This window comes from Eubalaena glacialis, chromosome 3 (genome assembly GCF_028564815.1).
Source record: "Eubalaena glacialis isolate mEubGla1 chromosome 3, mEubGla1.1.hap2.+ XY, whole genome shotgun sequence".
NCBI lineage: Eukaryota > Metazoa > Chordata > Mammalia > Artiodactyla > Balaenidae > Eubalaena > Eubalaena glacialis.
The window spans coordinates 74,454,562-74,526,650 of record NC_083718.1 but is presented as its reverse complement, the minus strand read 5'-3'; the positions used below and the strand labels follow the sequence as shown (position 1 = coordinate 74,526,650).

The window sequence follows — 72,089 nt, the reverse complement described above, 5'->3', positions numbered from 1 at the left end:
AGATTAGTAGATCAGATAGTATTATCCTGCTATTTTTTGAAAAGAGGAACCTGGTTCAGAAAGGTTACTTTATTTGTCTAAATTATATAGAATGATTCTATTCTAGAACACTGCAGTTATGCATTTGTAGAGCATTACTATGCACCTAAAATTTTCATTGACTTTTAAAAATTTTCCATTGACTTTTAACTGTTAGTTTTATAGTAACACATCCCTCATTTTAAACATACTATTTTTAGCAACACATTTTATTGATCTCTAGATATTAGGTACAGTTTAAGCTAGCAAGAGGGGAACTCTGGTGACAGTCTTTAAGAAAAAAGACTGCATAAGAGTGAAGGAAAAGGTAGGTACAGTCAGGCAGCCCAACTTTTTGAAAATGGAAATGACTCAAAAGAGATGGGAAGTTCTAAAAATGAGTGCTAACGATGTGGAAGTTTAACAATATCAGACACATGACAGAGTTTTCTAAGAAAGAATGACTAAATTCTAAAAAGTTTCATATGACTAAAATCTAAAAGGTTCCATATGGTGGCATTTGTCATGGCAAATTCAACATAATTTAAGTAGCTTAAACCCTGTGTAATATCCAGAAATCAATAATAGCCGAGTGTGAATGTTGGTCAACCATTTTCTATAGCCTCATCCTTTACAAATTGCTAAATGGAAGTATACAATATTTCTGTTTAGGATACTTATGACTCCCACTAATGTAATTAATGGCCTATGAGATTTTTGTGGAGAACTAACCTGTTATTTGAACCAAGAGTCGTAAAGGCAGAGGAGAAATTGGCAGAGAGGTGTCATTCAGTGAGCAACAGGGATAGTAATTTTTCAATTTGCTTTGGTAGCAATCCCACTGCAGAGAAAAATGCTATCCAGAAGCTAAGAAAGAGTTGGTGGTGATAATTCCCTAAGTGATAAGATGAGCTGGAATGACTTTAAGCAGTTATTATGTACCTACAGAAGTGCTAAGCACTTTGGCAAGTATGATATGGTTTAACTATTGCTGTCCTAATGAGGTTATTATTATTTTCTCCACTTTATAGAAATTCAAACTGAGGTTCAGAAAGACTAATAACTTGACTGAGCTCACAGGAAAGGGGGCAACCCTGGGCATAGCCAGATATGTAGTGTATACTTGAGGGGAGATCATTAAATATACTCTAAAGGAAAAGTTGGTATGATTTGATAACCCCAAATTTTTTCATGGAAAATGACTCAAAAGAAAAAGGAAGCAAATGAAATATAGCAGTGTAGAAGTTTAATACCATAAGGCATATGAGAGGGTTCTCCAGGAAAGAATGACTGAACAGTAAGAGGTTCCATGGTGAATTCAATAAGATTCAGGAGATGAACCTCAGTTTTATATACAATAAATTCTGAGAAGACTGGTCAATGACCTCAGAGAGTTCAAGTCAAAAAAAGGTAACTCACATTAATAGAATTAACATGAGGTTTACGTTTATAAATTGAATGCCTACTAACGTTTACAATGCTTATTAGAATAAGGCATTTATGCTTGCCTGATTGGAGCATTCTCCTCTCAAAGACAAGAAAAATAAAAATATCATGAAACCCAAATAGCTGCTCAAATCTTCTGTTACCCTCACCTCCACTTTTCTGTGTATTCTAAGGGGCTTATAGTTTATAGTCAGTTCTGTCTCATAGTTTATTCTTTCAATAGTTAATTACATACTACTTTTGCAGCATTCTCCGGTACACCCCAACCAGAAGGGAACACAATCTCTTGTTCCTGAATTCTACAAAATCAAAGTGAAACAAAAACATAAATAAGCCTAAAGGACATAAATGTGTATTTGAGATTTTCTGAAGAGGAGGCAGATGGGGTTTTCAATTCGAGAATACATAAAACTTAAAATTCTATGTTAGGTATCCCTGTACTGAAAAGTCCTTTGGCCACTCTGCTAAACTATCCAATAATCTCTCTCCTCTACTGTCCTCTCTTCCCTGACTTCCCCAGTAATCAAATTTTAGTTCTTTGTTTTTGTTAATGCTAATCTTTATTAATTTTTAATTACACAGATTATACACTAATATGTTCATCCTTAAAAACCACAACACAGAACATTAGCAATAAAAATACCCACACCCCAAATCATTTTCTTTTCTTTTTAAAAAATGTGCATACTTTTTTCTTCTGTGCCAGTGAGTTTTATCCTTTCATAGGTCTTCATATTACTAATTAACATCCTTTCATTTCAGCTTGAAGAACTCCCTTTAACTTTTCTTATAGGGCCACACTAGTGGTGATGAAGACAAAAGTCTTCAACATTTGTTTGTCTGGAGAACTCTATTGCTCCTTCAATTCTTTTTTTCTTTTAACATCTTTATTGGAGTATAATTGCTTTACAATGGTGTGTTAGGTGTGTTAGTTTGTGCTTTATAACAAAGTGAATCAGCTATACATATACATATAGCCCCATATCTCCTCCCTCTTGCATCTCCCTCCCACCCTCCTTATCCCACCCCTCTAGGTGGTCACAAAGCACCAAGCTGATCTTCCTGTGCTATGTGGCTACTTCCCACTAGCTATTTTACAGTTGGTAGTGTATATATGTACATGCCACTCTCTCACTTCGTCTCAGCTTACCCTTCCCCCTCCCTGTGTCCTCAAGTACATTCTCTATGTCTACGTCTTTATTCCTGTCCTGCCACTAGGTTCTTCAGAACCTTTTTTTTTTTTTTTTAGATGCCATATATATGTGTTAGCATACGGTATTTGTTTTTCTCTTTCTGACTTACTTCACTCTGTATGACAGACTCTAGGTCCATCCACCTCACTACAAACAACTTAATTTCATTTCTTTTTATGGCTGAGTAATATTCCATTGTATATATGTGCCACATATTCTTTATCCATTCATCTGTTGATGGATGGACAACTTTACCAGGTAGAGTATTCTTGGTTGGCAGTTTTGTTTTTTTTTTTTCTTTCAATACTTTGAATATATCTTTCCACACCCTTCTGACTTGCAAGGTTTCTGCTGAAAAATCTGCCAGTTGTCTTATGGGGGTTCCCTTGTAAGTAACAAGTTGCTTTTTTCTTGCTGCTTTTAAGATTCTCTCTTTGTCTTGAGCTTTTGACAGTTTAATTATAATGTGTCTCTGTGTGGGTCTCTTTAAATTCATCTTGTTTGATACCTTTTGGATTCCTGGACCTGGATGTCTGTTTCTTTCCCCAGGTGAGGGAAGTTTTCAGCCATTATGTTACTTAATAAGCTTTCTGCCCCTTTATCTCTCTTTTCTCCTTCTGGGATCTCTATAATGTGAATATTGATCCATTTGATGATGTCCCATAATTCCTTGAAGCGATCTTCACTCTTTTTTTTCATTCCTTTCTCTTTTTGTTTCTCTTACTGAATGAATCCCCCTGCCCTGTCGTGGAATTCATTGATCCATTCTTCTGATTTTTCTAGTCTGCTGTTGAAGCCCTTCTATTGAATTTTTCAGTTCAGTTATTGTATTCTTCAGCTTTGTGATTTCTGTTTGCTACTTTAAAAATATTTTCTATCTCTTTGTTTATGCGTTGTTCTCCTGACCTCAGTGAGCATCTTTATGACTATTATTTTGAACTCTCTATTGGGTAAATCAATTATCTCCATGTTATTAAGATCAGTTTCTTAAGATTTATCTTGTTGCTTTGTTTGGAACACATCCCTCTGTTTCTTCATTTTCCTTGACTCTCGGTGTTGGTTTCTGAGCATTAAGTAAAAAGCCACCTCTCCCAGACTTGACAGACTGGTCTTGTTTGGGAGATGAAACTTGGCAATCAGCCTGGCCCAAGCTCCTGGTTGCCTCTCAAAACTTAGAGATTGTCCAAGCCATTGTCCTTCTTCTTAGTGGCTCCCAGTGGTTGAAGGTGGCTGTGACCTGTCAGTATCACAAAAGGGAGGATCATAGTCAGCACCTAGATGTAGGCCAATTAGAAGCTAGGTTTTCAGGCAGCAGCTGGAAAAGTATGCAGTTAAGCCCCTTCCATGAAAACACTGGGAGATGAATGTTTTTGCCTTCTCCCTCTGTTATCAGGAGTATAGCCACAGGGAGTGCTCTTGTAGAGAAAAGAGATGTAAAAGATGAGTCTAAGGTTTTGGTGTAAGTAAAGGGGTAAGTAGTGATATCACTCATTAAAATGGGAACACTTAAGGAGGGTGGGTTTGAGAACAAAATGCCTGACTATGATTTTGGTTTTATTTATTTTAAGACATCAGTTTTGTATATGTAAAAACAGCATCTCCAATCTGTAGAAGAAAGTTGATTATTGAATAATTACTTGGGGGACAATCAAGCCATATGGCAAAAAATAGTCTATCTTGGAGCTTATGCCAGGATAAAATCCAAATGAATCAGAGTTTTAAGCAAAAAGAATGAAATCATAAAAGCATGAGAAGAAATGATTGGGCAATTAGATCATAATTTTAAGTTAGAAAAAATTCTTTCTAAATATGACAGATTTTATTTTTAAATTCCCAACACTGCCAAAATCTCTGCTTTAGCAGATGCTTTCAACTTGTCTTCTTAGCCTCCATTCCATGCATGTGCAGCATAGGAATCGATCACTGACACGGGAAAAATTACATTAAAATTTTTAGGCTCATTTTGCTAGTCTTTTTCCCTCTTCAGTGATATTGGTCCCCTCAGGTCCTTGCTACCTCGAATTTTTATCCCTCAGCTCAGTGATAATGGCTGAAAGCTCTAGCCTACAGCTCTGTTTTCAGGATTTAGGCTTCATGCCAGAAATCAGCAAATTCTATGCTGGGCGGTGGGGGTGGGGAATTGGGGGGTGGGGGAGGCGGAAGCACTTCTAAAATTCTATGGGGGGTAGAAAGCAAATTCTATGCAAGGATTGGGGGGAGGTAGGACTTACCTCAGTACATTTTCCTTCACTCCAAATTTTACCCTTCAATTTCTGACTGTTTTGGGTGCTCTTTGATGATTTCATACAACTATTTTTATTCCTCCCACATTTTATAATTATTTTCAGAACGAAGGTTGGTATAATACAAGTTACTCTGTCATGCATGACCCGTCTCTAAGGAATTAATTAATCAAACAAACAACAAATAAGTAAAGATTTAGGTAATTTAAATAGCACACTTTAAACATTTGAACACTTATAAACTTAAAATATTAAAACCAAAACTTAGAGAATACATATTCTTTTTAAGCCATCTTGGAAAATTGCAAAAATGTACTGTGTGCTAAGATATAAAATGAATCCTAACAGATTTCAATGAATTATTTTTATGAAGACTACAACCGTGGAGTATAACTTCTGGACCCCCTTGACCAGGGAGCCCAAACAGTGACCCCAGGCAGCCTGGGAGCTCAGTTCATGGAACTTCTGGGCCATGTAACTTAGTCTACAGCCCTGCTCAGTAACTGGATAGTCACAAGCAAAAGAATGAACCTGGACTTCTATTTTACAACACTCACAAAAAATTAACTCAAAATGAATTAAAATCTTAAATGTAAGACCTGTAACCATAAAACTCCTAGAAGAAAACAGGGGAAAATCTCCTTGGCAATGGTCTTAGCAATAATTTTTTTGGATATGATACCAAATGCACAAGCATCAAAAGCAAAATAAAGAAAAACATCAAACTAAAATCTTTCTACACAGTAAAGGAAATCATCAACAAAATGAAAAGGTAACTTTTTCTTCTAATAAAGTGTTAATATACATATTAAAATATCCTCAAACTCAATAATACGCAAGGAAACCACAAGTAGTGGTTAAATTAAAACCACAAGTAGTATTTCCTACCCTAAAGATTAACCAAGCATTAGCAATGATTGTCAAGGAGAAAAGGAACACATACATTGCTTATGGGAGTATAACCTGGGACAACCACTTCGGAAAATAATTTTGCATAATTTATTAAATTTTAACATTCACATAACCAAGCCACTGGTTATACACTTCCAGGTCCAAACTTAGGCAAGTTGCCGTGCATGTGCACAAAGATGTGTAAACAAATATTACTCTAGCATTATTCATAGCAGCAAAATAAGTAAATGCACAGATAGATAAGAGAAAAAACTCAAATGTTTAAATTCAAATGGGTAAACAAATTACAGTACTTTCCATGTAATGTAATATATAGCAATGAAAATCAATAAACTAATGCTACATGCATCAGCATAATCTCTAAAGTAACATTTGAGCAATGGCAAAGCAAAACACATATTATTCCATTTATATAAATTTCAGTTAACAGATAAAACTAAACAATATTTCATTTATGGATGCATAAGTGATAAACTTGTAAAGAAAAGCAAAAGAGTAAGTCACAAAATTTAGAGTTATGATTGTTTTCTTTGGGACTTATTTCTGTTCCAATTATTATGTTCTTTCAGATCAATTTCCAGTTTTGAAAAAATTTTCTGTAAGTTTAACTTAGTATGTAATGGGGTTATGTTATAAACTAAATAAGGTTTATCTGTGACCCCCTCCTTCATGAGAAACAACCTATTAGCATTCTTGATTCTTTCTACTTTACTTTGTTTCCTATTATTTCCTGTTCTAAAGTTCATTTTACTTACTTCCATCTACTTTCATTAGTTTTGCTATGCTTTTCTACTTCTTTCCTTTTAAGATATCTGCTTAGACCACCGTTTTTTTGTTTTTGTTTTTCAGAAACTCTTTCATTCTTCCATTCTAATATAAGCATCTTAAGCGGTCAATTATTCTGTAAGCACAGACTTGGCTACATTCCACAAATTTTATATGTCATAGTTTTGTAATTATTCATTTAAAAATTCTTTCTAATTTTCACTTGACTCCTTTTTTGACATGTGGGTTATTTAGAAGTGAATTCTTTAACTTCCCAACAACTGGGAATTTCCTAGTTATCATTACTGACTGCTAAATTAATTCCTTATAACTCTATGATTTTAATATTTTGAAGTTTTGAGGCTTGATTTATGTCCCAGCATATATTCAATTTTACTAAATGTAAAATTAGTAAATCCATGGACACTTTAAATATATATATATATATATATATATATATATATATATATATATGCAGCAGTTTGGAGGCATAGCTCCTATACGTGATGATTAATCCAAGTTTGTTAAATAAGTATTCACAGCAAATAAGCTTATGAAAAGATGTGGTAAGTCCAAATTAAAACAAGGAAATTTTGTAAACTGCAGTTAAGAAAAGTAGAATCAAAACAGAATGCAGTGATTTTGCTAGGTGGAAGAAAGAGAAACTAGAGTTTGAGATGTCTACAGAGGCTAGAATCTGCAGGTCAGGGTGCTCAAGAGGTGAGACTTCCACAAAGAAGGAGCTCAAGAAATCTGCAAAGGAGTCTTCTTGATTTCTAGTCAAATTTGAAGCCTGTCTTATACAAGGAGACACTGTACAAGACTGATAGAGGAAAGCCACTGGGGAGCTATGGTTTGAACAGCTATTGTGGAGATCACACAGTGCTGGGGTTGCTAGAGTTCTGACCACTTTAAAAAAATCCTAGCAGGACCTGTGAGGTACATAGACAAGACTACAGAAGGGTCACATTTTAGGAATGTGCCTAATCCAGCTCAAAAGGGACACTATTTCTTAGGCCCTAACAAAGTGTTAAACAAGCCTCAACAAAAGAAAGTCAATCTGCCAGCAAATTAGCTGCCTGCCAGTAAAATCTCAACACTTTTGAAAAGAAGACAACATAATTCAGAGTATCAAAAATGTAGTATTCACAATGATAAGCAAACACCTAGGCTACAAGTTAATGATAAAAAGGAAAAAAAAAAAGATAAAGCAATACCACTTGTCCATTTACAGTTTTGCTTGATTAGATAGATTTTTGTATGTTGTGTTCTTTTTTTCTATACCTTAGCAAATGATGTGCATAGTCTATTTTGTTCCAAGGGTTATCGTGCACTGTTGTTACTTAATTTCTAAGTAGGTAAGACTATGTTGGTAAGGTTTTCATAATTTATTTCCAATTTCATTTGTTTCATGATAAAAGCATAATGTATCAATATATTTCTTTCTCTTGAATATGTATCATATGTGTGTGTATTCAAAAGAAGATACTTTATGTACAGGAGAACAAAGATAAGGTTGACTGCTGTTTTCTTATAAGAAGTTAAGTAACCAAAAGTCAATGCAAAAAATAATTGCAACCTAGAGTTCTCTTTCAAGAGAAAATACCTATCAAAAATAAAGGTTTAATAGCCATTCTGACCAGCTGCTAATAGAAACCACCCTTCCACCCCTGCTTGAAGAATTTGGTCTCTCTCACTTAAAGAAACTGTAATTAATGATTACCTTTTAAAAGCCCATAAAAGTGGTAAAAAAAAAATGTTTTTAAACCTTCCTTTAGTGGTGACCTAGTGTCAAGACCTAAAAAGCCCAAAAGGAATATTTTTAACTGAAGTAGAATTGACGTATAATATTATATTACAGGTGTACAATACAGTGATTCACAATTTTTAAAGGGAATACTCCTTTTATAGTTATTATAAAATATTTGCTATATTCCCCATGGTGTACAATATATCCTTGTAGCTTATTTTATGCCTATAGCTTGTATCTCTTAATTCTCTATCCCTATATTGCCCCTCCTCCTTCCCCTCTTCCCACTGGTAACAACTAGTTTCTTCTCTATATCTGTGAGTCTGCTTCTTTTTTGTTATATTCACTAGTTGGTTGTATTTTTTAGTATCCATCAACAGATGAATGGATAAAGAAGATGTGATATATATATACGTATATATGAATGCTAACAACAATCTCATGTTTATTTCTTGAGGTTATTATGAAAATGGACAGAAAGCTGTCTAGTAAATAATTATTTTATTATTATTAATATTAATATTTTTGAAAGGAAGTGCTAAGCAAAAGGAGTTCATCTTACTTTGTAAGGGGTGTGGTCATAATACCTCCATTAATAATTGGCCCTCAAGCTGAGTCTTTTAAAAATGGCTCAGTTGGGTAAAGATGGGGAAAGGTCATGCAGGTAAAGAGAAGACATTAGCACTAGGAGTGAAGAGGATGGATGTGATTGTCTGCAGTGTAGCACCTGTTTGATTACCTCATTCAGGTAGGAGATAAAAGATACCGACAGTGTTGTGTGAATATACGATCAAATTCACCCACTGTGCTCTACCATACAAAGGTGTAGGCTCCTTCCTCTAGGATTCTACATTCATGAGCTATATCATGTCACTTGTCACCTCCTTTGGGAACTCTGTGTATGCATATATCCCCCCAACTAGATCCCAGGCCCTTTGGAGTGCAGGGGCTGGGTTTAATTCACATTTTTTTTTTTTTTCCTGAGTGTACAACTCAGACCCATCTCCTGAGTTTTGAGTGGGGTCCAGGGAGGGGTGGGCTCTGCAGTGGGCTCAGGCTGCAGTACAAATGGCTCCATCACTTGGGCCTTTTATGATCCAACCATAGAAGCCCTGATAAAGAGTCACAGCACACACACGTAAGCTCTTGGAGCAATTCTATGCTGTGTTCTGCTGAGAACTACTTTTCCTTTTGATTTAGCTGCAAGCTTGCTTCTAGGACCTGGTAGAGACCGAATGTTTGGCCATGGGCCTTCAAGTGGCCATGTGATCTGGCAGTTTGTATTCCTAACTAGCGTATTACCTGGCACATAGGATTCAATAAATAAGTGTATATTAAACAACTGTAGTGAGTGCTATAATCGAGGTCAGAACAGTGTTAATATGCAGAGAAGTAGGGAGCCACCGACTCTGCTGAGAGTGCTGCCAAAGGCTTCATAAGCAGGAATGTCCATAAGGATTTGACCAGGATTTTTCTGTTTATGCTACTACATCACCATTTTCAAAGAGAAAATTTCTTAGACAGTATGTGACTTGTTTCAGTGATCCCTCAGAATCTAGAAAATTTAACTGTTTGTCCTTCGAAGTTTAGGCATGAATGTTTCTACAGCTGCTGATTTATTAACATTACTAAGGTTATACAAACCTGGTCTGTCTGGGCTGAATTACAGCTTATCTGGACTAAATATATTTTCTAACCCCAAAACCAGAACGCATAGTCTGACAAGTATACTTTTGGGAAAAACAGAATAAGATATTTGAAATGGCAACTGTCTTGGAAAATCTCTGTAATCTCTGGTTGCTATTACTATAGCCTGTTACTTCCTCACACCTAAAGAATATGTGAGCTACTCAGGGACCCATAGGTGATGGTTTGTGGTTGATAAAGAGAACTGGAGGTGAGTAGAATTCAGTGGGATTCTACAGAAGTGTGGGACATCCACAAAAAGTGGACGTGGTAGGAAGAGGAAATGGAAGATGCACTCTGTGCTTAGAATTAGATGCCTCTGAAGAAGCCAAACAGAAAATCCAGGCTTTCTTCGGGATAAAACAACCTGGTTTGTAGTTAAAAGGAGGGAAAAGAAAACTAAAGAGGGAAGGAAAAGGAAAACACCAAGCTCAGTATTGACAGATACCATGTATTCCAATGTGTCACCTTTCTAGCTGTGTGGCCGCGAGCTCATCACTGACTCCCTTTGAGTGTTAGTTCCTCATAGAAAAAAATGGAGTAAAAGTTCTGATATCATAAAATCATGTGTGTATCCACCAAGAATATAAGCATATTAAATATGGAGTAAGAAGGAAGCTGTATTATATTGTACTTTTAAAATACTTTTATTGAAATATAGTTGATTTACAAGTTGTGTTAAGTTTCAGGTGTACAGCAAAGTGATTTAGTTGTATTATTTTCCATTACTGGTTATTGCAAAAAACTGAGTAGAGTTCCCTGTGCTATACAGTAGGTCCTGTTGGTTATCTATTTTATATATAGTAGCATGTATGTGTTAATCCCAACCTCCTAATGTATCCCTCCCCCACCCCTTTCCCCTTTGGTAACCATAAGTTTGTTTTCTATGTCTGTGGATCTATTTCTGTTTTGTAAATAAGTTCATTTGTACCTTTTTTTTTTTTTAGGTTCCACAAATAAGCGATATTATATGATATTTGTCTTTGTCTGGCTTACTTCACTTCGTTTGATAACCTCTAAGTCCATCCTTGTTGCTGCAAAAGGCATTATTTCACTTTTTTATGGCTGAGTAATATTCCACAGTGTATATATACATTGTGTATATATCATATATATTGTTATATATACCACATCTTCTTTATCCATTCATCTGTCGATGGACATTTAGGTTGGAAAGCTGCATTGTAGAAATTAAAAAGTAGTAGAAAGTAGTCAAAGATGAGAAAAAAAGAACAAGTTCAGAAAAAGATAGGAAGAAATTAATCCCAAGAATGGATGACATAATCTTAACCCAAAACAGAATTTTGCAACACCAGAGACTCTGAGGGAAGAGAAACTGGAAGTGGGAAGCTAATATAATCTCATATGTAATCTCATATGTAGAAATGGTTTGAAAAGTTAAAGAAAACATCCGGATGTGAGGAGTCACTAAACACTAAAGCAATGTAACCATGAGCCAATATCAGGCTTTCACAAGTGGTCATAAAAGTATAACATCAGATATCAGTCCAGAGTTCCAGATTTGGGGAAATGTGACAGATGGTCCAGCTGGCTGAAATCTGAGACCAAATATCTTTTTAAACAAAGGAACCAGGCAGAGGCTTTATAAATAAGCTTGATCACAGACTACAAGAAAATATTTATGTGTGCTCTCCTGTATCCTTCTCTTTTTCTTACTTAGATAAACTATGACTTTATTAGTGTTAACCTCCAAAGAGAAGGATTTAAAAAGAAAAATTATATTTTTTATATGCATATACTTTCATCCATGGATCTTCAATAAAGAACACACAGACATTATTCAAGATTTTCACTCTATTAACAACCCTGAAAATATGCTTTAATGTAGAGTTTGTTAACAGCACACTGTAGAGTCTGGCATAAAAGAAAATGAGCTCCAAGACTAGAACCAGAAGATCCCCACTCTAGGCTCAGCTATGATGGTGCTAACTGTGTGACCTTGCCAAGTCGTTATATGTAATGTGACCTACTTACCTACCTACTTTAACCACTTCACAGAGTTATGAAGACAGTCGAGTGAAATAAGGTTGAGAAAAGCTGTAAAAACAGCAGTTATTATTAGGTCATTGAGTAGACTACCATACTAAAGAGGCCAAAATATCTCAAGTAGATATCTGGTAGACCAACTAACTGTTCATGATTCTGTATCAACTGGTTCATTTACATTCCAGACTCTCGGGACACAGATACTAAGGGATAAGATATGGGTCCAGCCTTTATTCAGCTCACAGTTAAGAACTGGCTGGAGGAAGGGAGCAATGCAATGGAGATTAGCACATATTATTGCTCTTTCTTCCGGTGATACCTAAAGAAGTGCTTACTTTCTCTGCTCATGCCTCTGATGATTGACATTAGCAAGATATAACAGGGAGCAAACTGACCTGAATGAGGATGGGAGAAAAAAGCCTATTTTGCAGGTTACAAAATCTTTTCATACATATTATTTTATTTACTCCTCATCACCTCTTTGTGTTACAGAAAATCTAGGTAGCCCCATTTTTGCAGACAGGTTTGTAGTTCATTTTTACTTTTTTTTTTTTTAGGTTCCACAAATAAGCAATATTATATGATATTTGTCTTTGTCTGTCTGGCTTACTTCACTTAGTATGATAACCTCTAAGTCCATCCTTGTTGCTGCAAAAGGCATTATTTCACTTTTTTATGGCTGAGTAATATTCCACAGTGTATATATGTCTCTCCATTGCATTGCTCCCTTCTTCCAGCCAGTTCCTAACTGTGAGCTGAATATATAAGTTTCAGGGAGTTACTTCTGTTGCCCAAGATGGTATAAAGGAAGATCTAGCCTACTACTCAGATTTTGTGATTCTAAACCACGTATATTGGGCCAACAGGAGAGAAATGATGGTTGTAACTAGAAAAGCCATTTTTTCATCTCTAAAGCCTAATATTATCTACACATGATTTTCTAGAGTCTGCACATACAGTTCAAAAAGACATTGATTTAGTTTTTACCAAAATATGCCACCTGTATCTTTAAAACCTCTTGCAAATCTGTTGGCTGTCTTGAGGAGCTAAGATCTGAGTAAATACTTTCATTTGGATTTCAAATGCCTTTATCTTCATGATGCAGACACTCAAGAGGTGGACGATAAATAAAATGGAAGGTCCCTCACACAAGCTAAAAATATACACTCTTTTGCTTCTTCTACCTATTCTTATTCATTCTAGAAGGACTCGGCTGGGAAATTTTGTCAAGATAAGAAACATGCAATCCCCAAATACCACTAAACTTTTTTAGAGGAATAAAATGTACTTTTAAAGGGGTAAGATTAGCCCCCTATTCCTGCTTACCTCCTAAAGTGAAACAGACATGCTATTAGAATGAAAAGTCACAATAGCTACCCACCGTAAAAAATCAATAATTATATCTTTTCTCTATTTTTTTAATGGTTAGCAAGTTGTCTGGAACTGTGCAGGGATAAAGAACATGAGAGATGTCTGACCTACTTATACAGAAAATGAGCAAAGCCAAAGAGCCAAGGAAATTCAATGCACAGCTACTTTGAAGGAGATGAGTAAGTGGCTACCTGCCTGGAGGTGTCTGAGATGACTGAGGTCCCTCAAGCCTCCTGATTGGTGCCAGACTCCCCTCCTCTCAGGAATGGTATTTATCACATTGGACAACAAAAGTGGTGGGTTGTGGGAAGGATATTTTTTCCTGAGGGCATAGTTAAAAGCCACAATAATTTCCTTTCATGGCCTGTCCTAGGAACTTGGGAAGAAAGGGGTATCTGGAATTTTTCATGTCCAGACTTCGTCAGAAGTTAAAATACCAGACCTTTGCTTTTCTAACACTTGTCAAAGAAGTGAATTCCTTAACTGTTCCACATAATTATCCTATCCAATGGGCAGGGACATGTCTTTAGTGAAAACATATCAGAGGAGAGGAATGTCACCCACGTTAGTTAGGTGGAGTCTGATGGGTGTAAAGGAAGTCCCCCAGGGAAGATGATATCTCTGCTCTAATTTTTTAAAAATGTGTAGGTGTTAGCTAGGTGATAAAGAGGGAATGTAGTGAAAAGAACTGCCTCATGCGAGGCCCACAGCATGAGGAAGCATGGCATATTGGAGTACTGCAAGATGTCACCCAAGACTGGCTGGTTTAGAGAATTTTGCATATAAAGATTCAGGGTGCTATTCTCTAGGACAGTGGCAAATGAAATTTTAGAATTAAAACAAATTTTTAAGAGTAAGAGTAATTTTGAGGTGATTCCATATGAGAGTAGATGTAATATCACTGCATATTAATTTAAAATATTTGAAATGACAAGCTAATAAAAATTCAGGAATGTTTTTAAGTGAATTTGTATTTGCTTTTAAAACTTGAATATTTAAAATAGTACATGGATGTGGAGGTGTTATTCAATCAATAGGTAGTGAACAGTGCCATATGTGTCTTTACAACTCTACAAGACTCCCTTTGTACCCTGGGACTGGAACCTATCAAGACCATTGAAACTCTTCAAAAGGTTTTAAAGAGAGGAATAGCATGATCAGATAAGTCATGAGAGAAGTAACATGATCAGATAAACACTCTAAGCTGTTGAAGATTTTGTGTTACTCCTCCTAGGTGAATTTACATTTAAGAAAGAACAATGATAGACAATGCTTAACAAAAGTTAAAAGTTGAAAATGGTAGTTTGCAATTGGTAGTTAAGGAATTTAATATGAGAACTTTTCAAGTTCTTCAAATCCCAGTAAAGAGTAAAACAATACCTAATAGTTGCTAGAATAATATATAGGATAAAAGACTGTTCTATGTCCATAAATCTTATTATTCAGTGCTGTCAGGGAATGAGGCCATATATAACATATATAGATGATCAATTTTCAAAAAATAAGGTTACAATAGACAGACCTCTATTTCCCTCAATCAATGCTATCGTCCCCTCAGTCAAAACACCCTTTCCCTCTGGCTGTCTTCAGGAAAGTCTTAAGAATTAAGCAATGTGTATCATCCTCCTAGATTTAGTCACATTAAAGTATGAATAGCTAATAACTTTCTAACAGGATATTTTACTTTTAAAGGCATAGTTTGTTAAACATGAAGGATATCTAATTGGAAAAATTATTAGAGGGATAGTGGACAGGAGTACACTTTTGAGAAGCACAGTTTTTCTTGGCCATCCCTATCCTACCATTTCTCTAGTATCTTACAATTCTTTGATATCAACTTTCAGAACACCTATTATTATAGATATGTGAATAAGGCATAACGCGAATATTGTTCCAAAGAAAAAATACCACAGAATGGGAATCAGATCATTGGTAAGAAGCACGCTGTTATCCAGACATATAACTTTGGACAAATCATTTTGGCTCAATGGGTCCCAATTTCCATATCTTTAAAATGAAGACAGGGAAGAATAATTTCTAAGGATGGCAGAGTGGGTTTTTGTGTGTGACTGTGTTGCTGGACTGATCAGGGCAGTTCGGCTGATCTGACTGGCCAGGCAAGTGGGTGCCTCCTTTGCTCCCACGGCCTCAGGTGTTTTCAACCCCCATCCCCCCTAGATGCTGGTATCTCAGCTGAAGAGAACCTTTGCAGAGAGAGGAGGACTGGACTTTCATCCTAGGCATATGAGAGCATTTGTAATGTCTATTCCAGCTCTGACATTTTCTGAATCTGGATTTTTCTTATCACCTGGAAACCGTGCCCCATAGACATAACAGAAGCCGACGGATAACAGGAATTCTGTAGCTCGTCTTGCAGAACAACAGATAGGGGAACAGCTTGTTACCACCCCTCTGCTTGTAAACTACCTTTCCTGATTAAGCTCACTTTAGGTTAATTTTTCCTTCTTTCTCCACCCACCCCTTTAATTGTATACCTTCCCAGCTTCCCATAACTTCAGGAACTAGGAGTCAGCTCTTCGCCAGTGTGAGCCAGTTAAGGCTGGTTGGGGCCACCGATCCTAAAACTGGGCCTGCACAGTTGTCTAAGGAATGGCATTTTGACATCAGAGGGCTGGAAAACTCCAGCCTCAGATCATGCTAAGTGCCTCCATCTTGAACATGCAGACACATGTAAACAAGATGCACCTGTGCAGAACACCGATTACCTCACCTTTTCTCTACATCCAGCCAACTTTCCCCATGTCTAAGACCACCCTGCTTATCCCATAAATATCCCAACCCCCTCACTTTCAGGGAGATAGATCTGAGACTTGTTCTCCGATTTCATCGCTTGGCTGCTTTGAGAATAAACTGTTTCTCTGCCACAAACCTTGGCATGTCAGCATTTGGCTTGCTAAGTGCCAGGCGAACAGAACTGATTCTGTAACAACCCCTGTTCTCGTTGTCAGTAGAAATGTTAGTGAAACTCAAGTAGACATATTATGGCTTTCACTGATAAATTAAAAAGTAGTCAAAATAAATATTCAGTTAAAAGAAATACAAGAATATCCATCTCCATTCATCCTTATTCATTAATGACCCTGGGCTCCAATTCCTATTTAAATACCTGTGATGTTCTATAAGGATTCTACTTAGAAGCCAAGAGGCTTTGGGCTTTTAGTGGCACAATCTGATGCTTTGCGTCAGGCCACAGACAGGTCCTTCTAGTGGCAGACAAGGCACCACTTCTTCAAAACATAACTAAGACTTCCAAAGTCACCTGTGGGAGAGCATACCCACCCCTGCCTGTCTGTCACACACTCTGCATCCTCCCAAGGTGGGAGTACTTTGGAAATGTAACCTTATTAACTAAGAGACCCGGCGGCCTGGCCATGAGGCCTGGCTCCCAAGGATTGAGTGAAGACTGCCTCCTCATAAGCTTGGCTTTCTAATACAATTTCCATCCACATTTCAAATTGTTTTTAATGAGTTTAAACATTGAGAAGGTAGAAATTGACTAAAAAGTGGAAAAGCATGGAATTTGGACCAGGAATTTGCTAGATGAAACTAATTTAAATGTAGAATGCACTGAGGCATTGGGAAGCCATCTGAAGAGTTAAGGTATTTGGAAAGTGGTTTGTGAACAAAATAATTTTCGAGATACAGCTGATTTAGAAAATGTAAAATTAGCAAAAGACACTTTGTAGATTGGAGAGCTTGGAGAAGATGGCTTATATCACTAACAGATGATAGAATGGACTCCCACTAGGGCAGGGGTGGATTTAGCCTGTTTTACTCAAATTAGAACCAGTAATCTTAATGTTTGAGGGATCGCATGTGGTGCCTTTGGTTGAGTGGATCAACAGGAGTCTGAGAGGCAATCTGACCTGTAAGCTTTATTCTGCCACTGATTCACATAATGACCTCAAGACATCACTTCTTCTCTGTGGGGGAGATAAAAGTGTTAGTGATCTTTGATCTAATAATGCTTCTTGGTGGAAACTCTCAGAAAATCATCCAAGATAATTCAAATAAAGAGGAGAATAGAATAGATGGTACTGAAATGATTCATGGTGATTGCATCTACATTAAATATACCTAGGCTTCATGGGAACTGTGAATGAGAAGTTAGAAACTGTCACAGGCCAAGCAGACATTCTCTAATCTCTCAATTCCTCTCTCCCATTCTCCCTTCACATGGATTCTCATCATTGGTTCTCTCTGTAAACTGATTCTATTTATGCATCTTTCTGTATACAAACTTTCCCTTTCATCCAATCCCAACCCCACTAGTTGTATAATCTGAGTCCATTACCTAAACTATCTGAGCACCAAATCTAAGGTCATAGAATTGAGTTGCTTGCAGTGGCACATGGATTTCAGATCTTTCACCAGTGCAGGAAGAGAAAGGAATAACTATACTCACTGAATATTGCAGGATCCAAACGATATAATGTGCTCAGTCAATGCTAACAGTGAATACCTGCATCAATAAGTTGTTGCCATCTGAATCCAAGGGAAAGTAGTGAACAGATTGTATGAATATTGGGTACTTTGTATCTCCCTTTCTGAGTTTAGCATTTCAGGCTGTATTACAGTTGATGTTTATTAGGAGAGGGATCCTCCCAATTGATCAAGGGCTCACCTGGTATAAGGAGCGAAGTGAACAACAAGCCTACCTTAAGATAGAGTTTCATATCAAGAATATTCAGGAGTCAAGAAGGACTATATGAGGTTATTATATAGATATATATTTAATATAATATATGTGATTGTGGTTACAGATACATATTTGGTGCTTTATCAAGAAGTGTGAGTTACATAGTACACAACATATTGGTTACAAAATTAGAAGATAAACACATTGTTTCTAAATGAAAAACTTATGGGATAAATGCTGACAAATGGATTTCCAAACCTTTCATTTCTACACTTTTCTCTGGGCTGGTCTCCTGAAGATGAGTTGCAAGTTGCAGCATTCTTAAAAAATTTAGTCCCCCCAAATTCTAATAACATATGACATGAAAAGAACTTTTGGCAAAAATTATCCAGATTACTTCTCTCCATTGGAAAATTTTTCAGCATTTCCCATTGTTTTGTCTATGCCTTAGTTTATACATTTTCCTAGATGCTTTTCCTAGTTAAATGCTTTTAATTGTATTCATTATTAGATAACAGTGGTTAGACTCAACTATTTAAAATGTATCCTCACACAGGGGGAGAAAAGAAATGGAGATATAGGTGTGAGACGGAAAGGAAAATTGTCTCAGGTGAAAAAACAAGAGGCTTATCAAACTGGATATAAATGTTGGTTTTGTAGCTTCTCTACTAGAAATGATTATTATTAAACTGTGAGGTGAGGATAATATTCCAAAGTTCGGTTGTCTGTCTTTTTCCCTTTACTCTCTGCTATGAGTTTCCATTCAAAGCTACAAATGTCTCTGTTGGAAGTCCTGATCTTTTCAGTTCCAGTATGCTGGGGAAAGCCTTTCTTTGGATATCTATTGCTCTGGTCTGCCATATAACCTATTTGAATGAAAATATGTTTAGCACAAGGAGTAGTTGCTAAATTGCTAAAGAGCCTTATCCAAGGCAAGAATTGAACACACTCTTATAGAATGGAGAGCCTGGAAAACCCATACACTGAGATGTATCAAGACATTGTGTCCAGAACCTACAGAGAGTTACCTGGCCCTTGGGTTTGGACATTTGGATGTTAGAAACTGGGTTCTCCATGCTCTGCTCTCTGGCACATGCAAGCCCACTGGGGAAAGAAAATCCTCCATGTTTCTTCTTTTATCTAATCAAGAATCCCTAGGATATTAAAATGGATTTTCACATCAATCTGCATTGTTAGTCAAGAAAAGCCTTCCTGCAAATCTTGGTGGTGACAGCAAAAACTATTTGATTTTCAATCAAGTGGACCTGCTTTTAAATGTCTCCTAGTGAATGGACTCACTTTGTAGGTCTGGGCACTTACTTCTTTACCACTTCCCATCTCTCCTTTCCCCCCTTTCTTTTCTCATGACCCTATTTCTCTCAAACTTGCTAAATTACCAGGAAACAAGGAAAATGGCCTGCTAGAGGGAATGATTTCAGGGATAAAAATGATTCCTCTGAAATATGATAGCCTTTGAAATGATTCTCAAATTATCAAATTTGTGATGAGACAGATAGCTTGACAAAGCCCTGGCAGGGAATGTTTATTAGTTTACCAATTGATTTACTAATGGTCAAGTTTTTATTGAAACTTCTGGATATCTATTATTCTTTGGGAAATAATAACAAGTCCACCCTGTTGAAAAGGAGTGTATACAGAGAGCACATCAACCAAGCATAATCCATGGCTTTGTAGAGGACAAAAGTAAAAACAATTTCTTTAACAACTTCTTATCTTTATGCACTAAAAACTGAAATCTGCTTAAAGCATAATTTATACCATAGAGAATTTGAGTACATAGGTGGTATGCGGAGTGGGCCACAAAATGTTTTCATAAATTTGATTCTATAGATTTGAAAGCAAAGTTACTGAAACACCTCAGTTCTGCATTTCAGAAGGTGTCTATCTAAGAGAAAGAAAATGTGTGTGTGCATGTGTGTGTGTGTGTGTAGGGGGTTGTTCACATGAACAAGCATTGCTTTAGCAGATGAACATGGAACACGGCCTCCTAATTTACTCTGAGAGTTGATAGTCTGTCTCTTTCTTCTGGTCAAGTTTAGATCCTAATCAGACACCAACCACAAACTATCTCAAACCCAGGCAGAAAAACAGGTTATGGTGGTTACCTGACCTACCTACCTAATCCTAGGTTTCTCTCAAGGATGAGAAGCATATACTCCTATTCCCATTGACCACCTCTCTACATCCCAGATCCACTTATGACGGTTACATTTTCCCAAGGGAGGAAAATGCCTGCACTACAGGGCTCGCTTTTGCATTGAGTTTCATACTTTCCCAGGCAATTTACTCAAGGGAGAGTGGGGAGGAAGGGGAGGAGGCAAAGGGAGTGATAAACAGATGTTACACATTTTTTTTCCTGGAAAGACCATCCCAGTTTTCCTAATTTCCCAAAATTTAAAAGAATGTTTATTTTGTTTGTGTTACTATAGCAACTTCTAGTAGCTCAGGTTTTTTCCTAAGTTTAAAAACACCAAAGATTTCAAAGAATTTTCTAGGGCCATTTTTATATATTTGCTTTTTCATTTGGGGCTGTGATATTTGTATTCCTTTTAATTTTATTATTTAGAAGAGAGTATGTGTGTGTGTGTGTGTGTGTACTGCTTTAAATTTAAAATCATATTTACATATATATTACATGTCACCGGTTGACTGCAAGGCATTCATGCCTCTTGTAGCCTTTACAGCATTGCCCTCCTGGTTCTTTTCCTGCCCTCTGCCTCCTGGGTTCAGCTTATGAAAAGGTGAAGGTCCTTCTTATCCTCCACTGACAAGTCTACCCACTTACATAGGATGTGCAGTCAATTTGTGAATACAGTCAGTCCGAGTCTTTGTCACATCAACCATCTTGGTGAACTCTGTAATCTCTAGTTAATTCTCTGGGTATTTTCAAACATTTTGTTGTTTCAAATAATATGAATAAAATATTTGAAATATTAATGGCATCAAAATTTTTCTTAAAAATGTTTTGGCATTCAAGAAAAAAATAACTCACCTAGAGTCTTCAGTTCATAAATTTTCTAGCTGCATTAGCAAGTAAAGGATTGGTGATTTTGTACTGATTTGGGGCAGCATAGACAGATGTTGAGGATGGTTGTGCTGGGAATTCTTGTTGTGAGTTGCTTGTCACTCCTACACAAATAAACATGGTGAGAACTTCTTTTTCATGCCCACAGTGTTGATCTGGCCTAGCTGTCCACTGCTTGATGACGGAGTTTCTTTGAAGTGAGCAATACTGACAAATACGAATGAACTCATACCAGACTAGCAAGAGTTGGCAGTAGACACCCAGTCACTCCGACCCATTTTCAGAGTTTGAAATGGCAAGTATTCAGGAAAGGCACATTAGCCTTTGAAATACCAAAAAAAAAAAAAAAAAAAAAAAAGGAAAACCTAACAAATACAGTCAGTGTTTACTCAAAGAATACTGTCATATAGTTGCTTCACTTTCAATATTCTTAGGAATTAGCTGAATAAATGGGCTACAAACATGTGAAACTAGGAGTGTGTGAAAGAAAAAAAGAAACAAAAGGAGTAAATACAAGACTAAACAATGTAGTCTTCTACTTAAACATTTCAGATTTTTATTAATCCTTTAAAAATTACTTGTTTAGTTAACTCAGTGTCCTCACCTTGGTTATACCCATACATAGTTTGACTCTCTTTATTACTAGATTAAGTAAATCATTGCTTAATCAAATCTACTAAAGATAAGAAAAAAATTCTAGCGAGACTTATAATAATGAAATACAGAACTAAAAGTTTAAACCCACTAAAAAAATACCATGGCTTATCAATTGGCTGTGTGTAAGGCATGTTAGGGGTATAAATGTGCATTTTGACTATAAATACAATTCATTAATGCAGCGAGCAAAATAGGGAGGGAAGTGAGGGGTTGCTAAAAGATCAGATTATTTTGCAAAATGCAGGGTACTTTAAAATTCTATCTCACTTAGAACGTCTCTGCATTTAGTCAAATTAAGTTTTCCAAAGATAATTTGGTGTTTTAAAGATAATCGTCACTTACTAAACAAACTGATGGCATCATAGGACAACTAATCATTTTAGGCTTGACAAGATTTTCCCATCTTAGTGTACAGCCCTCTTGATATTGAGGTGGGAGACCACTGCAATGAGTAGCAACTGTTTTATATGATTGGAGTCAGAAATTTTGGAATTTTATACTCACACGAATTTTAACTAATTTGAAAATTGAAACTTTGTGCCTACATACTAGAGGCATAGATACATTTATAAAGTAGTCCCTTGTCAATCTCAGGTCATTGATTTAATACAGAATTTGGTAACTTTATGCATGGGAAGGGATGAGGGAAGTATAGGGAAAGAAGCTATATGGATGGTGTTCAGATTGATTTTATATAAACACAGCATATTTATGTATCTATATCTCTTGTTTATAATCTCTAGCTAACACAAAGATGCTCTCAGAAGAAGATCAATATTTTTTAACAATATATTTGCTTAAAAAATCCAATAGTGCCTACCTCATAAAATTCTTAGCAACTTTTACTAACCAAGTTCAGAAATAATGAGAGGGGTGACCCCCTCATGGATCAGAATTTTTTTAAAAATGAGATCAATTAGTCTCAGTTGAAACTGGTCTTTCCACATCCACATTCTTTTTCATACCAATTTAGGGGGAGATCCATTACCTAAACCAAATGGACCTACATTCAATGATATCATATTCTTCTCTTATATTTCCTTTGATAGATTTTTTTCTGTCGTTCTGATTGAGTTTCACAACAACATACAAGAGTAGAGCTTAATTAAGAATGGGGGCAGGAAGAGGAAATTGGAAAAGGAAGGCATTTGGGCAATAGATAAACATCCAAAACAATGTGGCCAAAGGAGGAAGCAACACTCCCTGGGGTTTTCTGTTTGAGAGTCTTTGAGCAAGCTGCTATAGGAAAATATGTGGGTTGCTGGAAAGTGCAGGGTTATTGTGGAGGAAATAACTCTCAGGATGATTCTCACAGACCAACTACATTGCTACTTGATGAACTCCTGATAAAACCCAGAGCGCACAAAGCGAGGCAGTGAATCCTTTTCCATCAGGGCATGGATTCTTTTCTGGGCCACATCAAAGCTGCTTGAGGAAGGTTCCTCCAGGTTCTTCACTGTGATGTCCTTCGTGAAATGATCAATATTCACCTGTGAGACAGGAAACAGGGTCACTGAGTCAGCCAGGTTGTGGGATTTGAGGAGGGGTTGGGAGAGAAGTGGAATTTCTCACCAGTATAACACATGAGGGGAAGAGAGTCATAGAAAGTGAGAAATATCATTTCTATTTTATACGCAGTGGGGTAAGGCAACTGGTGCTTCAACAAATGCATGACTCAGATTAAGATCAACCAGTTTTAGACACCCACTGTTAGAAACAAGCAGCCAACACATGCAGACCTCATATAATCCTCACAATAACCCTAAGAATGACTCTTTCCTTTTGTAGGGGAAAGATAGATAGATAGATAGATAGATAGATAGATAGATAGATAGAGACTTCTTCAAGATCACAGAACTAATAAATGTATTTGAATGCAGAGACTCTGAATTTGAATCCAAGTATCCTGATGCCTAATCCCACAATCCTCCTACCACAACATTTGGTTTCACACCTAGTGGGGAGAATGAAGAGAGAGAAAGAACTTCTGACCAGGGATCCAAGACCTTTTGCATGGTTCTCGAAGAATAAAGAAACTTGGTCTTTTCCTGAAACTAAGTGGGAAACAATGGTTCTAGCACAACAATAATAACAATAGCAGCTAATACTTACTGAGTGTGGAGAACTTAACTTTTACAGGCACTGTGCTATGAATCTTGAATCTTACAACTTCATCTTACAACTCTAGGAGGTAATACTGACACCTACATTTTACACCTGAGGAGCAGAAATGTTAAGTGACTTGCCCAAGATCATAAGTGCTAGAGAGAAGACTCAAAAGCCCCGCAATGTTGCTTTTACCCAGTAGACTGCAGTGTTGGAAGGCATTACGGCGTATTTGTCCTGAATGCAGGGCTACTACATCGAGCCACTCCCAGGGACACCATTCATGTTAGGGTCCGTGTAAATGGTCCCCTGGAGTTGTACAGTGTACAGCCTGCCTGGGCTTGTCTGAGTATGATTTGAGAGAAATCACTGTACATCACGTTGTATGTTTCAATGACTCTTAAGGTGTCTGCATGTAAAAGAGAAAGAAACAAATCAACCAATAATTCTGAATTGGAACATGAGAAAAATGTTTTAGGTCTCTCCTGGGCTGCTAAAAGTTCTTGATACTGAGAAAAGCTATTTGGGCTCAGAGAATTATGAAGCAGCTTTAGGTCAGAGTCAGGGACAAAGACATGAATGGGAGTACCAGGCCAGAACAGACAGGAGTGACTGTGACTGAAGGTCCAGGATGAAGTGAGTTGAGGCTATGACATGTTTTCCACAGGTGAGAGGGGCCTGTGTGCTTTATGCAGGAATGGCAGAAGACTACACAGGCAGCACTGGAAACAGCCTCAGAGGTGAGGTAGTCTGACTCCTGCCTTCACGGGTGAAGACTCTGAGACCCAGAGAGGTCTCTACATGCCCACAAACAGCTAGTGAGGGACAGAGGTGAGGCTATCACGTATATTTCTCTATTCTCAGTCTGTTATTCTTCCTGCCACACGAAAGCGATGTTTCTTCCTTCTTTTAAATATATACTGAGCTAGGTGGGCAACCTTACTCAAATAGTTGAATTTCTAAAAATTATAAAATTATCTCCTAATCCTATTTTTTAAAGAAGTGATGTATTTAAAACTCTCTAACACATTGTACACACCAGCAAAAACAGCTATTTATCTTATTATTTTTATGTGCATGGGCTCCTCTAATGAATCATTTTGATATATACTCATCTGTTTATTAGAGAGCCAAGAAAATATTTTTCATTAATTTAAAATATGGACAGTTGACAATTTGCAATATACGAGTTTTCTACTTATTGAACTATGCAGGGTCACTTCTCTTTTTTTAATCTTAGTTCCAATTTTTTTACAACTGTATCTCTCCTTCAGTTCCTTATCTTAAAGAACTGAGGTGAATATTCAGAGAAAGAAAATTTAGATTACTATTTGCCTGGGTAAATTTGTTTTATAGGTCAATCTGCTAGTCATCAAAATGAAATAGTAAATTTTGGGGTCAAAATACAAGATTTGGAGAATTTTAAAAATAACAGCTACAATTTATTAAACATCCTCTAGGTACACATACATATATGTGAGATGATTACAGTTAAGGGAACTGAGAATTAGAGAGCTTTAGTGAGAAACTTGCCCAAAGTTACACATTGAGAAAGGTCTGGGTTGGGACATCTGCACCCATTCATCTCACAAATATCACTGAATGCTTATTACGTGTCAGGAGCAGGATTCACATTCTCTCTGAGGCCCAGCTCAGAGACTGGAGGCCAAGGGCTATTTTAATTTGAGGTCACAGGTCCTCATAATGAGGGTTTTGTTTATTTTGAAACTTCATTTTTAATGTCTCATATTTTCATGATAACCACCAATGCTCTAATAAGGAACCTCGAGAACAATGTTTTCCTGGAGCTCAAAGCAATAGTCCAGATGGGTCTCCACGATGTGCAGATACTGCAACAAATCCTAGACTTCTGTAAAGAGGAATGATGTTGGTAGGAAGATAGGCTGGAAATGGGAGATCAGTTGAAGTCAGGAAATGGGTGTCAAATTTAATACTAATCTCCTTGGTAACATCACAAATAGAGATTCCATGTGGATAGAAGAATAATGTCCCAGCACAAAAGGCATCAGAAGTAGGGGAAGCTAACATATATGCATAGGGTGGGAGCCTGAGGAGTAGAAGAGGAGATCTGGATAGGATTCCACAGCAAGACTAAGCCCAGTTCCATCTTAGGACTCTCACTTTCTCCACCTTGACCCATGGTGCTCTATACTCTCATGCTCCTGACCTCCACCTCCTGTGTCATGGAGGGAGCTCATCTGTTAGTATTAGGTATATAATTTGTCCATCCATTCAAACATATTTATCTTTCAAAAAGGATCAGTGATGAGTAATGCATTACCAAAGGAATAAATATCAAATGGTGGGACCTCAAGAGTCTAGAGCACCTGTGAGAGAAAAAGGATATTGGGGATTTTCCCCTCTCAAATAATCTTAAGTTAATTACTGCCTACCTAGAGGGTTTGCTCAGGTCACCCCTGTGATTGACCCCAAATCTTGATGAAATGTTTGATGTCCAGATTGGATTATGGGGTGCAATGTGAAATTAGTGACCTGACCAAAACATTATGAACAGGTCTTGCTGAGGTCATCCTGAATTCCACTGAAAGCTTTTTCAATTCAGTTTCATAAATAGCAAAGGGCAGATAAACTACCACAAATCCTCTTTGAAATCAACACACATCTTGTCTTTAGCAGTCAATGGTATATTGTCTTCTGACATCTCTAGCACTATTATCTTGTAATCATTTGATTTTTGTGAGTAGAAACCCTGCTTCTCCTGACTAGAGTGTAAATGGAAAAGGCCTGGGGGAAACAATGGGATGGGGGAGAATAGAAGGGACAAGAGAGAGTTTTCATAAAAAAAGAAAGGGAAGGGAGGAGAAGGGGAAGAGGAAGAGAGAAGAAATTAAGTGGTAGAAACATTCAGTAAGCATTCATTAGTTCAAATGCTGAGATATATATTTTCACATCTGCTCTTTAATTTCATCCTCACAACAATCCTGCAAAAATAGTCTTCATTACCCTCATTTTCCCAAAGAAAGAAGCTAAGTTCAGACAGACTCAATAATTTATCTAAGATCATACAACTAGTATCATTCTGACTTGCGATTACATACTACTGAAAAGAGACCCATGATTGCTTAGAAAGTGGTCTAAACAGAGTTCAAGTTCATACCTGCTCGACTGTGTTGCTCTGCCTTTGCACTCAGTAGGCACTTACGAAAGGTGGCCCACTCTCAAATAGGAATAGCCTGTAGCTGCAAAGTGTACTGCAGTTGGAATTCCTTCCTGGGAAGTTGTTGAGCTGACCCCCACTGACCACACTCACCCACCTTCCCATCAGGACCAACCTCTTTAGGAGCCTCCGCTTGGATGAATTCTTCATAAATTTTCTTTGCCTTCTCAGCCATCTTGACAGGGGACTTGATCTTCTTGTAATCCTCACAGGCCATCCAGAACTCAAGGTTTTCCTCACTAAATTCAGACTTCAGGAAACTTTTGAAACTGGCAAGTCCGTCTAGCAAGGAAAAAGGTTATTCGAGGAAATGTATTCACCCTATCTATCTATCATCTATCTATCTATCTAACACTATATCCCACGTTGTAGCCTAGGTTTATTTACTATATATTCCTGTCATTTATGCCATAACCTTACAAAAGTTAACTCATTTGCTCCTCATTACAAATCTATTTTACAAATGAAGTCAGAGAGATCAAGTAACTTGCCCTTAGTTAACCAGCTGGTAAGTGGCAGAGCTGGGATTCAAATCCAGACAGTCTATATTTAGGTGATGAAAGTTTACCTGTATACAACATCCAGGGACACTGTGAACACTAATGCCATTCTGGGTACTTATCAATTACCAAAAAGAAAAAAATACATTTAAAACTTGATTTGGTAGTGTAAGTAACATTAATGTTGATTCTTGTGTATGAACTACTTACAGTCTTTTTTTTTTCTACAGATGATTTTTGAGCAAATATCATGTTCTGGGAATTATGGTAAGTAAAATAGACATGGTTCTGGCCCTAATGAAGTTTATAGATCCTGGGGGAGGTAGAAAAGAAAATGAAGAAACACACACAAATAAATGTACACAACAAAAGAAAACCATACGAAAGATAGTAAGAGTAACAAAAGTGGTCCTAACCTCATTTTAGGTTTAGGGAAAGCCTCCATGAGAAAGTGACATTCCATTTGAGACCTGAAGGAGGAGTGGGAAGGGGCCCGATGAAGTCACCACTTGCAGAGTAGTTACTATGCCCATCAATTATACATCAGTCTATAAACATATTAAATTCAGTACAATTATTATAACTACTGTGATTCTGTTTTCAGTGCACTGTTGCTCATGTAGAATATATTTCAACTTATAATTTAAATATATATACATCTATATACGAATATCTATCTATCTATCTATCTATCTATCTATCTATCTATCTATCTATATATTAGAGATTCTTGGGCCTGATCCTTTTGTTTTCTTTTTCTTTCCTACCCCTCCAGCTCTAACCTCCAAAGTGGTAGATAAGTAGAAGGCAAGGTCAGGATTTAGGAAGACACTGGAGAGGAACAAAGGAAAAATCACTCTATATCGTCAATATTTTCTTCCTTTTAAAGCCGACTCTTTCTCTCTTTCTCTCTCTCTCTCTCTCTCTCTCTCTCTCTCTCTCTCTCTCTCTCTCTCTCTATATATATATATATATATATATATATATATATATATGCTTTTTTTAAACCCAAATTCTAACAAATGCATATGTACTGAGAGAGAATCCATGTCCATTTACTATGTAGGGAAAGTAGATTTCTAAAGGAAGGAGAGAAAATTCTAGTTTTCCACAGACTGTATCACAATTACAGGCATGCCTGGCATGTCATCTGCCTCTCAGGGCAGAAGGTTGGACTGACTGTAACCAGTACATCAGGGTCCACTTTTCTAACTTGTTCCTCATCAGGAGACACTTCTGCAATTCATTAGTTTTTACTTGCAGACATATTCATGTACTGAATTCATTTCCTTTGACCTAATTTCTATCTATTTCCCTTCCCCTTGAGTATTTCTCCCTACTCCTTTTTATGGACTCTAAATTTTCATTCATTAGCCATTGCTTAATACATCGATTTCATACAATATGCACAAAATGTGATGATTAAGCCTGAAATATATGGTTGTCTTTTTTCAAATTTCCTTCTGTGCATTTTTATTGTCTTCATACCCCTCACAATTCCCTGAAACTGTATTCAGTTCTAAAGAAACAGAATGGCTAAGTTATAATTAATTGGATTAGGGTCACCAGTGATTCTGAATCCAAACAAGACACTTTGCATTTTAATCCCCTCTCTCTGTACTTAACCTAAAAACATTTTTTTATTGATCAACACCTAAAAATACATTGGGAAGTGATGGTAGGTATGATAAACGATTTTCTCTAGAAACCCAGCTAGAAGAATTACTTTGAAACCACTTGATAATGTTTACCTGGATAACATCAGATGTATTTTCCCTCTCTCTCTGCCCGTATTTCCCACCATATTTCCGGCACTATTTGTTATCATTTAGTGGCACGGGAGTCAATGGTACATGCTGAAAGAAGAAATAACCCCCGAATTCTCTCTCTATCATTCTTAAAGTTTTCATTCTCTCTTAAACAAAAGGTGTCAGGTAGTCTTTGTTGAAATGAGAAAATTCCCAGGCACTTTCTAGCTACCGGGAAATGACGATAGGAATGAAGTCTTATGAGCGCCCACACAATCAGGTCTAAGATTGTAGACAAAGCAGTAACTTCACAGAATAAGTCTGGGCCAATTTAATCTCATTAGCCCCATGTCCCCACAACATGGTGATTCAGGCACTCTGAATCACCCTCTCCACGTCTTTGAAACAGATAGAGATAAAATTCTAGCCCTCAGAAACATTGTTATTTATGACCTGAGGATATATTCCAGGATTCCACAGCAATGTTAACGTTTACCATACATTTACCAAATCGTCCTACCCAGAAAATGCGCTTGGAAAATAACTTTCCAGTGTATTGAGTCCATTTCCTGGGTACTGGTTTCATCATTCTCTTGAATCCCATGATGTTATCTCAAGGCTTTTTGTCAATGTACGCACTCTCAATCAAGACTCATGAAGTGGATTTATTATTTATTTATTGGTCTGGGAGATGTTTAAAGCTATTCTTTCTCTCATCTGGATTTTGAGGATTCTCCAGAGGGTCCCTTCCTAGGACCCTATAACGCCACTCCCCAGATGATTTCTCCTCCTTAACCTCTGGTTTTCTACTGGTCCATTCCTCAGAGACCCTGAGGAATTCTCATTACCCCTGAGGAAGTCCTCTTGGGTCAGAGTCAAATCTACTCTAGGCCAAAGTCTCTATTCTGTGAGGAACACACATATCTTCTTTGCCTCACACTATTCCCCTGCCCACTCCACACCCCTGTAGAGCCCTCAGTACACAGCCCTGAAAAATCCCTACATTATTCCTTGCTGAGCCCACACAGAGCCTCAAAATACCATTCCACACACATCTTCGGGCATCCTTTTCCTAAGAAGTAGATGAAACCCACCTGATCTTCTGGTCTAGTGGGAACACTCTGGGTTGTGACCCATATTATAATCCCAGAGCTGGCCCTAATGAGTGATGTTACTTTTGACATCACTGTAAAATAAAATAACAACCCTGCCAAAATGAAACCACCTATAAAACCACTTTAAAAATAAAAAGAATATAAGACAAATCCAAGTCCAACTGGTATAAAGGAAAAAAAATACTGAAAAGTAGATTAGCACAAATCTCTTCTCCTAGAGGAAAAATAGTGAAACGTTACTGATCATTGATAAATACCATTACATAGTTTATTTTCAAAGCATGGACTCTAGAGTTAAGATTGCCTGGAGGTTGATCCTTACACATCACACTACTACAGTAACTTGGGCAAGTAATCTAACCTCTCCAAGTCTCAGTTGCCACATCTGGTAAGTGGGGTACTAATGGAAACTACCTGACAGGGTTGTTATAAGGGTTAAATAATTCATGGAAAGCTCTTACATGACGTTGAACATAATGATAGCTCAATAAATGCTGACTTTCATCATTATTATTCATGCCCAATTTAAAAGTAATCTTTACCACCATTCAAAACCCAACTCAAATGTTGCCTCATATACAAGGTAGTCTTTACCCAGTACCTTCAACTTGCTGTTGAGGATTTTTATCATCATAAGAGGAGAGATCACTTTCTTGTTTTTTGTTGGGATTATTTGCTTCTATGGCTATCTTTCCCAGGAGGCTCTTGATGATTTGAGTTCAAGGTTTGAGTTTCATTTATCTTTGCCCTTCTTTTGAAAGCATCCCACCTCCTAGTCTAAATCTGTGGGCCTAACATTTAATAGAGGTTCAAACTGAATAAAATAAGACCCATTGAGACAAAAGTTTCCTCCCAAGTCTCAAAACTGAAGAACCCAAACATTAAGGAAAAATAAAATGACTGATTTTGCTATTGCTGTAGTATTTTATTTCATGGGCAAGTTACCTAAGCTCTCTATGTCTCAGTTCCCTTTTCTGAAAAAATACGGATTGTTTTTGTACGTAAGTCCTAAAATTATTGAAATCGTTAGATAAACTAATAAATGCAAAGTGCATAGGACAGTGCCTGGCACATGGTGAATAATAAATGTAAGCTATTGCTTTTATTATTATAATTGTTGCTTTAAAGGGAATTGTGGCTACCAGTGAGTAAGATGATGATAAATATTAGCCAGAAAAGAGAAGGGAGAAAATTGGAAACAAAAGAAGAGAAGCAGAAGGAGAATGCAAAGACGGAAACAAAAAGAGGAGCCAGGAGCCAGGCTATTCCATTCCCCACGCAAGAGTCCAAATCTCAAGAGGGTCTCAAGGAAATGTTCTGACATTTTGAACCTCCTGGGGCAAAAAGATTCACATAAAAACTTTGCTACTACTGGGTTGTGTTTCATTCTTCGTCTGTTCTTAAAGACAGTCATGTGGAAGAGTTTAATGTCACTGTCTTATTTAAACTCCCACGTGCAATCTGTTTTTGTGTTTAAAAAGCAATACACCAGTTACGTGCCCCATGGACCTTCAAAAAGAAAACAGATGGTGCCATACATAAAACTGAAGACAAAAACGTAAGAAATTGATGTTCTTTCAGAACAGAGTCAAATACACTGGGCTATTAAAAATTATTTTTAATAGGTTATTAGGTAATGCCTAATAGGTTTTAATAGGTTTAATAGGTTATTACCTTGTAATAACCTATAACAGAATATAATCTGTAAAAAATGAATCATTCTGTACACAATGCAGTATTGTAAATCAACTATATTTCAATAAAAAAAAGATTTTTAAAAACTGAGGAAAGAAAGAGGAATCTTGTGGAAGAGAAAAGATTGAGTAGCAGCTTAACCGTCCTTTTTTTAGAGGTTTGGTACCAATTGATTTCATTTCCACTCAAGAAAATTTAAGAAAAAATGTGGCTTTAAGAAATGCTTGGGGAACTGAATCAATAGCTTACATTAGCACAAGAGAATGCCAAAGGTTCCTCATAAATCAGCAAATATGCCATTCCTTGAGGTTAAATGATTTAATTTATCAAATCAAACATGCAAGAAGGGATTGTGAAGCTTTAAATACGCATTTTTCAAATGTATCTTTCTTCATTACCTATTCTTCATCAATCACAGCTAATGTCAGAACTATCATAGTTCTGGTTATAGACCGTTAGTTTTTGCAGATTCAAATAAGAATATCTCATAAGAACTGAGTTGCCAGAGTTTGGCTTAAAAGTTATTCACGCTGCACGAAAGCTGGTGTTTGGGGAAATAGGTCAAAAATTGTTTCTTTTTTCTTTTTTTTTTTTTTTAATAAATTTATTTATTTATTTATTTATTTACTTTTGGCTGTGTTGGGTCTTCGCTTCTGTGCGAGGGCTTTCTCCAGTTGCGGCGAGCGGGGGCTACTCTTCATCGCGGTGCGCGGGCCTCTCACTATCGCGGCCTCTCTTGCTGTGGAGCACAGGCTCCAGACGCGCAGGCTCAGTAGTTGTGGCTCACGGGCCCAGTTGCTCCGCGGCATGTGGGATCTTCCCAGACCAGGGCTCGAGCCCGTGTCCCCTGCGTTGGCAGGCAGACTCTCAACCACTGCACCACCAGGGAAGCCCCAAAAATTGTTTCTTTAGGTTGATGGTGTTGGGGTAGAATTACTTGGGCATGCCTGTCATTCCACTAATCCTCTTCTAGAAATAGCTGGACAGAGAACAGCAGAGACAAAGTGGCAAGAGACAGACGCAGCAAGAGGGAGAGTCATAGAAGCAGAGATAGAGGGAAAAACGGAAAGAGAGGAAGAGACAGAGACACAGAACAGAGAAACAGAGGCAGAGGGAGGGAGAAGCTGTCTTATTCGCTCATGGCATCACCTCCCATAGAGCATGGCACTCTTTTGTTTCTGTGAGATCTCTGTATCCATACCAGAAACCCTCTTTTTCATTCATGCTACTTTGAATGGATAGATATCTTCTCAAGGAAAGAATTTTGACTAGAACAGTTATCAAATGCTTTTCCATTTATTGCTTGGGGAAATCGCCCAAGTCTTAAAAGTGTTAATTACTTAAGAGGGTAATGATGTGGAACTTAAGAACACACATATATACACAGACATATACTATATATATAACATATATAATATATATAATTTTAAAATATAATTAAATAAAACATTGTGAATTTTATATATATTTACACACACATGCATATACATATTTCCCCTCTAAGAAGCAGAAAATATTACTGTGAGACTCTCAGGCTTCAAGCTCACATCATGAAAATCATCTATTTGCAAGCTGAAAAACTTCAGTCCCTCAACAAATGCTAAGGTGTTAACACTAACTGCCTCTGGCTTAACTTATTCCAATAGTTCTCTGTCTCCTGAAAGACTGAAATATCTGAACATGTGGCCCTAAGGATTAGTATGACTGAAAAGGATTTTATATGGCCACATAAATATATATCATTCTCTTTAATGGTTTTAAAAACATGGAAATGGTTCTGCTAATTCTCAGGTTTGTTGACAGTAGCAATAAATACCTGTACCCAGGGTACTTAGAATTCATAATATATAATATGTCATCTGTCAGGTTGCTACTGGCCCTAAAACCACTGTGTAACACAATAAATAAGTCAATTGATAAACATAAATATTTTTCCCCTAGTTGTCTTCATGGAATTTCTGTGTCCTAGAAGAATAATGAAGTCATTCATTAACCCAGTTATTCAATAAGCATTTGTGGAACACTTTATATGTGTCAGGACTGGGTACTCTGTTTAACACAAGAAATAAAAAGAAAATAAAAAATGGATAATATTGAGAAAGTTCCAAATCAGAGGCTTTGGTGTTCTGCCTCCAAATATAAGATATTGATTCTGTCACAGGTAAGCGGAAGATTACCTCACCAAAAACAAGAAATAAAAAAATGTTTGTATACAATTCAACATACATTCTTTGCTATCTACCCTGTGTCTATTAATCTTGATGGTCCTGTGGGAAATATTTTTTAAATCCTTATTTTTGCAAAGCATTTAACAAAGTTTCATATTCCATCTTGTGGTGAAAATGGAAAAATATGGGTTAGATATCTTACATTGAATCCTATTTTTAGAGTGAGCGATTCAACAAATATTTGTTTTCCTATTACTGTGCACTTCCGGTTGTGAAATTATCCAGAAGAAAAAGACTAAATCCTGGCTGTCAATGAGTTTATAATCTGTCATAGGAGGGAGACGGCTATGATCAGAGTACAATGTAGCAAGTAACAGCGGCATAAAAATGTGTAGACAAATTGCACTGGAACCTCAGAGGGAGGATAAATCATTCCGGACAGTCAAGGAAGACTAGGCATTTAGTATTTAGATTCACTTTTATAGGAGAGGAGAATTTCAACAGATAGAGATATGAATACAAAGTATTCCAGCCAAAGGGAATACATGTAGAAATCCTATATGGAGGGGAGAACAGTTCAATTTGACTGCAGACCAGCCATATCATCATTATTATGGAGAATCCTAAACATTGGAAATTTGAACTTGATACTTTAGGCCTGGGAATCAGTAAGGATTTTGTATTGGGGAAAGGCAAATGGTGCTCAGGTATATTGGTATTAGCTTGGAGAGGAGTTCTTGCTGGCACTTTTTTCATGTCTTGAATGGAGATATAAAAGGCCTGCTGCCAGAAGAGGAAACTGTGGTTAGGGGAGGTTAACAACCCATGGCAGGTTGCAAAAGCAATTAATAGCAATTTGAACTGGGACATACACCCAATCCATTCCCATAGTCCAGTGATATGTACCCTGCTACACCGAATCCACAGCAAGCCATTATGAGGCCAAGCTGGAAGAGGCAGTATCTCTATTTTACTGATGAAAATTTTAAGAACTACACAGATCAAGCCACTAGCTCCGCTCACACAAGTAAGCAGGACAGATGGGAATACAGCCTGCACTCAGGAGTCCTCAGGACACCTTATTTTCATACTCTCCCGCCATGAGCTAGATAACTACACTCCCTTGGCATTCTTCCAAAATTGAAGAAACGTCAAAATTGGGGAAGAAGGACACGGGCAGCCTAAAGCTTTTTTTTTTTTTGCCTCTGTCCTTCCCCTGACCTTTATAAAGATAATTCAGACTTACAGTTGTTCTGCAAGAGCTTGTCCAGGGAATCACGCCACTGCAGGGCCTTGTCCAATGAGGGTCTAAATCAAGTATTAAGAAAGAAAAAGGAGACAGCCATAAGAAAGGAGTTAATCACATACACCAACAATGACTTGGATTTGCTTTTCTTTGAAATGTTACAGTTGATGACCCATTTTTCAGGACAAGGGAGTTAGAGCTGTTTTATTCTGAACAAGTGGGTATGATGAGCTGGGTTTGCTTGCCTACATCTATCTTGCATATTTTCATCTCTCGTTGAACAATTGGGTCAGGCCTCTCCCTTTTCAGAAGCAGAGTCTATTTGTCATGAAGCCATGTCTTGATATTCTTGTGTATCCCATAACAGTGCCTCCAATGGTGGTCTTTTTTTCCAAAAGTAACTGAATAAAATCCAGTTGTCCCGTTATAGGGCTTGAACTCCTGTTCCCTGCTTCACTAGTACTGCACTTTAAACACCCACTTAATCCGCAAAGGGCGTCAGATTCCACATCCACAGCCCTTCGCCGCCTTATTGGGGTTGGTGGAAGATGCAAGGTGTGAAGCTGCCTCGTGTTGGGAATGTGATCACAGGAAGTCTACATTTTAAAAACTCTGGGTACATTTTCCTGCCTAATTAGAACAGGATTATTTTTTTTTTTTTTTAAGATTTACTCTTTCTGAGAAGAGAAGTGGTTAGACACCGTGAAAAGGAATGCTGTACACAAATGCTCAGAATGCTGAAGGTAATAGTCAACACATAATTCCCCCTTAGGCTGTTTTTATTTTAACGTTTATATATGCAGAAACCCTGCAGCTCTTTCGTTTTAACTACCAATTTTTCCTTTCACAGCGGAATTGTGTCAAGGCGGGCTGGTATTGTCTGGGAAAAATGGCTGACAGGGCTCTCCCGGGGCTCCCCCCTCAGCCCCCTCTCTCACTCTTGTGTTACAATGTGAGTTCTTCATTGTCAAATCAAAACAGACTAACAAGGCGTTTATTAGAACATTAAGGCCAACGAAGGTGTCTTTCCTACATTGGAATTTCCTTAGCTCTTAACTTGTTGATCAACTGTTCAGACAACCCAGGAAAATTCCTGCTTCTGGCTTTTCAAAAATAATATCTTAGGGCTTTAATTCTTTAGGTTATCAGTGAGATTGATAAGACAATCGCTGATTCTCCTTTTCGTTTTGCTCTCCAGGCTCAGAGTCAGCCTCACTTTATCTATGTAAGGAGTGCAGGATGGCAGTAGATTTTTTGGCTAAAATGCTGTGACTAATTCCTTCCATTCTCTAGTCCTCACTGTGGAGCACGTGCAGATTTTGAGTCTTAATTATACGACTTTACATAAAGTTTTACGCTTTTACTATTTGAAGGTTAAAACATGCCAAAACTGAGAGTAACAAACCTGGTGGAATAATCTTAAGTGGTTTCATTTTCCTGGCTAGAAACATAGGTATCATAGATCAAAAACTCAACACTAATTCCTTGGAAATTTATTTTTAATGAGTGAACTACCTTCTCTCCTCCCGTTTTCTTCTGGTTAGTGTAAAGGAACACAGGGAGGAGAAATGACATGAGGAAGGAATTACAAGCATGAGCATATATTTTTCTGCCTCATTTTATTTCTAACAAGAAAAGGAGCTATTTTCTAGAGGTCAATAACTCCTTTTGGCTCTTCTATATTACTTCACGCTGAGAATTTTTCCTATGTATATATTATTTTGTACCAACAGTTTTAGCACAGTCTTATAAATCTTAATTTCTTCACTGCAGTGGGTTCAATGTTGTACATATGACACCTGCCAAGTCTTTATTGTTGACAGAAACAACAAGACATTAAATAATTGAACAAAAGAAACAGAGCAAGGGGAAGGCTGAATCGCCTTCTGATTTTGTAAATACCCCTCATAAAATGAAATCACCTTCCTGCCCTCCATTTCCTCTGGCTAGTATGGAGGGGCACAGGAAGAAGAAATGGCAAGAGCAGGTGCACCGAACTTAAGCATGTTACCAGATCCAAGCTGTCCCAAATGGTCTTGTTAGAACCAGACTAATGGTCACAATCAGCAGCGCCTCACAGCCAAGATTAAATTCCTGAAAAGGATATGTGCAGAACCCGCTTGGGGGTAATATTAGTCCAAATTGTTTCAAGGACACAATCAAGCAGAACACATCCTCCACACCTCGAAGCCCAGTGTTCTGATTCCCAGCCTAGGAGGTGCCACAAGTTCATCCTGTCCTGATTCTCAGAATCTGCCATTAAGTCTGACTTCTTTGAAATGAGATAGATGCAGATCTAAATGACCAATAAGTATCCCGGTTTGCAAGGTCGTAGCTGACCACAGGGAGTGGGCATGGCGTTTCTGTGTGTGGGTGTGGAGGGAAAGAGGAACCCAGTTCCAATGAAAGGCAAAATAAACATTTATAGAGATGATTAACTGTTTTATAATGGCCAGTGTAAATGCCACTTGGTCCAGGAAATGATGATCTCAGCTGGAAGTGTTCTCTCCCTCTTTACTGTACTCTTACCACATTTATTTCTTGAATCTCCTACAAGGCAATGATGCACTCACTGCCTGGAGGTATAGTTTGTCAGCCATGGAGAACTTTTCCCATTCTACCCTGTCCGACAGTGCGTTCCCTGCAGTATTAATCTACCCAGCAATATGCATGTCAGATTAATGTGTAAATTAATAATGGTTCAGTTTGCTCGGAGTTAGTCTGGTTGATGAAAGCCACAAATAACCCAACACTTAGAGTACAGAATTTTTAGCCCCACGAACCATGACTACAGTTATAAGCAACTCTGGCATTTACTAGCTCTAACCTTCGTAGACTATTTTAACCTCTCTAAGCACCGGTGGTTTTCTTTTTTGTTTTCTTCCTTTTTAAAAATATCTACACAGTCCCTGGCACATATTTAAACACCCCTGATAATGTTTTCACGTGCTCTCGCCCTTGACAAGGAAAGTGAAATCCAAGTTATTTTTCGGCACTTAAGTGCCTGTTCAGTTCTCCCTTCCTTCCTGCAATGTGTCTGTTCATGTCCAGTCTCAAGTTCATGGACATTTATTGAGCCCTCCCCCCAGGGCCAACAGTGACTTGGGCACCATGGATGGGGATGCGGATAAATACACCTGCCACTTTTTGATGTCTATCCATGGGCCAAACATTGTGCATCCATCTTTAATCCGCACAGTAAGGCTCACTCTACAGTTTACCAGGCCGGAGTATACGTAGGACAACAGTTTGTAATGGTTCTCCCCCGTGCACAGGCTAGGGACTGTTTATATGTGGAGGTCATTCTAGAGTTATAAAGTGGCAAAACAACAGCAACAACAAAAGGTAGTTAAAATTAGTGACATCAACAGAGAGTAAATGAACATCTAGAATATAAAATAAACTATAAAAATATCTACACCAGCTCTTGAGTATTTTGCAATTGATTATATTATGAGCCATGATAATAGTTACTGTAAACTAAATTTACATGGTCTTGTAACATGTTTATTTTTCATTATGAGGACCTATAGCAGAGCCTTAGGGAATGCTCACATATAGAGGGTGGGCAAAAGTGGGAGCCCTTAGAGAGAGAGAAGGCCGCGGGAGAATTCAAAATTAGAAGTTAAGGTGGAGAGTTTTAAGGTTGGCAACTGGTGAGAAGAATCAAATGCTGTCCACGAGTCAGGAGTTAGCCCTTGGTGATGATGGTTTCAGTTAGGTAGTAAGGTTTAGACCCGACAAAAGGAGTTAAAGAAGAAATTGAAAGCAGTGACTTTCTATTTCTAGAGTTTTCCAGTGTAAGCAAGAGGAAGAGATATGAGTAGAAGGGGTGAGGGGATGGGAGGGTGCTTTTCAGAGTGGAATATGGTACTTGTTTGTTCTAGTAGAAGAGGGTCCAGAGGGAAAAAGAGCAGTTAAGAATACTAAAATGGTAACAGAAGCTGGCCTTGGGTGGTAGGGATATAGGAAACTTTTTTCTATTTTTTTAAATGGTTCAATTTATTTCTAATAAAAATAAAAATATATTTAAAAAAGAGAAAATGCTTTTTTTAAAAAGGGATTGCTTTTTTTAAAAAGATGAGAGGAGTTAAAAATACCTTCCATCCGGAGAAGGTCTATTTTCTCCTCTGAGATTTATTTTCTTCTCCTTGAGAAGAATGTGGGTAAAAAAATACAGAGAAACTTTAAAGTGAGGAGAAGCGAGATCAACCGAGCTCCCACAGAACAGTCTTTTCCTGCTTGTTAAAAGGCATGGAAATTTTCCAAATATGAGTGAAATGGGGTTTAGGAGTTTGGAAGAGGATAGGAAAGCTTTGTAATGGTCACTGTTAAAAATGCAGTAGAGATGCACAAATATTCTCTAGGGATAAGAAAGATTTTTCCAAAACAATTCAAACTTCTGGAAGAAAAAGGGGGCTGGAAGACAAGAGAAGAAAATAATCCAATAAATGTCAGCCCCAAGGTATCTTCCAAAACTGCTTCTCTCCAAATCCTTGTTAAGCCAAATAGTTCAAGTGTCTGTGTGGGATATTAAAGCAGAGAATCAAAGCAGGAAATGTAGCACTGTATTTATTTTTTAAAAGTTAATTCCAACAGATCAATAACCACCACACTGTTTATTTCAAAATAGACTTTTTGATCTTTTGCTATTATGAAATGTGGTTCTTATTCTCTCCCAGTGCCTGGTGCCTGCCACTCCACATTGAATTAACTTCCCTTTTCTAAACGCAGAAAACTCAATTATGCCTCATTTCCGGTTTGGGATCACTGTGAAGTAATAAAAGGAGATTGGAAACATCCACTTAGATTGATGAAAAAAATTTAAAAGGAATAACCTGTCTCTCTATCCCCCAACCAATCCAGCTATATTAATTTGAAGGTCATTTGGAGAAAAGATTGGCCAATTTATACAAATATTAAATTTTAAAAGAAATGGAGGTTAAAAGGGATTCCTATATTTTTACCACGCTTCTGTGATCTCTTCAAAGCTTTTAGGTAGTAGAGTGAAGGGGTTTGAATACATTTGGCTTATCTTGTTCCCACTTTCCTTTCTTGATTTTAGTGGTGTCTCTGTTTTAAAGGGAAGATGGAGTGTATCTGTCTAGTCAATGTCGGGCTGTGTAGCTAGTGGAACAACGGTAAACACCATGAATGCTGTAAGTAGTGTTATTAAGTTAGAGTAATGCCAATGAAATTGTGGGCTATGTTCACTGCCATAACATCGTGAATATTCAGAATTATAGCTTCTCTCCATGCCTAAATTGATAGAAGTATGTGGGAGTGGGGGTGGCTAGGGACTGCAGAAGTCCTGTCAGGACTATTAATTTATGGACTGGGGAAAAATTGCTTGATGTGCATTAAATAGGAGTATCTAGTCAAGTATTCATTCCTCCACTAAGGAACAGAACTCTGGTCCTCTTTTAGACCTTGAAGGGACAATATCTTGGAGAAGAAACCTTTAGGCTTAATAGTCTGCCTTGATCTTAGCCTCTTCTTGAGGGAAATGTCACCACTTGTATCTCCCTGCTGAGGAAGTAGTCCTCAGGATATTTCCTGAGCAGGTGAGCATCCAGGGATCATAATTAATTGGATCAGGAATGCTCACCTGACCCAAGGACAGCAAGTGAACAGGTATTTTTAACCACACTTCTGTGTGATGAGGTGGCTGGTGCCTTTTTATAAGATATGGCCTGTTTCTCCAATGATGTCCCAAGATGTGGCCTTATCTTCATTTTTTAAGCATCCTGCCAGTAAGCAATATTATGCTCCATACACGAGAGAGTGAAAAAAAAAAATCCTATTCACAAACCAACTCTCTGAGTACTCTTATGATCTTCAATGAGTCACTGAAGGGGGGAGTTCTACAGAGGAGGGATGGTGCTATACACTTGAAGAATAGCCATCCTCTGGAGGAAAAGAGTGGAATCCATAATCATGACTCACTTCTGGGTCTTGGCTGGTTTCTCCGCCTTCTCATTGTATGGAATGACAAGGTCAACAGCAGACTCTGGCTTCTGGAGGAGAATTCCCAACTTGATCTTAATCTCCTTGGCCCTGAAAGAAGAGATGTTTGAGGGGAAATGGACATCATATGAGCATAAAGATCTAAAAAAGAGATTTCATTCTGTGTCAAAGAAACAAAAATGAGCAAAACTCCATTTCACTGTTGTGACAGAAAGAATACTAATGTAGAAATTGGGACACGTGAGTTCTAATAACATTTATCAAGCTCTTAACATGTCCCTGGCTAATACGCATTATCTCATTTTAATCTTAATTATTGTTTTATATGTATTCTTTCATGTTATATATGGCAGATACTATAGTAGTCCTATTTTACAGGTGAAGAAACTAATGACAGAGAATTCAAATAACTTACTTAAGGTAACCCAGCCAGTATGTGATGGAAATGGACTTGACCCCAAGCTGTCTGACTTTAAGTTCACAGGTGGAACTCACTGTATTGCCTACCAGTCTTCTGAGGGCTCTGGTCCCAGCTCTGCCATTAATTAGATGTATAACGTTTGAAAAAATAATCATGTTTTATTGCCAGACCTCAGTTCCCTCATCTGTAAGATGACAGAGTTACTCTAGATGTTTTTTTTCAGCCATTTGCACCTATAAAATTAAATTATTCTGCTTGATGATTACTTCTCTGTAACTGTTCTTCTTTTATACGGATTTGATTTTTTTCCAACCCCTTGCCCATTGTTCCACAATGGCTATTGCAGTATCTTACATGCAGTAAGCCTTCAATAGATAAGTATTAATTACCAACAGACTGACAGCATCGTATTACTCCTTTCTATCTTCAACATTTTAGTGAACAGACATGGTCAGAATTCTAGGCACTTCTCCACCCTGGAATGCAACTGTTTTCATGCCCAGTTCAAAACTAATCTCCTATGTTACCCATCATTTTATCACAAGTCTGAATTCAAAAACACCAAGCAAATCTTAAGCATTAATCCATAAGACAAGCCATTGTATATTGAGAGACCCAAAAAGCTGTCCTTTCACTGTCCCCTTGGCACTTCATACATGCTTTTAAGATAGGGTTTATCATATTGCATTATGGTTACTGATTTATGTCTGTTTTCCAAGCTGGATATAAGAACTTTTTGCAGGTGGGAATTGAGTCTTAAATACATGTCAACCCTGTGCATAGCACAAAACTTGGCAGCATAGTCAATATTCAAAAATATTTGCCAAAGTGAACTAAAAATATCTTGATTTTTGTTCCTCACAAATCTGCCGACATTTATTTCCCAGTCAATGCGGATCATAACCGAAGCCTTACAGAACTGTGTCAGGATTAGGATATCATGTTGCTGCCAGAGAGAGTTTTGTTACTATAAACACACTTTCTTCATTCATTCACACAGAGACGGTGATGAGACAATTTAAATAAATAAAATATGTGACATTAGCAATTATGGATATTAGGGAGAAAAAGTTAAGGACATATACTGTATAACTTAAAAAAACATAAATATTCAATCATATCATAGGTTCCTCTAGTATAGTAAATGTTATTTTGAAACTCTGATTTAGAATTAGTAACCTCCACAATGTCTTTTCCTTTTCATTTCTTCCTGCCTCTGTTCTTTCCCTAGGACTCGCTCTCCAGCTTAAGCCAACTCAGGTACCACATTACAGCAGATCATGAGCACATTATGGCTGAAACAGAATGTTCTGCTGAGGGAGCTTATATAAAACATGAGAATAACAATAAGTGTACTTTGATTCCAGGCTCTGCAATTTGCTTAAATTACCTAACGTTAAGTTTTTTCACCTAGAAAGTGGGACTGATAAAATAGTACATACTTAATACAATTTTTGTGATGATTAAATATGTTAATGCATGTGAATCACTTAAAGTAGCATTTGGCATATAATACTGCTTCTTCCAAGTTAGTTCTAACTGCATAATCATTTTTTTCCAGCCAAACTCAAGCCATGTTCCCTAGCTTTGACAACCAAATTAAAACATTCAGAAATTTCCCACATGTTACTAAGAATTAATACACCCACTGCCTCCCATATTCTACCTCTGGAGACAAGAACTGCCAATTTTATATTTATCTGAAGGATGAAGAAAACAGTATTTGGGGGGGGAAAATGAATGCAATACGTGTGGCTACCCTCTGCTGGCCAGTGTATAGTACTACAGCCAGAAGCACCAGGTTCATCTTTTCCATCAAGACATGCTATCCCGCCCAGAACTTGAAGAACTCCATCCATAATACCTCTTCTGCTTGCTCCACATGCCCCTCAGTTACTGCCCATAAGGGGAAGTCGTGAAGCAACTGTTTGAGTTTCACTTGACCCAATAGTTCATTCACCAATATTTAGCTAAAGATTATCTAATGAATGTCTAATGAATGTTTCTCCTGTGCTTGGTATTTTGGTTGGTTCTTTAGATTTTTGTTTTGCATTCTTTTCCCCATCTCAACTTCTGTTTCTTTTTTCTTTTTCTCTTTTGCTCCATTTGAGCCATTTGCTTTTGCAAAAGGCGGAGAGATATTTGTGTTTGATTGCCTAGTGAAAGAGTAAGTTGGACATGAAGAGGTTATTAGAAGGAAGGGGTTGAGCATTTTAAAATTTCATTTATTCATACTACTTTACTCCTTGATCATGTTACTGTGTCATCAGTACACAGTAAACAGACAAACACTCACAGGGTTTTGTCTTTGCCTGCAGGGTACTTATAGCCTATTGAAGTCTCAAGCTTGTGAGCAATCACAAGCAGGTATTAAAGAAGAAGATGCCCAGAAAGCAGCATCTCTCTGGGCATCCAGTGTCCACAAAGGTGAACAGCAGAGCACTGGGGGAGGACCCCAATGTCCACAAGGGTGAGTCAGTGAGGTTTCTCAGAAGAGGCAGGGGTAGAATAGCAGTTAGCCAGGTGGACAAGAAAAGGCTGGGACTTCCGGGTAGGAAGAGGATAATGTGCATATCATTTGAAGGGATGCAAAAGTGGTTCTGCATTGCCTGAGTGTCAAGTGTGATTGGAGAGAGCAGAATGCCATGTTCGATGAAGCCTGTTTGCTCTGCCTCCCCTTCCTGATGGAAGGATGGATGATGGAGGACCTCTGTATAGTATGCAGCCTTCAGCAAATTTGGTGTGAAAACCAAAAAAAGGTAAAACTATCGAAAGGTGCCTTCAAAGACTGTCTCTACATGAAGAAGTGGCATCCTGTCTTACAAATCTGTTTCAAATGTTTCTTTTGCTAATTCTTTCAGGATACATTTTCCCATGAAAACACTGTCTATAAATGGTGGTTAAATTCTCCAAGACATCCCACAAAAGACTTTTAAAACCAGAATGAACCAGAACCCTTGTATAATTTTATCTATATCACTATTTAAATTGTCTTTTTGTGGGATAATCTAGAAATCAACTGCCATTTATAACACTGCCCATAGAAAATCAGATTCCACTTCCTCGAAGTAGAGAAACATGCCAGAACATCAGATTACTCTTTTCCTCATACTTGCCCTGGCGATGTAAGGGAGAAAGGAAATGCAGTGCTTCGGAAAATACTTCTCTCTATGGTTTAGTATAGGTTCAAACGTAGGACGTTAAAATGTTAATGCACATAAGTCAGGAAGACCATTTGGTTGAATTAGGAGTTTGACAGCATACAGGGAGTGAATAACATTAGTGTCTCTCTTATAAAACAGTGAATGTTTAAAAGCTGAAGAGTTGACCAGTGCTGAGATCTAAACTACTTGAAACGTTTTACTCTTTCTGTAGGAATAAACTGTGTTACTACGTTTGTTTTTCTCCTTAAGAGTTCCTGGAATAATATTTCATTCCCCCCTCTCCCCTTCCTCCCCACCATAGGGACATATCCAAATATGGGAATGAAAAAAACAACAACAACAAATGGAAAATCAAGCAAAACAAAAGCTCAAAGCTTCCATTTTATTTCCTCCTTTAAAAATAAGCTTGAATGTATCTGACATTCATGTAATGTCAAAAACAACCCCATCCAGAGAAGAAAACTTTTTCATGTGTTTATGATTTCAATTCAGTCCTTGGCTCTATTTGACCACCCACCAGGCAGTTTTCCGGGCTACATTACATTAATGCTTGTTAACAAGAAACGATTTGTATCTCTTCTCATCTCACCCCCAACCTTGTTATCCTTTGGTTTTACAAAGAAAAACTTGTTTTGAAATAAAATCATTGGAAATGCCTGGGTGAAATTTTAATTAAGGGTTCAGAGGAAGATAATCCTTTCACTAGATGGCTCACATTAGTGATTTCAAACTGAAAAGAGTTTGAATAATTGTAGGGTTGTGCAATTTTAAATCTGTGCCCTGTGTGGGTATGCTTTCAAAAGGCCCTGGGCCACCTCTGTCCTTCTGACTAATTGGTGAATTGAGTGAAAGTTATTACCTTAGGGTGAATAAGTGTGGAAAACAGTACAAGCAATCACTAAAACAAAAACATTGCAGAATTTTTAAAAATACAATTTTATTCAAGTAAAATTTATCAGTAACCAGCTATATATAGAGTCCTGTGCTCGGTGTTTCAAGGATTACAAAGACGTTCCTTGCTTCAGAGACACGTGGAACAAGGGAATGTAGGACACATACATGTAAACTATATGCTAGATATTTTTCTAGTCATTGATAAAAGTGGAGGGGATATATTAATAAAAGAACATAGACCGTAGCCTCAAGGAGCTCAAATGTGATAACATGAAGCTAGTGTAATAGGAGACACATGCTTTAACAGCTGCCCCTACTATATTCTCAGAGGCCTCTGTATTTTTCCTTCATGGTCCTCATCAATTTGCATTATGTCTCTGTGCATTTATTTGAGTACTGTCTGTCTCTCCCATTAGAATGTCAGGTCCCCAAGAGCAGGGTCAATATCTGTTCTGTGCACAGCTCCAGTCTCAGCACTTAGCCCAGGGCCTGGCACTTAACAGACATGCAATAAATATTTACTGTATAAATTGATGAATCAGCAAACGAATGAATGAATTGAATTGCTAGGTTAGAGTAAAACTGCATTTTGGGGTGGGTGGGTGAAATATTGGGGTATAGCACAAAATAAGCCATCGAGGACTAAGACGTCTCTGATTTGGTTAACTGCAGAGAGGTAGTGTCATTAAATGACTACAAGGACTCTACCTGAACTCGATTTCTGTCTGTTAGAGAAGTTGGAAATAGACGAATGGGGGCTGAAACGGAGTATGCTGTTCAGTCCCTCACACCGGATAGGACACACTCTGATGAGAAGAAGCAGGGAGGGTAATTACAATCACTTAGTCTGATCAGAATACATCATGAGACCAAAATTTATCAGGATTTACTTAAACAGAAGTATTCCAGAGGCACAGACTAGTTCTGAGATTGGACGTATGTCGGGAACAGCCAGGAAGGAAGACAGGATGGAGAAAAATTGGGAAGTACATAGGACAGGGGATTTAGGACACATTTCTGAAAGAGGTGTTCCAACCTGTCCCCTGTCAAGGACAATCCAACTTAAATCTGTGTTGTAGATGCCCCCTGCTGGACATGGGAAATTGTGAGCATCAGTGAAAAAGAGCAGATCTGTTCCAGGCTGCTGCCTTCTGAAGAAATACCACAAACCTTGTTTCTACAGGAGCAAAAAGGACATGCTTTTTCTTGGCTCCAAAAAATGTGATAAGTACCCATTAAAGATAAATAAAAGTTCCTAAAACACTTGTTAGCAACAAGATTCCACAGCTGGAGAGTACTACAGCCGGATCTGAAAAGCAGAGGAAGAAATGAGCTTTCTAAGTTCTTTTCAGCCAAGATCTGAGTCACGAAGACAGAACCCCAGCAGATGCTGATGGAGAGAAGAGAGCCCAGAGGACTTATGTCCACTGTGCTGGACCCATCTAGAGAGGTTCATTTGGTTCAACAGTGGAAAAGCCTTCTTGTTGACTGTTCATTGAAAACTTGAGATCAATGGAGTTTGTTACGGATAGATGGCTCATGAGACACAAGCGTGATCTTGAAAACCCTTAGTAGAATATAAGGAAACATCTGTGGAAAATCAGGTCAGTTCTAGAACTGAAATTCTCGACTCCCCAGGATCCTCCATACATGGCCCCTTAAAATCAAGATTGACTCTCAAGTGCAGGGGGAAGCCCCTCCAGGGTCATTTTTGGTGGAGAGAGAATGTATGAGTTTGGCATCTACCATTTTCCTGAATTAACCTACTTCTATTTGAACTAAAGAAATTCCACCCATTGCTTATGTTTTAGCAGAAAATGAAAAAGTAGTTTACTAATGCAATGTGATATCATGTTAAAAGTCTGTATTTTTTTATCTGACACATATAAATATATGATACATTATGGAAAATGACTCTAGGTTAGTTAATATGAAATACTCCACAGTGGTCCAAATGATAGAAAGATGAAGAAAATGCTAAAGAATATACGGTATTATTATTATTCATGCATTAGGATATAACTCCAGAAATGACAGCTCTGTTTCCAAACACAATTGAATCATTCCCTGGTAGAGATTTAGGTTTTCACTTATATTAATCATGAATTAAATAACAAGCCATGTCAAACTGTAAGATGGCTGAAAAAATGGAATTGACGGGGACTTCCCTGGTGGCGCAGTGGTTAAGAATCCACCTGCCAATGCAGGGGACACAGGTTCGATCCCTGGGCCAGGAAGATCGCACATGTCACGGAGCGACTAAGTCCATGCGCCACAACTACTGAGTCTGCGCTCTAGAGCCTGTGAGCCACCACTACTGAGCTCGCATGCCACAATTACTGAAGCCTGCATACCTAGAGCCCATGCTCCACAACAAGAGAAGCCACCGCAATGAGAAGCCCGCGCACCACGATGAAGAGTAGCCCCCGCTCGCTACAACTAGAGAAAGCCGCATGCAGCAATGAAGATCCAACGCAGCCAAAAATAAAAATAAATTAATTAAAAAAAAAATGGAATTGACAATGTCAGTTGTGTCAAATGTGTGCATAGAAGTCACTTTTGTCTATTATAACCTTCCAACACAGTATTTTCTAACCTCTTCTTTCAGTAAGTTCTCTTAATGATAGCTATTTTCATTATGTTCAAGCTCTTACCTCAACTACCCCAGATTAATTCGTCACCAGGGCCCCTCACAGGCAACCTGCTGTAAAAGACTAGGGATTCCGTGTACAAGCTTACTGACTTGGTTTCATAGGATCACAGTTGAGATTGAAAAGACTGGCCTCAATAGCTTCTCCTTTTGCTCACTTATTTTTTCAACAAATTAAAAGTATGCTTATTAAATGCTTACCATGTGCCGTAGACTATTACAGGTTTTTAAATCCCCAGTGAAACAAAAAGACAAGATCCTCTCATGGAGTTTATATTTCAGTTGGGCAAGACAAACACAAAATAAGGAATCCAAACAATGAAATGAAACATTTCAGCTACTTGTAATTGCTACAGTGTGAAACTGGGTAAGCGTTAGCTTCAGCTACTTGCTCTAATCACAGTGGCAGTCAGCAGGCTTGTGAAAAAGGACCCACTCCAAAGGTGGCTGCTGTTAAGTGCCTCAGCTGTCTTTATAGAGAGCAATACCAGTTGCTTTGTCAATTAGCAGAGCATGTTAGAAGTGAGTTTTTACATGTAGGTTTGTTCAATAGGGAATGGGCTCTCTCCAGTCATAATAATGATATTCAAGTCATTTGTACTAGAGACATTATTGTGGAAACTCACACCCACTCCATAGAAAGGTTGTAAGAATGTAAATAGTTCTTCACTCTTAGAGATGGCACCTGTGGCTTGATCCCTAAGTAGTCCTATATCTAGGCCTTGATACAGAGATTTCTTGTCGCCTGATACCAGCTACAAAGATATTAGAATCCAACCTCAGAGTATTATTGTCAGAGTGAAATTTTCCTACACATTATAGTCAGAGCACAAAGAATTATGCCTTTATTGAGATTACAGAACCAGTTGTATAAATATTTTGCACCAACTTGTAACTATCTGCCTAAGTAAGTACGGAACAATTGGGTTTCATTATATATACGGTGGTCTTGCTTTCATTAGCTGGTAGTGAAGTTGTGGAGAAATAACTAACCATCACCCACCACTAACCATTAATAGCTACAGTTATCTACCAAAAAGAACCTAAGAGTTGGATATGAATAAATTGATTTAGGCGAGTTTTCAATAGCCACTTACAATCTATGCGACCTTATGCAAGCTATATAATGTCTCTCGGCCTCAGTTCTGTCATTTGTAAAATGAAGATAACGTTAGTACCTGCTGTAAAAAGTTTCCGGGTGGAGTGCATGAGATGATGCATGTAAAAGTTAGCCCAGTGCCTGGCACACAAATAGCATGTCATACATGGTCACCATCATCACCATCATCATCATTTCTACTTATTTAATACCTATCTTATACCACTTAGTGTTACAGTTTATAGCAGTTTCCCTTAACTTCTGGTGTATTAATATTTGATTGCATTAAGCTCATTTTGTCTTCATTGGATGAGTGAATTATATGCCTTAAACAGTACTTTCCTGGCAAAAAGCCAGAAGCAATTTCTGGTGACTCTGTACTGGGGAAGATAGGAGGAAAACTACATGTTAAAAGCCAGTAAGGTATTGGGCTGCAAAGCAATGACGAAAAAAGAAAGCGAGGCCCTGACTCAGAAGCAGTGGGGAAAAGTCTATCTTCGCAGCACCTTTGTTTACTCCCTGTCAGTCAAATGTAGGCTGGATGTAGGCAGGTTAATAGAGCCTGGCCCTACTTGATGATGTATCCTCTGCCTCCATCACCTGGGGGAGAAACACACTCTGTCTCCCCACATCCCTGATATTTCCAAGTGTCGAAGACCATGTGAGGTCACTGGACTTTCATTTTAATCACAGGATCCCTGAATCTAGGTGCAAGCACGCCAGCTGTGGGCAAGAGTTCACTCCTCACGGCACACAGGCAGAAAACAGGTGGCCTGTAGCAACTCTTAAAAGTAATAATAATAACATATAAAATATTAAGGTACTGAGGTGTTAATTCATGTTTTCCTCTACTTATAGTTTTTCTTCTGACTTTCAAGAAGGTAGCTAGGCATTTGTGCTTTCTTACCTCTGAGGGAGTTGTGTTGTGAGGCCGAAAGCAGGTATTGACTGAAGATGGTATCCCATTTCTGGCCTTTGTTTTCCAGGACCCTAAACTCACTGGGGAGATACGCTGGCTTCGTCCGAAAGAGAAGGATTGCTTTTGATGAGTGGTAAAGGAAGAGGCAGAAAAAACAGAGAGGGAAAATAGGGAATCCCTGCGACAAGGTCAGAAGACTGTGGTTTAGGGTTCTCTAACTAATCGACACCCCACTCTCCCCTGTCACACACACCTTTGTGGGACTCCAGGGAGGTGGAAGGATCACAGAGGGGGATAGTTATATGCTGCCCATAATGAGACTTTGCCCTTAGCCCCAGAGCACCCAGCTTCACCCAAGCTGATACCCAGACCCAAGCAAGAGCTCCTGGAATGACTTTAAGGCACTGTGATGCTTCAAACAAGAAAGATATAAATAATGACATATCCATTTAAAAATTGTTCAAAAGCCAGCCACCTCTAAGTGTGAAAAAGCCCTCACAAAAAAACCAGGAGGGTTCAGGAGAACTTACTAACCGTATGGTGATAAAACCATGGAAATAGTGAACTAAATGTGGCCAACTTTCCATTGCTGAAGAAAATTCATCAAGAAAAGACAAAACCAGCTGTTTTGAATAACAGCTAAGTCATATGACAACTGGATCTGTCCAGATGATTTCATAAGATACTTTCCAGATCTTGAATCCATTATTATAGTCACAAGCAGCATGTTGGATGGTGTTCAATCTCTCCCCGACCTTGGCAGAGAAAATGTCCAACTCCTAATTGTGGCAAAACTCCCGTCTCAGGTTATATAACTGGAAGAGTTTGCAAAGTAAGTAGGATACGGGTCAAAGAGGCTGTTCCCAGAGAGAAAGTGAAGTGAAACATTGAGGTATTCCCCAGAGAATGTAGCTAATGCCAAAACTAAGCAATTTTTCCTAAAAGGCAATAGACGGTATAGCACAGTGGTTAAGGGCATGAATGTTGAAGCCAAACTGACCAGATTTATCTTACTACATGTGTGACTTTTGGCAAATTTCTAAGTCTCAGTTTTCTCATCTGTATATTGGAGATGATAATGGTACCTACCTCAAAAGGTTCTTATGTTGATGAAATTAGTTATTATATGTGAAGCGCTTACATTAATGCCTAACACATTAACAATGCACTCCATAAATGACAGGGTGTGTTATTTACTACTATTATTATTATTATTATCATCTTACAGAAAATCCTGTGCCAATGAAGGAACATTTACACACAAAAAAACATATAACATATTGTGTAACAGTAGGAAGGAAATTTAGGAAAGAAATAGTAAACATGGTAATATTTGCCCTTAACTAAATCCTATTTTCAACTCAGTCACTAATTTGCTCAGTGATCTTAAGAAAGTTATCTGAGTTCTCTTGTCTTCAGTGAAAAATAAGAAAAGAGAGAGAGGAAGGAAAGATGGAAGGAAGGAAGGAAGGGAGGAAAGAAGGCAGGAAGGAGGGAGAGAAAGAAGGGAGGGAGGGAGGAAGGGAGGGAGGGAGGAAGGAAGGAAGGAAGGAAGGGAGGGAGGGAAGGAGGAAGGAAGGAAGAAGGAAACAAGTTTAGTGAGAAAACCTCTAATATCTTCTCTAGCTATTATAAACTAAGACATCAAGATCATCACACTCAACATCTTGAGAATATAAATGAGAAAGCGAGGACCTGAGCTGTGAAATGACTTGTGAATGGTACCATAGATTCCTTTTCTATTCCATCCTCCTTCCCAACATCCCATGTTTATCTGTAATTACAATATTCTCCTTCCCATAATTTATAAACTCTCTGATTCACATTAAAGTGTTTGTCTTCTTCATTCCCAGTAGCTAATCTATCACAAATGTTGTTCTTTCTTCCTAGAAAATTCTTTTAAATGTTCCTTTTCCTCTCCATATCTAAATTTAGCACCTTTCTCCAGGCCTGAGTTACTGGGACATCCCACCTTACCATTTCCTTCTTCCTACTTGAATACATCCTGCACTCACTACCAGAGTACAAACACTTTCCTACTTGCTTGTAATGGCTTTCTATTATTTACCATGAAGTTTCTCAAACGTGAATATATACCCCAATCACCAGGAGGTCTGGTTAAAACACAGATTTCTCATTCCCATCCCAGAGTTTCTCATTCAAGAGGTCAGAAGCGGGACCGGAGAATTTATATCTCTGGTCCCAGGACCACACTTCTGAGAACTGCTGATCAACTGATACAGTTTCAAACATCACTTTCTTGCTTCCAAAGTCCTCCACTTCTAAGCTTATTTCCCTTGGTTCCCCATAACTACTTGTATAGCTAGTCCCATTGGCTTCCTCCTTAACCTGCCTCCTGACTTCCACCCATATGACAATTAAAACTCTTTTAATGCTCTAGGACCAGAACAATCTCACTTTTTTTCCTGAAACCTCTGTAACTGCAAAAGCCTAGAGTGCTTTCTCTCTCCTCTAACATAAGATCACAAAACAGAGGCATATTTAATGGACCTTACAGAGCTTTTAATTTGCCCTACCCTTATTTTAAAAGTAGAAAAATTGAGGTTTGTGTAAATTAAAATATTTTTCAAAGATCTCATACGATATTATTCTTAGATTTCTAGTAAGTTGCAGAGCAAGCGATAGAATACTTTCCTTCTGCTAAATTTATGGACAGCATATTTTCACCCAATTACTCTACTTTCTCGTGAATGCATGTCTAAGAGTTCCATATGTATGTACTCCCAGTGAGATAACAAGCCCATTGAGGGTGGGTACCATATTTTACTTCTTTGGTCTCCCAGAGAATCTAGAAAATAATTTTAAAGTTGCTTTAACTCCTAGGATGGTATAGAGGATAAAAGTACAGTTCTATACTGCTTTCGTTTATATTCCAGCTCTTACTTACTAGTGGAGTGACTTTGGGCAAGTTACTTAAATTTTAAGCTTCCAATTGTCTATGTAAAATAGTGACAATATAGTTCCTACCTCACATATATATTATGGAGCTAAATACGTTAAGGTATTAAAGTGTTTAGAAGAGCAATTAGCACATAGTAAATATTCCTTAAAAGTTACCTATTATTATTACTGTTCTACTGTGTTTGTCCTACTATCCTATCACAGCATCTTGCACATGGGTGTTGGATAATGTTTATTGAATAAATAGAATAGAATAGAACTCAACAAAGATCTTTTTGACTGACATGCGAGATAAGCTCCTTTCAGAAAGTCTCCACCTTGACATAATGCAACTAATTCTGAAAGCATAGAGGATATGCATTTCTGGACAGCACTCCTACAGAGAGACAAAGAAAGCAAATTTGGAGACCTCTGCTGCTGCCTAGCATAGCTCAGAGTTACATTATAATATCACCAGCCTTGTGCTGCTATTTTAAAATGAAAAAAAAAAAGAAGTATTGTTTTTCCCAAGCACTGGCTACTCCCTACTAAAGGATTCCCATGGAAATTGAGATAATTCCCATGCTTTTATGGCCTGTCTCTGACATAGTCATCACTCAGAGTAGGTTATTAGGAGTAATGAAAGAGACAGTGGAGGAACAAGACAGACAGGGTAGAAGTCTTCTTTTCCCTTTGACCTTAAATTCTCTGTCTTATTCAAAATATTGTTGGCAGGATTTCTGGACTTTCTGTAATTCAGTTTGGAAGCCAGATAATGAACAGTGGGAAACTGGTCTTCAAGTTGAGGAAGACAGAAATTTGTGGTTTATTTTGAGCTCCAAAGGTGCAGGGGTCAGAAGGCATTCCCATGAGACCCTCTCTGAACACTGGTGTGACCCAGAGCCTTTGAACATCTCCATCTTATTCTGTTTTAAATTATAAAGAAGGACTTTCTAGAATGAAGTTTCTAGTTGTACATGGACTCTAGCTGTTTTATATCTTATAAAAGCAGGAAATAAAAGTGGTAATAAAGAGTATTGGAAAAGAGGGAAAGAAAGAAGAGTAAAGTAAAATTTACCTAAACCTTAATCAACATGAACATATATTACATCACTTAATAAAACTACAGTTCCCAAAACTTAGTGTGTCCGCTGGCAATGAATTTATGTAATAGATACAAGTTCATTGCCTTGAATAATCAGAACACTTGGTCAACATTTATCTTTGCCAAATTATTATGTGTTGAGCAAAATAATGACATAACGATGAGGAATAAGAGGACTGTTCCTTGTCTGAAGTACAGAATTATATTTCAAACCATTTCTTCTCTCCCTCCCCTAACGTACTGTAACAATACCTTATTATTCTCAAGATTTCTATTTTCAAGAATTATCTATTTATTGCTTCATAAATTCACTTATCCATTCACTTATCAGACTCTAATAGAGCAGCCACTGTTTGTCAGGCACTGTACCAGATAGTATGGGGAGTGCTTTACAAAATTAATAAGAGATTGTTCCAGACCTCATGTAGTTCCCATTTTATAAAGAAGATACATGTACAGTTGTCACTCAGTATCCTCAGAAGATTGGTTCCAGGACCCCTACTCTCCACGGATATAAAAATCTGCAAATGCTCAAACATTTTATTTTCATATAAAATGGTGTAGTACTTGCATATAACCTACACACATCCTCCTATGTACTTTAAATCATCTCTAGATTACATATACTACCTAATACAATATGCATGCCATGTAAATAGTTGGAAATACAATGTAAATGCTATCAAAATAGTTGCCAGCACTTAGCAGATCCATGTTTTGCTTTGTGGAGCTTTCTTGATTTTTTTTCGCATGCCTTTGATCCCTGGTTGGTTGAATCTGCAGAACCCCCAGGGACGACGGGCCAATTACATACATAGTTTTATTCGGATGCAGCTATGACAGATAGAATGAGTCCCAACTTTGAAATTGGCACCCCAGAACTCAGGCATGTGGAGTGTATTGTCTGACCTTGGACCAGATGTTTAACTTATCTGTGCTTCTTTATTGGTAAAATAGTAATGTTGATAATATCTACCTTGCAGGGTTAGACTAAGAATTAAATTAGATAATGTCAAATACCTAACCAAAGTTGAATCTGAGGAAAGTTGGTTAAGAAGTGATAAGAAATACAGGGACGACGAAAAAGTTCTGTGAGAGTTCAAGGGATGGATTGTTAGCTTCTCCATGAAGGAGAAAAGAGAAAGCTTCTCAGAAGGGTTGAGATTTGGGGATGTATGATTTGGTTGGAATCCTGTGTGATCAGAGAGGAGAGGGTATTGGTTGGATCCCAAAGCAGCTGCTCTCTTCCTGTCTTTCTCCCAGCTCCCCAGGGATCCTTCCAAAAGTTTAATATGGAAGTGCCCATCTTCCTAATATGTTTTCTAAAAATTCCAAAGATGCTTTCAAGGTCCATGCATATGTCACAGGTCAATGCATATGTTATTGCATTCCATGCAATGCTGGAAACTTCTCTCCAGCATTCTTATAGCATTCCCTCATTTTTCTCCCAATGAGCAATGAATTCTGACCTGTGGCACTCACACATCAAGGCTTGGTGAACAGGGATCCTTCCAATTGTGTGGTTATTGGGATAGGAGTTACTAAGTTAGAAGTCTGAGTGCTGGGTGGGGACAGGGTCCAGGAACCAAGCAGATGGTCACCTAGCTGCTGTGCTGCAAGAAAGATGCAAAGCAGCTGTCTTTGAACTGAGCTCTCTCCTCTAGATTGAACACATAGCAATCTTAGACAAATGCAAATGTAATTTTATGTATTGCAGATGCAAATCACAGCTGATAGGAGACCATCAGCTATAAAATGCAACAAGAGAAAAAAGACCCGAGGATTTGGGGAAGCAGGCCCAGAGAGCGTGCTAGGGACGTCCCACAGAAAAAAGAAGGAAAGAACAATGCCTTCTATAGGGAACGTATCTAGTTAACCCTTTGAGACGTAGCCTGCAACCTGAGAAATTTTCAATTAAGATGACAGAATAATGGTCTGCAGAGCATAGAAACAGGCATAGAAGGAGAAGGGGAAGCAAGTCACATGACAGAAGTTCCATTCTCATGTCTTCCTTGGTGGTAGGCTAAATAATAGCTCCCCAAGATGTCTACATCCTAATCCCTGGGACATGTGGATATGTTGCCTTATGTGGCAAAAGGAATTTTGCAGATGTGATAAAGTTAAGGAACTTTAGGTAGAGAGATTATCCTGGATTATCTGGATGGGCCCAATGTAATCACAAGTGTCCTTGTAAGGGGAAAGCAAGAGGGTCAGAGTCTGAAAGCAATGTGTCAATGGAAGCAGAGCGAGAGATATTGGAAGATGCTACACTGCTGGCTTTGAAGATCAAGGATGGAGCCATGAGCCAAGGAATGTAGCTGTCTTCCAGATGTTAGACAAAGCAAGAAAATGACTTCTTCCCTAGACACCCCAGAAAGAATGCTGCCCTAGGACCCATTTTAGACTTCTACTTTGCAGAACTATTTGAGAATAAATTTGCATTGTTTTAAGCTACTAAGCTTCTGGCAGTTGTTACAGCAGCAATAGGAACCAAATATATCCTCTCTTAGCTTCTGTTTTTCAGACTCGATTCACTACAGAAAATAGACTTAAGGCAGTCAGACTTTTCTCATCCCCATTCTACTTTTCTATTTTCAGTTAACAGTTAATCTCAATTCTTTTCACCTTTACTGAATGGTCTATATTTCAACATTTAGTTTTCTGAATTTCCTCCCTAGACCGGCTATTCTTTTCTGATCTTTCTCCTTCTCTCCTAGCCCCAGAAGCTCAAACCAGACACGGCATTCTATAGGTTTCACTTTCATGGCATAGCTAGCTAGAAGTTATTCCCTAGAGTCTTGCATTTGGCAGTTACAGTTGGGCTGTTTTTTTTTTTTTTTGAAATCAAATTAATTTAGTAACTATAAAACTATCAGGAAAGTCAGGATAAGGTGTTCTGACTTGACATTATCTAAGAATTCCTAAAGAAGACCTGAGTTCAGAGGAAAAAACTCATTACCTACTCCTAAAAAGAATATCCCCTCCTGTCAATATTCTGTCAATAGTCCATTTATTCTATCAACACCCAGGCTCAGAGGGGTTATCTGTGATCCCCCTTCTCTCCTGCTTCCTGTCATCTATTTGTCTCATTTGTCTTCTAATGTTCCATGCAATGGGACCTTCCATTTGAGTCCCACTTCCATATGTCCTGTTTAGCTCTGTAGGGAGATGAAGGTAGTTTGAGATGCTTTCCAGTTCCCTGCTCTGACCCCATTCTGAGACATGGCTGCAAGGGTATCCCAACATGAAAATAACTAAGAAACATCACACACTTAGAAAAAGCACATGTTCCCCAGCTAACTAAATGGTTTACTCAACCCATATAATGCATAACCCTGTTTAGTGTTTATAACAACCCTGAGGGAGGTATAAATGTTATTCCCATCTTGCAGATGGGAAAACTGAGTCACAGAGAAGTTAGGTGATTTGCCCAAAAATCATCCAGTAAATGACAGTGGTAGGAGTCACACCCAATCTCACTTCAGCTCCTGAGCTCTTAATTACTATGCAACACCTCTCTCATGTGTTCAGATGTTGTAGTTGGCAGTTATAGGCATCTGGTAAATAGAAATTTTGTTCAAAATCATTTTTTTTCTTAAAGACTACTGTTTGTTTCCTAATCAAAACCTTTTGAAAGATGGTGTCTATGGAAGAATAAATATCTTAAAAGTGAAGACACACAAAATTCATAAATTAAAGTTCATCAGATAAAATAAAATGAAGGTGATATGGAAATCCAGAGACCTTGAATTATCTCCAACTCTAACCAGCTATGTGGTCTTGGACAAGTCACCAAACAGTTTGGACATGTTTTCTCATCTATAAGAGAAGGAATTTGTCTGTGACACTGATCCTGTTCTCATTCTGTGATTCTAAGCTGGTCATCTTAGAGAAGGGGAAAAATAAATCACATCCATCTCAAGGGGCAGAACCTATGATTTCAAGTCACTAGACCTTTATTGTGTGTATGCGTGTGATCAAAATTTTGCTAGGTACTCAATTCTACACTGTCACAATTGTCAGTTGTCTTTGCTAATCTTGTCTTTTTTCATGCTCTTAAACTGGTATCCATTTAATAAAATATTAAAATAAGTAGCTAATGAAAGTTACATATTCCTTTCCCTCAGCTGCAGTCCAGCCATCTGCACTCACATTTCAGCATAATTGCAAACATCAAGGCCCTGTCTGAACCAGGAAGGGAGACAAAGGTTAAGTTATTCTTAGAGGATCTGGAAGATAAATGTTAGAGGGCAATTAAAAAAATGTTAAAGGCTTTTTGAACAATCAAATTACAATTTTGAGAAAATCTCAACTTACAGAAAGTTTTTTTCTTCACTGTTGCCTGCTAAAGGAAAAGTGTAAAATTCAACCTGTGAAGGGAGGAAAAAAATCCCCGTTGATCTACATTCATCTATATGAAAAAAAAATTGCTTCCTCCTAGCCAGCTCAGACACTTTCAAGCTGTCTGTGTGAATCTCTGATTTCAACAAACAGTCCATCTTTTTTCCAAGTCATAAAAAATATCAGGGGGGTGTGTGTGCACATGTGCACATGCATGCATGTGTGTGTGTTCAAGTGATATACTGTTTTGGACTTGGGGGATTCAGAAACAAAGTCCAATACTCTGAAAGCTTGTTATCCAGAAAGCACCAGACCTTAGATAGTGGGCTCTCCTGGGAAAGTCTTCAGTGTGACCTGCACTGTTGACCTTATCCTTAAGTGCACAGGTCATTCAGTCCCATGTTCCTGTTGACCCAGGTATCTCTTGTAAACTATTACTTAAAATAAGTTCCCAAAATACAACAGACTACTTTGTTAATGAGACATCTTGATTCTTTCTAAACTTCCTGAATCCCCACAGACAAGTGACTCATCAAGAAACAGATGGTGTGCACAAAAAAATGTCAAAAAGTAGTAGCTTGACGAAAACAGCTCCACACACTTCAGTACCAATAATGAGCACTTACACAGAAGAGCACTTCATGTTTTTTTCAAGTATTTTACTTCCTGTTTCATATCTTCCTCAGACTCTAATATGATAGTTCCCACAACTTTCTAGAATGTAAAGTTTAGGGATCTGAGTGATATTTTGTCCAGATGGGTTAGGAATTGTTTTGAGAAGTGTCTGGGGAAGCAGTTGGAAAAGAGAAAGGAAAGCACGTAGAATATAGAATAATGGTCTTAGCCTTATTTGCTATTTATGAAGCCAGCTGATTATCAAGTATGTACTGTCCAAAGTGTTCAAAGACTGCTTAGCTGAATCTCTTCAACCCTGAAATATTTTCTTTTTGAAGGAGAAAAAAATGTCAAGGCAAGGTATTTTATCTCAGCATGGCAACTGAATAGAATGCTTTGCAAGGAAATACCTTGTTTGGACTTTCCGGGAGAACGATGGTCAGGGTGAGTAAGCTCGAAGTCGCATGTGCATTAGATGTGTTGGTGGTGTATATATCCTATGATTAGGCTGGCCACATCTACAGATTTTCTAGGGAAAACCCAATTTCTAATGCCTGGTCTAGAGGCAAGCTATATGTCCTCATTCTAGTTGGAAATTCCAGTCATTGTACATATATGTGTCTGACATGAATTCATGTAGTCAGAGGCAGTCTTCATGCCACTTGAAGAATTGTCTATACTCCAGTATCTACTCAACTGGTAGATGAAAATTGGTTAATTATGTAAAAGCCTAGAACCCCAATTCACCCTTCTTATTCCAGCCTCAAGGATGGAAACTCTTTCACTGTTAAGTTGATGGATGAGTCTCCTTCTGGGCAGCATTCAGAAGGGCATGAGTGGACCACAGTTTCCACCGACTGAAGAAACACGTGACCTAGTGTGAAAGCAGTCAAGGCGGGCACTGCACACCCAAGGTGAGGCATGTCTGTGTCCTTATTTCACTTTTCCTCCCTGCCCTCAAGGAAGTTATACTCTTGAGATAAGAGAAAACTAAATTAACTGTAAACGAAATACAGTGACCCTTGAACAACAGGGGTTTGACCGGCACAGGTCCACTTCTATGTGGATTCTTTCAATAGTAAATACTATAGTACTAGACCATTCAGCAGATGCAGAACCATGGATACAAAGGAGCCAGTGGATTTTCCATTCCAAGGAGGGTTGGTCCCCTAACGCCCCGAGTTGTTCAAGGGTCAACTGTACAAGAATCATAGACTGTTATAATCCATGATCTTTGAACCTAATCCACCCTCGAATTTTACAAGAAACTGAAACCATCTGTTCCTTTCATGGAATTTGTCAAAATAAAAACAGAGTCACCTTCCACTATTTATAAATATATGTTTTTCACAAACTGGGAGTTTATTCTGAATTTGATACAAGTATTTTTAAGACATATAGAGTACTGAATTTAATTCATTGAGATCCTAAGTGACTGGAAGAAAATTTCACACTTTTAATCACTGCTTTCAAGCTACATCCAGAAGTTAGTTTCTGGGCCTTCCTGTAGGACTTGGGAAGAGCTGGAAAATTAAAATAAAAATACAATCTTTCTTCAGAGTACACGGTGTCCAAATCAAGAACAATGAAGTAGTGGAGCTAGAAGGAGTGAAGAGGATCATATAATTGATTTCTCACCTTTTACAAATACAGTAATGAGGCCTGGGGAGGGAACTGACTCATGACTCACCCTCTGCTATTTAATAGAAGCCAAGTTTACAGCTCAGGACCCTGGATTCCCCACCCAACACCTTTTCCACATGTTACATAGCCTTTTATACTTAAATCTAAAAATTCTGTGTTCTACAAATAAATTGCAAGGAAAAAAGAAATAAAAGACCAGAAGCCCATTGATTGGGAAAGATATAAGAGGCTCTGGACCAATCTCAGTGTGTGACCCTGGGGTTTATGTGGTGTTGGTGCCTGGGTGGTGACTTGGGGTTACTCTTTCAGTTTTAAAAGCATAGGGTGATTGCATGTGAATCAGTTCAACAGTACCTCAGGGAAGACGGCTTAGTTTCCTCACTGTTGTGAAGTAGAAAAGCAGAAAAAGGATCTGTGCCCCAGCGGCTTCCAGCTCCTGGCATGGTGTGTGCTGCAGGCAGTAGGATCTTAGTAAACATGATTTGATGTGGAGGAGCCGGTGGGAGGCTCAGTGAGGGGCTTTCTGCAGTCACTTAAGGGATGTGAAAGGTGGGTGAAAGGGCACTGGAGATAAACCCCTCAGGTCATCTTGTTTATGAACCGTGGATGCCTCACCACACTCTATCAAGCAGCTCCAAATTAAGACGGCTAAAGTGCCCCCACCAGATAGAAGGCACTGGTCTCTCAGTCTCTCTGGAACCTTAAAGTGCCTTTGCAATAAGTGCTTTTCCATAACTAGAGCCCAATTAATTGTAGAAAGAACACTAGATTAGTGACTAGTGCTTATCAGTCTAATAATAAAATTTAACAGTAGTCCAAAAAAAATCTGTGACGCTCATTTGGACCCTGAGGGATCAAACAATCCAACTGCAAAAAGATCATTGAGGATACTTGGATGCTTACTGAATATTTAAGGATATTAAAGAATTGTTAATTTTTCAGTATAATCATGGTTTTTAATGTATTTAATGTTTTGTAAAGAGCTTTTAAACGGTATACTCGCTGAAAGAATTATGGGCAAAATCGTAAAAATACTGTATTATTATACAAACTCATCATTATTTTTTTTAATGAGGCTATGATGAGGAAGGAGGAAAAGAAATAAGCTTTATCAAAAGCCGTGGCACAGGGTTTCCGCCGCCTCTCCCACCACGTCTGCTGCCTCAGAACCTGCCACCGCGGCAGCTGCCGCCGCCTCCTTCTCCAGCCCCTCCGCCACCTCCACACGACCCAGGCCCTCTGTCCTTGAGAGGAAGCTGTATTCGGTCTCCCTCGCGGGCCTGGGGTGCAGCCATGGCAGACAGCGGGGGAGGTGGAGGCACCCACATGGTGGGCGGCGGCCCCATCCACCCGGCCTCACTGCTTCCCGGAGACCCGCAGCTCATAGCGCTCATCCTGGAGCAGCTCAAGAGCCGGGGCCTGATTGACAGCTTTTGCCGGGACTGCCTGGCCGACGTGGACACCAAGTCAGCTTACCAAAACCTGAGGCAGAATGTGGATAATTTTGCATCAACACATCTGGAGAAGCAGGAATGGAATCCTACGATGAACAAAAACCAATTGCGAAATGGTCTGAGATGTTGGAACCTGGAGTGGACAGAATTATTTACCAGATGGTGGATCCCAAGCTAAACCACATCTTCAGGCCACAGACAGAACGAGCAATTCATGAGTTTCTGGCGGCCCAGAAAAAAGAAGCTGTGCCAGCACCCCTCCAGAGCCTGAAAGCCGGACCCTCCAGCTCCATCCCAGGATGCTTCCTAAGAATAGGCCTGACACGTTTTGGAAGCTGCATTGAATTAATGGTGAAGAATTGGATTCAGTTACATAAGAGTACAACTTCAGAATGAAGACAGGCCAAGGTCATCACTGACTTCAAGATTCAACGTTGACTGTGGGAAGGTGTCCAGATAAAATAGGGAGCAAGTGGGCCAGTAGGTCAGTTGACCATGTGGGCCCCCATATTGTGCTGCCATCTGGTCAGCCTGTCCAAGGGGATGACCCCCAGTAGACACTACAGATATATTAAGAAACACTACATCATCTTGGGGTTGTCCTGAAACGAACTTTTGTACTTGAACTTAGAAACTGTGTGTGAATTTTAGGGTTTGTGCGTGGGGATAAGCAAAAGCTACAATGAAGGAACATAACCAGTCCCAAAGATGCAATTTCAAAGAATGACAGTAAAGGTTCGCCAGGAGTAAGTACTGGACAATGCTTATTTGATACTCTTTCTCAGAGTTGTACAAGTCATTAGCAGCAAATAGCTTTAAGATCTTTGTGACCCTCTTGTGCATGACTCTTTGTAGCTTCCATTTCCTTTCCCCTGTAAGGTGTCAAAACATGGGACCTTAGAATGCATGAGAAAATGTAGACTTAGATGTAAGGAAAAACATTTGCAGGCTCTCTGTCCAAGGCTTCTTCCTATCTTACAAGGGCTAGTGAGTCTTGGGTGTGTTTATTTATTCTCATGTTTGTGTTTTTTAGAAGGTGAATAATTAATAAGTGGCTTAAGTTTTGTAAGTAAATCATTTGATACTCTGGGGAAAAAAAAGCCATGGCACATAACTGAAATTTAAATGATGTTTTTCTGACTACCTATAAAGAAGGAAAGAAGGATGGAAGGAAATTAAATATTTAATAAGGGTCTGCCTACTAAAAACTAGTTACCTTACATACATTATTTCATTTATTTTTTATAGCATCTCTCCCCAACAAGATAAATATCCTCATTTATGGATAAGGAATGAAAGTCGGAAAGGTTTAGTTTCTGGAGTTTATACAACTAAGGAAGTAATAGAGGTAGAGTTACCACCTCCATGTTTTTTTCACTCCACCACATTGCTGATGTTAAGGCAGGAGATAGACTGTGAACTTACATCCTTCCTTACTCTGGGTTTTCTTTAATATCCCTAAAATGTGTAACCTTAGGAGTTACTTTCTCAGTGAAAAACAATCAGGCTTTCACTGTCTTTATCCTCTGGGTGACTCAGCCTTTAAAATAGAGTGCAGGTTTAATGTTATCTGAGACTCCATTTGAATGAAATTTAAAGGAAGAAAGAGATAGGAACCTGTTATCTTCTGCCCTCCAGCCATATTCTGGTTCCTGTTACTAATGATTGATCCTGACTGAACTAATTAAAGTTTAGTTCCTTTGCTTTCTGGCCAGCAGGACAGACAAAAGCCATTAACACACAGCCCCAGAAATATAAACTCCCTCCCTAGATAGCATCTATCCCATAAGAGTGTGTAATCCTTGCTAAAGAAGGAGAAACAAATTAGATAACCTTTCAGGTTAGCCTTCCAAAGTTAAGATTCTGGGATCTAAAAGCGTTTTGAATTGATATCTGGTGTTTCAACATAGCTCAGAGTAAATGAAAGAAAAAATAGGAAGAGGCAACAGAATACAGAATGTAATTCATTAAAGAAGCTGGGACAGTACTGCATGAGAAATAGCCAAAGTGATACAATTTCATGAGGTTCATCTTGCATTAGAAGCAAAAAAAGACTCACCTCTTTAACAAGGTTTTCCTGATGAAATTATAGAAAAGCTTTCTTCCTCTCCCAATCTCCTCCACTCCGCCCCCCAAACAGGAAGCCCTCTTTATTTTACAACATACACTCTTTATCCTATTGTAGCCTAAAAGTCACTGCTCTTGTCCTTCTCAATCCCTTTGGAAGCAGAGAAAGCACCAGGACAACCTGGAAGCAGGTCTGTCTCCTCTTGCTATACATTCATTTGTGCATTCTTTTGACAAAATATTTAAGTGCCTACTACGTGCCAAGTACAGATTGTCTTTTTAGTAATTGAAGTCTTTAGGCAAAAGGGGGGAAAATCTTTTTCGTGAACAGATCTTTTCAATCCTCACAGTTGGAGTGGATGGGCACTGGACAAGTTCCAAAGAAACAGTATGCAGGACGAGGTGCATGGGAGGTTAACTGTGGCTGGAAATCCAAAGTTCCCTCCTTGCTTGCATGAGAGAGACAATACAGACTGCACAAAGATGTCATAACATCAATGCCCTCTCACCTCCCAGCCTTTGCACATGCAGACGTGCCCCTTGGCCTGGGATGACTTCCTTCTCTCTCCTCTTCCTCTCTGGACCTGACCAACTCCTCAGTCCTTTCAGGCTTAGTTCATAAACCTTAGGCATCATCCCCTGTGACTTCTTACAGTTTTCCATAACAACCCAAAGCTCTATGAGCTCTCCACCCATTCCCCCCACTTTTGTGCTTCTTAGCACTTGGTGCATTTATTCCTCTATAGTGGATCTCAACACAGAGGGCTACTTTCTTCTTATTTATCTCCTTACCTGGACTGAAATTTCCCCGAGAGGTCTTTCACCCTTATGCCTAAGGCAAGTATGGAGGTTTGAAAGGCAATCCAGAGAAACAATAGAAATTGTTTCATCAGTAAGAATTGAAACAAAGTTTTTCTTAGGGACATCCCCTCGCTATTTTGTTAAATAGTTTATTCACTTCCTTAAGATTGCAGGGTTTCACTGAAATATTTGCAATTATGTCACAAGACTCTCTATCAGCAATAGCAAGCTTCAAATTCATACTTGTTCCCAGAAAGCATGATCCCAAACCCTACTATCTCTTTAGGCTTCTTTGATGATCCTGTGTCCATTCTGATTCATTTATCATTTATTCAAGTTCATTGCTACAGTCTTTAATTCACTAGGTGCTTATCTTTTCTCTATAATTGGTCCAAGGATGTGCTCATGCCTTTGGAAAAAGCTGTATTTACTTAATCCTGTGGACTCAGGAGCCTTGACCCACTCTGTTTGTTGCTTCTATGTGGCTTGACAACCTTATAAGATTAGTTGATTAGGTACTTTTCTACTCTAAATTGTCCATACTTAGACCCACATAAATTGAAGAAGATGGGGAAAATTGAATGTTTAGTAAAATGATAATAAACAACAAAACAAAACATCACTTTCCCCATTTACTTTCTATAGCTCCTGAAATTCCCAGCATTGCCACACACTTGAGGTGACCAGAAGCCCCTGTGTGAACTATGGATTAAACACATTCCACAACTAGCAGCCTTTATAATCTTAAACAGAAATCAGATGTAGGTCAGATATCTATAGAAGAGTTTGTGACACTTTATTAACAGCCCAGGGGAAATTCTTTGTCGGTAGCTGTCTTCATTACTCCTTTACTCCCCTTTTTTAGTTTAGTAGAGACTGTAAATTTGGTATCAGGAGTGGTCAACCCCGATGGACAAAAACAATAATAATCACACTGGTTGCTTTATATAATGGTGACAACTTTGAGGGAATCACAATGATAACACTTTTTATTTCAGAAGACTTCCATCTTTTTCCAAAGAGCAATATTTACTTTAAAAATTAAACTTGTTCAGAGAAATTCATGACACTTAAAATAAAATGAATTTTTTAAAAGAAGCCTAAAATTCATAGCGGAAAATCACTCGTAAAAATAAGACTTTCAATTGGCTCAACTCTTTCCTTTTTCATTGACTCTCTAAGATTCCCACCCATACAGCACAGGTTTCAATAGGCTAGAAGGTAAAAATTGTGGGGTGGTGGCCATTTATTGCCCAAATATTTGGATTATTGGTCTCTTTAAATATATAAAAAATGTGAGGTCAACTTTGAGTTTTAATGAGCAATAGTCTTAAAAATATAAATAAATAGTAAAAGAATAGTTTCTACAAATACGTCAAAGTTGACTCTGGCTTAATGCTTCCGTAAACATTGAGAAAGGACTATTTTCCAAAGCTCCTCTTACATGAAGTAAATGTTGCTTTCTTGGAAGTCAGATTCTCACTGAGTAGATTGCTTCTGCCACAGCAATGATTTCAACACAGGGTTGAATTCTTGACGATTTTCATTAATTGACTCCCAAACTTTTAGAGAGAAATAAATTAGGAAAAATTTTCCTTTACTTGCATCTCTCGCTAGTCACTGAAACCAGGTGTATTTCACTTTATTTAATCTATGTTATGATTGGAAAGGATGTTAGAGGACAGCTAATCCAACATTCATTTACTAAATAAGAAAATAAAATCCCAGGACAGTGAAATCACTTGCTCATGGACACAAATTAGTTAATGACAAAACTAAGTCTGTTCTTTACTCTGTAACCAGTATTCTTTCCACTATGAATAGAGCCAAGGAAGGCAGGTTTGGAAGGATTTATTCAAGTATCATTTTTCCCTTAGAGCAGACAGTTTTAGGTTCTTTCCATGAGTGTGTGCTAACAGCTCCCTAGCTCTACAATTCCACTTCTCCAAATCACTCATTACAGTCATTGGAAATATGACTATATTTGCAATGGTAACAGATCATGAAAAAAAAAATGTAATAGGACACAATAATCACAGGATTCTACCATATGCCTTAAAAGTTTCAGGCAATCTATGCAAAAGAGCTTGCTCCTTGGTCAGTCTATAATATACAATGTGAACATTAGTTATATCCTGGAGCAGAAGAATTTACTGTGAATTAAAAGATTTGTAAAGTGAATCAATAACAATGTTGGTAGTGAATTAGTGAATCAGATATGAAACAGTTATAGGAATCAATGAAAGAAATGTGCAATCCATGTGCCTCAGTAAACATTATGCATATTTACAAAAACAAATCGGGCAATATTAGTAACAATGCCAAACTTTCAACAAACATTTATTGCTTTTTCACTAAATGCCAAGCAGTGGGTCATAGGGTCACAAAATGACTGGCAGACCAATGTTACAATCATTCTGAGGCAATAGTTCACCAATTAACAAGGTAAGATTTACCCATTACATGAAAGTACATGATTTCAAACAATAAGTGGGCTAAAGACATGTGTTAAAATTGTTGTAAAAGTCAAATCTGCAATTCTCAGAGTTGCAAAAATGGAAAAGGAAAAAATTATGCATCGTCATGTTCAAGGAATTGCCTTTCACCCCTGTATTCCCCCTGTTTCTCAAGCTTTCTCTAGAGGGAGAGATAGGCTGATAAACAGTATCCAGCACTGAAACCTGTCTTCCCCCCTGAGGATGGTCCAATGGCCAATATTGCCCACCTAGTTACAATCTAGTCCTAGTCTAGTTACTTAAGTCCTACTTTACTTTTTTAAAAAATATATACATCTTTTAAAAATAATCTGTGCTTTTGACAGCACAAAGTGAGAGAGGTCTTTATTTCCAGTCACTAGACAGTATTGTTGGAGACAAATTCCTTTGCTAGGATGTTATCTCTTTAAAAATCATTTTGAGATTATTTCTAGGGTCGAAGTCATCAAAAAGAAAACCTGAACTTGTAAGAGACAGAAGTACAGATCCATTGAACAACACAACCTTCTTAGGCAAACATTGACAGTGTCTTTAGGGATGAAGTTAGGCTGTACAAGGATCACTTTTATTTCCTTTAAATAATGTAGGATCAAACAAAATTTAATCAAATTCATTCTTAAGAAATAAGAAGAGGAGAAATATCCCTAATTCTCTGCATCAGGTAGGATTGCTGGGTTAAATTTCCTAACAAGTCAGATATTTGTTCTCCTCCTGTTTACTTAGTCTAGATACTTAGGATTCCCTCCAGAACATTGTCCAGTCTGAAGACAACCACAGAGACTCAAAGGTGCTCCTCTGTATCTAAAAAACAATGCTAGCTAATAAATAATCTCTATGTCCCAAGAGCTGTCTTCTGTCCAGCAATCCAGTTCCTTCTATCTGATGGTATCCAGACACAAAGAACAATGAGAAGTCCTCTCTGCCTCCTTGCAAATCTCAGTCTTCCTTTCCTAGTCCATGTACATTAATAAAGGTTAACATTAACACATTTCTCATATGTGCCAGACAGTGTTCTGAGCGTTTCACATACAGTAATTCAATCCTCATAACCAGCTAGTGAGGAAGATACTTAGTAGATCCATTTTTACCAGTAAGGAAACTGAGACACAGAATTTAAATAAATTGTCCAACACCACACAAATAGTAAGTAATGGAGCCAGGATTCAAGCCCAGGCAGTTTGATGTTGGAATCCATACTCTTAACCATACACTTCTGAGTCTGAACAAGTGCTTATAAAATAGGCATCTTCTCAGAGGAAATGATGTTCTGGATATAAATGGTGTATGATATATCTCATATTGTATCAGTCTGCTAGCTCAGATCTTTCAAAACCTTGTCATTAACAGAGAGGAGGCAATTCCCAGTCTACAATCAACCACCTGTTTTGCCACAAACTACAGTGGCCCTCTAGTGCCTCTGGGTATCCTCCCCTGAGTGAAGATTCTCCTTATCTCCACCTCTTAAGTCAAAATAACTCACCTTTCCAGGCATGAGTGGGGCAAGGCTGCAAGTCCTTTGCACATTTTGGCAAGTGGCTTAGGTCCTCAGCTTTGAGCACAAGTCCTTATCAGCAGAGCAAGTCTTTGAAAACTTCAAAACCGTCTGGGACTGCCTTTTTCTCTGAGGAATATATAGAGGCTCTTTCCCAGCCCTCTGTCACTCTGTGGACCAATCCAGAGCCTTAGAGGAAATTGCAGGCTGGAGAACAGCAGCACTTGTGTGGGAGGTGGAGGCTGGAATCTTTTCTGCAGGCGCTGCTGCATTAGGCTTTCAACTGCTCTTATCAGAACACTTACTCTGCCAGGGCAAGGGTAGTCCCTAAACTGTGCACAAATCATTCATGTTTTAACTCATAATTTTGAACCAACCACAGCAGAGATGTGGGCTTTGTTATGAAGCAGAGTGCCTTGGGCTACTTCAGATATGTCAAAGTCATAGATTGTTAGGACTGTAAGGGCCTTTGCAGATCATATAGCCCAACTTTGTTTCACAGTGGAGGAAACAGTATTAGAGAAGTCCAGGGGACATGTACATGAGTCCCTGTGATGTGCCAGGCACTCAGCTGGATGCTAGGAATTCAAAGAAGAAGGTACTCTCTGCTCTCAAGATCCCCAAACATCATATCATTACGATATAAGTGAGCAGTAGAGGCAGGTCCAGGATGTTGTGTTTTCAAGCACCACAAGGGAAGATTTTTTTTGGAGGCAATAACCCCTGAGCTGAGTGATGAAAGAGACAAAGTACCTTACATGATTCTATCTACTAGATTTTACCCCCCAAGTTCCCCTAATTCTATAAGTGGTATTCTGATTGATCTTTACTTTGATGACTAGATTAGGTAATTCTTTGGAGCACCACCCCCATCAACTCACTCATCCTTAGCTAGGTTTGTCATGCCTTCCCTTTCAACATTTTCCTGCTTCCCACCATTCAAGGATTATTTTCACCAAAATTTATTTTATTTGTGTTTCATCCTGTCAGGACCCAAGGGGCTGATAAATTAATATGTAAATGCAAATGCCTAAAGGGTAGGCATGAATCCCAGCTAAAAATAAAGAGCATCACATAATCTGTAAGAAAAGCTCTAAATTTGGAATTAAATATGATGCTCATAATGTTCCCTGTTATCTGAAATTATTTGTTTTAAACTGTTTTAACTGTTGATCAGGAACTGTAAAGTCAATATAGTGTATTATGACTTCGTGCTTTAAATTAAATAAATAGAAGATAATAGGCAAATATCCAATTGCATTGCATGAAGAAAGTTAGACATTGTTTTCCAAAATTTTTCCTTTAATTATCCATATATATGTGTGAACAGGGTCATTGGATAAACTGTATTTCTAACTATAAATCATAATCAAAAAGGCTTGAAAGCTATAGCTCTATACCATACATTTTTTAAAGTAAGGAACCCTGTTGTATTCACCTCTGTACCCCAAGCAATTCATACAACATCAGGCACATAGACATTTATAAAGATTGCTTGAACTAAATGCAACTGTCCAAGTTCTGCTGTTACTGGCTACTTAAAACCAGAAAATCAACTAATCTGAGTGATGGAACACTCAGTGTTCATAGAGATATAAACCTGTTGTTGACTATTGAGTCTCATAGTCGGAATATGTGTAAAACAAGCAGAGGAGACTCCTTGGAGCCAGAGCCTAAATTACTGTTTGATACCCAAGGGGCCTTGAGGAGAGAATATGGAAAAAAAAAAAAAAAACAAATTAATGTAGAACATTGGAGAGTGACACCTTGCCCAGGGCTGGGGATCAAAGCAGGTTTCTGACTATCCCAGAAGAGTTCATGTGATGGGTGGACTATTCAAAAATCAAAATTATATCAATCATAGTAAATGATGGACTAGGATGGACTAGAACACAAAATGAAAAAGAAAAAAAAAAAAAGCAAACTTCAATAGAAATAAATATTAATCCAGCATATATTTGTTTTAAAAACATCATAAGGATGAGATAACCAGAGGGCATGTAAAAGAGCTTGCTCATTGTATTAGGGCTCTACAGAGAAATTGACAGAGATTCATTATAAGGAACTGGCTCACATGATTATGGAGGCTGAGAAGTCCCAAGATATGCAGTCAGCAAGCTGAAGACTCAGGAGAGCCAATGGTCTGTGGTCCTAGTCCAAAGGCCTGAGAAGCAGAACCGATGGTATAAGTTCCAGTCTGAAGACAGGAGAAGATCCATGTCCCAGCAAAGACAATCAAGAAGAAAGGATGAATTGTCCCTTCCTCTGCTTTTATATTGTACTCAGACCTTCAACGGATTGGATGAGGCTCACCCATGTTAGGGAGGGCAATCAGGTTCACTTAGTCTTTTGATTCAAATGTTAATCTCATCCAGAAACACCCTCAAAGGCACACCCAGAATAATGCTTGACCAAATATCTGAGTGCCTGGTGGTCCAATCAACTTGACACATAAAATTAACCATCACATACAAATGAACTTACTTACAAAACAGAAATAGAGTCACAGATGTAGAAAACAAAATTATG

The 72,089-nt window shown here is 38.2% G+C and overlaps 1 protein-coding gene and 1 pseudogene across 1 annotated transcript; one reads left to right on the top strand and one right to left on the bottom strand.

The window, feature by feature from the left end:
• Positions 1–18,169: 18,169 nt before the first annotated feature.
• On the bottom strand, positions 18,170–69,658 carry RGS5 (regulator of G protein signaling 5). Its single transcript, XM_061183163.1, has 5 exons — positions 69,549–69,658; positions 41,478–41,588; positions 35,532–35,593; positions 27,175–27,341; positions 18,170–23,244 (listed from the first exon to the last, which is right to left on the bottom strand). Exons 1-5 carry the CDS (start codon positions 69,590–69,592, stop codon positions 23,083–23,085), a joined length of 546 nt encoding a protein of 181 aa, XP_061039146.1. The 5' UTR covers positions 69,593–69,658; the 3' UTR covers positions 18,170–23,082.
• On the top strand, positions 62,545–63,015 carry LOC133088787 (biorientation of chromosomes in cell division protein 1-like; annotated as a pseudogene).
• Positions 69,659–72,089: the final 2,431 nt, after the last annotated feature.

What these genes read in the sequence shown, in the direction of transcription:
- RGS5 (XM_061183163.1), bottom strand. Translation starts at nt 69,592, where the DNA reads ATGTGCAAAGGACTTGCAGCCTTGCCCCACTCATGCCTGGAAAG. An exon ending in AAACCAGCCAAGACCCAGAA is followed by an intron (nt 35,594 to 41,477) that starts GTGAGTCATGAT and finishes TACTTGATTTAG; the next exon opens with ACCCTCATTGGACAAGGCCC. An exon ending in AAGCGGAGGCTCCTAAAGAG is followed by an intron (nt 23,245 to 27,174) that starts GTTGGTCCTGAT and finishes CCTGTCTCACAG; the next exon opens with GTGAATATTGATCATTTCAC.